The 72,089-nt window shown below is 44.4% G+C and overlaps 1 protein-coding gene across 1 annotated transcript; it reads right to left on the bottom strand.

The window, feature by feature from the left end:
- Positions 1–17,012: 17,012 nt before the first annotated feature.
- Positions 17,013–60,262, bottom strand: KCNU1 (potassium calcium-activated channel subfamily U member 1). The gene is made up of 27 exons (XM_072357098.1): positions 60,101–60,262; positions 58,840–58,956; positions 58,012–58,073; positions 56,220–56,310; positions 55,433–55,544; positions 54,792–54,867; positions 54,319–54,394; positions 53,817–53,987; positions 53,310–53,401; positions 52,608–52,718; positions 51,666–51,771; positions 50,577–50,659; positions 49,900–49,969; positions 49,335–49,490; positions 47,889–48,001; positions 47,726–47,794; positions 46,606–46,695; positions 46,365–46,465; positions 43,613–43,709; positions 28,728–28,824; positions 26,519–26,743; positions 25,976–26,153; positions 23,194–23,271; positions 20,306–20,445; positions 18,218–18,412; positions 17,783–17,886; positions 17,013–17,112 (listed from the first exon to the last, which is right to left on the bottom strand). Exons 1-27 carry the CDS (start codon positions 60,260–60,262, stop codon positions 17,013–17,015), a joined length of 3,072 nt encoding a protein of 1,023 aa, XP_072213199.1.
- Between the last annotated feature and the right edge of the window lie 11,827 nt (positions 60,263–72,089).

A 72,089-nucleotide genomic window follows, 5' to 3' on the forward strand; every position in this document is an offset into this window, starting at 1 on the left:
TGAAATTGCTGGCAGGGAGGGCAGGCTGCAGTTAGGGGTGAATGTGCACTGGGCTTTCTCTCTACTGACTTCCAGAGTCATAAGTTGGGCTGCTCAGCTGCTCCAGGTGGAAACACAGCAGTCATCTTTCATAAGAGCTCTGCAGAGAAGACAAGGAGAGTCAATCTTATTTTCAGTCTTACTGAATCTTCAAATGGCACCGTGCAATACATAAATATATCCGAGCAATACATCTGAGATTGCACCTCGGTTGGGATAAGTGGGGTAAATGTTCCTATCTCTGGTGAAGACAATTTCTACCCACTGAAGATCTGCCCTTTGATCTCCAAAGCCAAAGGAGCATAAACTCCTGTGTTTTAAGCACAGTAGAGGCAGTGCTTAATTCTATCCTGTTGTCTGTTAGAACAGCAGGAGGAAGAAGGAATGTCTTGGTGTCGTATGGAAACCACGGCTTGATGACGGACAAAATTAAATCCTTGCATTTGGACATAAACCACGATAACACAAAATATGCAGCAAGTCAGGCTTGGTTTTCTATACTGAAAACACAAGGCCCCACTTGGCAGGCTGGGAAGGGATATTAGTCAAATTCAGACATGGTTTTCTTTGTTGTTTTTTTTTTTTTTTTTGAAGGATAAATAATTACGTGTTGAGATATTCCAGACTCATGTTAGCACAGTTGTGTGTGAACCACAGCAGAGGATGCTGTGAGAATGGGAAGGACTGAAGGTCCTTTAAACAACAAAGAGCCTGGAAATCCTGGTAAAGTTTTGGGGTTCACTTCTGGAAAACAGTCCCAAAGTTTCCTCCAAATACATCTGACACATTAATCTCCGTAAGTTAAACCTTCCAAATGTTTGCTTACTGGATGTGCTTAGGGCAGGAGGTGGAGGTGCAGGCTCAGTGCTGTGCTGTGTCTCTGTGCATATCCATGCATTGCTACGGCTGCAGCTGGGCTGTGCCATGCCACAGGCTGAGCCCCAGCCCCTGCACACCCTCTGTGCTCTGCAGCTGCTCCCACTGCCCAGAGCTCAACTAAGCCTTTCACCAGTTGGAGATCCTTATTCAGTTGGAACAAATGCTTGTGCACAACAACAGATCAACCAAAGAACCATGGAATCATTAAGGTTGGAAAAGATCTTTGAGATCACCAAGTTCAACCATCAACCTATCTCCCCACCATCCCCACTAACCATGCCATAGAACCATACCATCAAGTATTTTAACTTGTAGCAATGCTGTTTGGAGTGCAAGAATCCTGAGATGGATTTACTTGCTGAAACAGCTCAAAGTGGTGCTCAGCAAATGACCTCTGCCTCATGGTTTGTTCCATGGGCTCCCAGGCTGTGCTGCTAATTTGTGTTTTAGAAGAAACCCCAATGTAGCAAAAGGCCTTTCAGCCCTATCCCACCACCATGCTCCTACTTTTATTTACATTGCAATGCTCTGTAGGCAGACCCCACTTTTGTAGTGTTTTGTACAGTGCTTTGCTCAGCAAAGACCTGACCCTGTCTCTTCCTGCTACCTGCACTGTCCGAGCTGATACCCACAACAGCTCACAGAGCATCTTCAAGCAGGTGCTGTAACTGACCCCAGAGGCACTGTGCAGAGAACAGCACTCAGATGGCACAGCAGACACAGATCTCCTGCACAGACAGAGCCGGGCCGTGTTCTTTGGTGCCACACTGCCCGTCCTGAGCACCCGAGCTCTGATTTGCACTGATCCCAGATTGCTGTGACTGCTGCTCTACATCTTGCACAATCCCATTGCCCTCACGGGTGTAAAATGGAACTTATAAATCACATTTTGGAAAGGGCAAAGGACGTAAATGTCAGCACAGCAGAATGAGTTTACGTAGATGAAGTCAAGACGAGTAGCACAGATATGGCATGGAGTTGGACTTCACATCTCGCTGATGCTCTTGGTCCAGAGCTTTGCTCATTAATGAGGCCATGATTCTGTTATTCAAACTTGTGGTAAGTGGTTCCTCAGGCAGAGATCCAGCAAAGCACTTAGGCAAATTCATAAATTTATGTCCCATTGACTTCTGTGCAACTATTTATATGCTCAAAGTCATGCGTGTCTTAAATGCATTTCCAGATCAGACCTTGTATTCAACAAATAGCCCTTCTGCAGCAGCGTAAACCCCAGACTTCCAAGATTCATCAGTTCACACCGTGATTTCTGAAGCTACTACAACTGCAACACAGAATATAGCATCAGAAAATGCCTTACAATAAGAAGTCATAGCTTTGATCCACACCCAAGTAGGGCTGATGGAGTGCTTGGCAGCAGCTTTGGGTCAATCACCCCTTTTATAGAAGGGCTTATTTTGGACTTCAGGCACTGAGGATCTCAGAACCTCCTGCATTCACACCTGTGTGATCCACGTTTTACTCCTTTCTTCCCCAAATGCAGCAGCAACACATTCTTTAACCGATCAAACATTCTAAATCCCACAGCGACGTTCTGCAGAAAGTGATTTAGAGTCAGCTCAAGCTGCCGTTAATATAATTGGTAATTTCATCAAACTAAAAGCTACGGTGATTTATTTTTAATTATATTCTCTACTTCTACGTGGGAAACAGCCATATCCACACTGTGCTCTCTGCCTGACTCCCTATCCCCATCCCTGCCCCTATCCTCATCCCCATCCCTATTCTCATCCCCATCCCTATTCTCATCCCCATCCCTATCCTCATCCCCACCCCCACTCCCATCCCCATCCCTACCCCTATCCTCATCCCTATCCCTATCCTCATCCCCACCCCCACTCCCATCCCCATCCCTACGCCCATCCTCATCCCCATCCCTACACTCTGAGCTCTCCATTGGTCTCACAGGGATGGGCTGATGCTGACCAGGAGTGACCAGCGGCAGCATTTACACTACTCTGGACTTTTCCTCTGCTCCTTCCCATGTAGCTTTTCAGAGCCTGAGCCAGCACGGGCTGCAAGAGATGAACATGGAATTAAACCCTTGGGGAAACCTGCCTTGGTGAAAATCTCAGGGCAGACAAAATCCTGAGGCTTTTGATATTTCATGGGATTTGTGCTTCTTGCTGCACTCCTTCACACAAAGCCTTTGAGGAACAGATTAACTTTGTCTGCTTGGGAACTTTAGCTGCAGGAAACTCCAGTCTGTTGCAATTGCTCCGTTTCCCTTTGACAAAGCCCTGCACCCCGCGGGCTGACAACCCGCATTACACCCACTGCTCTCACCGGGGTCACTTTACATTGCATCACTGCTACATGGAAACCACCCAATGACACCTGGGGAAACCTGAGCTCATGGCTTCATTGCTGCAAGGATGGCTTCGTTTGGAACTCAGAAGAAAACAACAGCAAACCTCAAAGTGTCATGGATTTGCCTTTTGCCTGTGGAGCTGCAGGGATGTGTGTGTATGCCCACATATGCTGGTGCAGGCAGGAGGTCCCACAGGTGCCAGCCCGGAGTCCTGTGTGCTCTGGACATTATGTGCCCATCTTACCATCGGCCACAACCCCATTTATTGTGTTACTGGCCTGGTTGTATAAAACTCAGTGAGGAAATCAAGCCCATAAGGCTGAGAGTTAAGCATTAAAATTGTGGTTTTCAAATAGCAGGCATGGAGATTAAATGCACACTGACATATGAAACTGAATGTACCCATAGGCCATTGAATACATTCCCCAAATCTGAATGGATGCACAAGCAAGCCTCATTTCCCTCATCCCTGCCTACCAGCACCCAGCCAATGCACTTCATGGAGTCTATAGAGACGTGGCATTATAAAGATCATGCAGCCCAGAAAAGTACAAAAGTGATTTAAAATGTTCTAATCTCATTAATCTGTTTCTTCTCCCTAAAGATGTTCAAAGCCCAGGCTGGATCCTTCGCTGGCAAGTAAAGTAGAAAAGCACTTAAATAAGACCTTGAATTTAAGCTTATGCTTCAATTATATTTACCACAAAGTTCATTTTGAGATAATTCACACTAAGACAATATTTCTAAGGAAAAAAAGCACTTGCTTAAGCCAGAGCCTTCGCAGTATAAATAGAGCTAATCTGCTGTAGATGAGTTTTTCTTCAGCAGGACTCCTTCTCCCAACTGCTCTGAGCTCCTTTCTGCAGTGCAGGGATAGGGGCAGTGGCTCATTGGCCTCTCCCAGCAATTCAGTTCTGCTCAGATTTGGCACATTCAAGCAAACAACAACAGGAGGTCGCTATAAAAACTGACACCCAAAGCACCTCTATCAGCCCAGATGGTCAGATACATTTTCTTGATCCCATTCTTTCCCCTTGGCCAACCTTCTATGGTGCACTGGGCCACTCCTATCCTTATCACAGTGTGTTCCCACTTAATGTCCCTAAGCTTCCCACATGTGGAGAAAGCAGTACAAACGTAGCTCAGCCACATCTGTAATTGGAGGTTCCATGTGCATGCCAGTATTGCATTATTATTATTATTGCAATTGACAGTATAAATGGCAGCACCATAATGGGACAACAGCATCAGGTCTCAGGGAGGCAGAGGGTAAGGAGACATTAATATGTGCAGTCAACATACATCTTGCACTAAGAGAGTGTGCTGGTATGAGTGGTTCTGACACCTAGAACATAAACCAGATGGCCCCTTTCTTACACCATATCATGCAAAAAGAGATTTGAATTAATTCATGTAGAAATCATGACAATTCTGTTACTGTTGGAACTCAGCACGGCGGACAGGGTGGCAGGAGATTATGCTGAATTTTTAACTTATCAAATAGCAGTGACAGATGTCACTGCCTGGGCTCCTTTGTTGTCTCCCATCCTTTCTCCATCTCAAAGCCTTCATTTCCTTTCTCCAGAGTAGAAGCCCTGGAAAACTATTTCTATTAAATGTTGGGCAGCACTTTCTCCATAGCCCCGCGTAAAAAGCAATCCAGCAAACCCCCAAAGCGTGTTCCCAAAATCACATAGATGCTGGGGTCAGCTCCACCTATCCACTCTTTATTATTGAAATTCCATTCAAAATCTGTCAAATTTTACAGTTTTTTCTTTCTTTTTCCCCAGTTCAAAGCCCCGGTTGTTCCATCCCTTCCCTTCACACACCTCCTCAGCACCACACATATCCATAGGGGCTGGAAGGGGCCTCTGGAGCTCCTCTAATGCAGGTTCCCTACAGCAGGAAAGCATTCAGGATCTTGAATCTCTCCAGAGAATCAGACTGTTCCATCTCTTTGTGCACATTGTTCCAGCACTCTGGCACCCTCAAGGTAAAGAATTTCACCCTAAGGTGCAGATGGAACCCCTTGGGCTCCAGTCTGTGCCTGGCACCCCTTGTCTTGGTGTGCTGGGCACTGCTGGACAGAGCCTGCCCATCTGTTTGTCTCCCATCCTTCATTTAGTGATAAGCATTGCTTACATCCCCTCTCAGCCCTCTGTTCTCCAGGTGAGCAGCACTGAAGCTCTCAGCCCATCCCCACCAGGAGGTTCTCCAGGCCCCCACCATCTTTGCAGCCCTGTGCTGGCCTCCCTCCAGCAGTTCAGTCTGCCTGGAACTGGGCACAGTGGCCTTCCCAGGGCAGAGCAGAGGGGAGCAGCACCTCCCTGCCCCGCTGGCCATGCTCTGTGCAATGCACCTTGGGGCCCCATTGGCCTCCTTGGCCACAAAGACACACTGCTGGCTCATGGTCAACTGTGGGCAATGAGAACATCTCCTCGGCCACCAGGGCACGCTGCTGGCTCCTTCTGCACAGTGTGTCCCTGCTGACAGCACCAGCCCCGTGTTGGGCAGCATGCAGCACCATTCAGCACTCAATCCTCAGCCAACATGGCTTCAACCCATCTGCTGGGGTCCTCCCGCTGCTCAACCTCCCACGTGGTTTCATTGGTGCTGGCAGAGAGCAGCAGTGCTGATGTTGCCTTTCATCAGTGGGGATCAGGCTCAAGCCACCGCCTCTTTGGATGTGTGTTCAGTGCTTCCACCTCCTGTCATTGGGATGACAGATCTGCTGGGACCTGGCACCTGGGAGTGCCACAGAGCCAGCGCTCAGCTCAGCACACACAGCTTTTCTTCCTTTCTTTCTTTTTTTTTTTCCCATTGGGGAACTTTCTCTTCCATTTCCACCCCCCTCCCCCTCGGACCTGAATGAACACTTCTTTCAGTAATGGGTTTTTTCCACCTGGTTGACTTGATGAAAGGTTTATGAGTTGACATTATGTGTGAGAAGAACAAAGCGAGCGCGGGGATGTGTGCGTGCGCGGGGGTGGGGAGCAGCCTCAGCAGAGCTGCTGAAAACTTTATTACAAACTAAGGGATGCTAAGAGCAATAAATCAGTTGGATGCTCCCTATGACACAGCTTGCACAGCAAGAGATCCACACAGGGCTGTGCTGGGCACCATGAGGTGCACGAGGAGAGGGTGAGAGGAAGGCAGAGAGGAGCTGGGAAAACATGGAAGAGCACGCGGTGCTCCCATCCTTTGTGACTGCCTTTATGAGGTTCCATGGGGATGAGCTCTGCTCACCACCCAGCTTGGGGTTAGGAGGAAGTTGACGGCTACGATTTACCAACAAACAGATGAACAGCAGCTTGGTGCCAGTGTTTGGAAACTACTGTACCTAAAACAAACAAACAAAAGAATCTCAGCTGTTGTTTGTTAGGAAACTGAAGTTAACAAGGCTTACCATTCGGAGGCCAGGATCAACCAAGACCACTTTCACTTAGCATTGCAGACGAGGGCAGTAAGGGCTTGTGCAGCTCCAACTGAGCCTGCACAACACAGAGCAGCACTGCCACCAGCTTCCCAGCATAGCCCTAAGCTCAGGCACCTGCAGGCAGCTCAACAGGGTTCACACAGCACTCCTTTTATGCTTTTATGTTCACCCCATGTTTTTCAAGCACTAGCCTTAGTTCTGCTCTAATTTAGACCTGTGTTAATTAGCGCTGCCTCTACTGAGGTGCAAAGAGTTTCTTAGGAGCAGCAGGCAGCGGCTTTCCCTGACTCAGCTGAATAAATTGCCTGGAGAATGGCTGTAACGTGACAAGCAGACCGAGTCCCAGCAGCTCCTGCAGGTCGTGCAATCCAGCTGCGTGCACTCACTGCTATTTCTCCCTAGCAATCCCATGCCGTACACAAAGGCAAACATGTTTCTATTTTAGACTTTAATCCAAGGCTACTGCATGCCTTTGGAGTGCGGATGTCCTGGAAATGTCACCGCAGAGCGGTGTGCTCAAGCGATCAGAGCTGTTCCATTTTGCAAATGACAGAGCACGGTCACAGATGACACTCCGGCCATGGGGTCAGGCGCAGTTGCTCAGGCTTGACTTGTTGAATAGCTCGTTAATAGAAAGGAGAAAGTGCAAATGCTGAAAGGTCCTGAGCAGCTGTAACTCTCCTCAGGTTGGTATTTCTGAGGCTGTTATCACAGATGAATAGAATCCTTTCCCCTGTAACAACCAGTGGGCATTGCAAGTTATAGATGAGTTTAGCAGCAGGAATATCAGGCAAAAAAGAGGCTTGCTATTTGCAGCTTTGTCATGTATCAGAAAGTGCTGACATCTGCTGAGCCAACTATAAACAGAACGTAGAGAGATGAGTGAGGGAAATGGTCAGGACCAGAGATGGCAATGAGGGGCGATCCGAGGAGATGAGGACTTAATTGGGGCTGCTGAGGGGTGCATGGGGGGACAATTGGGAAAGCAGCCTCCTGCCAAGTGTGGAATAGAGCCCAGATTCATGTGCCATGCAAACCAAAAGCAGCGTGAGATGAACAGCTGTGTTGAGAGCAGGGCTGGGAAGCACAGCTCTGTGGTACAGCATGTGAGCAAAGTTCACACGGAAGGAGTTATGTGAACTCAACCTGCTGGGATCTTGGAGGCCCGGATTTCCCATCATGGGCACTGTGCAGTGAGCAGTGAGCACACACTGCGGGCTGGAAGGAAGTGGAGCTGCGTGAACAGCACTTCCAGCAGTGACTAATACTATAGGATGCCTCTATTTTTAGGTACCTCATCTGAGAGCTTCTTATCTGCAGATAGTGAGAACCGAGTTGCTTTTACGTCTCTAGAAAACCAGGTGCTTTTCAGATGCACCTTTAAAATCAAGTTCTGTTTTCAATCACCTCCGAGGATCTTGGCTGGTGTCTAATTGTGCTCCCAGGCACTGGCACTGAAAAGCAGCCGGAGCTCTGTCCTAGATCAGCATGCAGTGACACGCATCATTCACACTAATGGACTACCTCTAGCTGTGCTGGGGGAGAGGGAAGGGTGGGGAAAATGTGCCAAGATGTACTTCAAAAAAATAAAAGAAGAATCAGGTGCAATTGCAGCTCCGGGCTGCGTGCTTAGTGTTAATCATTTGCTTCATCTCTGGCTCATCTCTGCTCTATACTTTTGCACTGTGAGCAATTCAGATGTTCTGGAAAAAGCAAAGTACAGACATGCTTGAATTAGCACCGTGTTGTGAGGTTTCTTCCTACCCAGGGCCCAGCATAGGGAGAAGCTGTTGTGTTGTAGGGCCTGCAGCTGCCCGAGGGGAGCTTGGGGAAGGAAGAGCCATAAGATACCCAGTTTAGTCTAGAAGGAGGTATCCCTGCCTATAGCAGGGGGGGTTGGAATTAGATGATCATAAAGGTCCCTTCCAACCTAATCCATTCTATGATCCTATGATTCTATACCCAAGTGGTTCCAAGCCAAAGTTGGAATCAAACAAGCGAGCTGAACACTGCTGTATCAGACTGACCTCAGTTGGATGTACCCAAGTTCGTAGCATAACTCGGTCAGAAAATGAGAGCAGCACTTATTCCTACTGCTGACTGCTGTTTGGGAAGCAGTGTCCATCCTTGTGTTCCAGCTGTAGCTGAGCAGATAATACAGCAATACTCAGAGCTACTTTATGGTACACCTAATGGATCAGGGAGACCAGAAATGGGACCAGAAACACACACAGTATTGAGGACACACATACACGGTGGCTATAAAGAGCAAAATGGTCTCCAGTGCTTCCCCACAAGCTTCTTACAGAGCTGGTGCCCTCACAGAACCATCCACATGGAGCTGACATCTCTTTCCTTTGAGATGTTAATACAGAGATATTTCAGAGGAAATAGTATGGGGATATATATATTTTGTACCAGGCAAGTTCAACTCAAGAGGTGAGGATCCCACAGAGAGATGTGGTCAATTCATCCATATCATTCCAACAGAAATGGGCCTTTTTCTGTAGTGTGAAGGAGTTGAAGTGAAGGCTAGCAACACATCCCTATTCACACCCCAAAGAGCAAGCCCTGCTCCCTGACAAGCTGTTGATGATGAGCTCTGATTTCTCAGTCTCAGACCTGCTTTTCCTTTTCCTTGGGAGCAAATCTGATCCACGCACTTGCTGACTAATGCTAACAAAATCATGCCAATTGTTGCTTGCTGGAATCACCTTTCAATGGGGAGCTGACAGCAAGAACAATGCGTCTGTTTGCAGCCTGGGGAGGCTGCAGGGAGCATCTGTCATCAGAGGAGCTGCTTGTCAGAAGAGGTTTCAGGCTCTGGCTGCTTCTCAGAGCAGGGAAAAGAGACATGCATGGGCCCATCACCGGACTGCTGCTCTGCAACCGTGGTGCTTTCATCTCCCTCCTCCTTTGCTTGCACAGGCGACTTTGTTCTATCAGATGCAGCTTTTAATTATGAGAGTTATATGTGCCATTAGTGGTTTACCTGAAGGGAAATTGAACTGTGTATATAGCACCATTCTGCTATTCCCTGTTTATATTAAGCTGGATTTCCCTTCTGATAATTACTGAGGGAGATGTGGAACCGTTTCAAGGTTCAGTTCAACTAGTTAAGATTTTACTGGAGGAAGGAATTCAGCCAACGAAATTGCCATGGGCAGCATTGCAACCAGTTGGGTAGGAAAGAAGCAAACAGCAACCACTACTTAAGCAAGGCAGACAACATCAAAGAGGCATTCCATCAGGGCTTTTCATAGCAGTCAGTAAATTATGCACGTACAAAGCAATAAAGGAACTATAATCATGCCTCACTATTGCATGGGCACTTTCCATCCTGAAGGACAGCAACGTACTTTAAAGGCTGCAGATCTGCCCATTGGAGGTGATGTTCATTCTTTGTTTTTTTTTCAGTGTCTGGATCAAGAAGGTATGATGCTATAGAACCTGTTGGCTCCCCAGGCAGCTCACAGCCTACGTGTGAAGTCTAAGAAGTCAAGAAGTGCTGAGCGAGGAGTTACAAATGTGTCTCAGCACTTCCTAGCAGTTATGCAGCACTTGTAGTGGTGTGAAAGGAAGAGCTAGCAGGCAACTGCTGTCCTCAGCCTTGCTCTCTGCCAAAGCATTGCTTTCCTCAACAATGACACATGACTTGTCTTGTGCATCCACAAGGTTTACCAAACCAAGCAGGAACTACACAAGCTCAATTGCACAGTAGGTGATGTGGATCCCCTGGAGGTAATTGATCCTAATACAGGAGTGCATTTTCAGGCTGTCTCATCTGTCTCCTGGAAAAGGCCTGCTGGCAGGGATACCGCTTCGTTAGAAAGCCAACAAGTGTTTGAAGTTCATTTCTGTCTTCTGCAGGCAGAAGCTCATAAGAGCACCCAGAAGCTGCCAGCATACAGATTGCAATATGGTTACATTATGAACGGTGAGACCATGAAAGCAAAGGAAGGCTAGCAGGAGAGAGGCGTCGCTACCTCTGTTTTAATTTCATCTCAGCACCCCAGTAAGGCCATCTATCTTGTGTCACCCTGCAGACTGACCCACGCAGGTGGTGGCTGTGTCACCTTCTTGCAGGAGATCCAATACTGCAATTACTCCCACCTGCAGAGTTCTCTTTGCCGAGGCTGCACATTGCAGACAGTTTGGAAAGGAGAAGAAATGGGTAAAGTTGGCCTCTACTTTTCCTTTTTTTTTTTTTGGCTTCAGAAGAAGATTGGCTTGGTTACCTCTACAACGTATTATGCAACACAGATCAAGAGTCTGTGATTCCTGCCCAGCAATTCTCATGAGCAGAGCTACTTTGCAATGTGAGATGAGGAAGTAAAAACTGGAAGCTTAATAGAAAGCAACAGACACAGATGAGCAGACATCAGCACCTAACGATGCTTGAAGAGTTTCTCTCTTTCAGCCCAACGTCTGTTTGGCCCATGGGCATTGTGGGCTACTTCAGTCAGTGTCTGTGGCACCCACTGCTAGTGAAGAAAGCTGCAATTACTCATATTTAACAACTCAGTGCTACAAAGCCCTGTGAAGTTCAAAGCCATCCACCTGGTGTTTCTTTCTAACAGGTGTGCAGCTCTGATGGAGAACTTTGGGAATTCTTCATCTTTTCTTTCCCACACCCCCAAATCTCATTCTCTCCCTCTCTTTCTGGCCTTCCTTTCACCTGAATATCACACTGAGGGAATTCAGAGGAGCAGGACTGAGATGAGACAGATCTCTTCAAGACTGAAGTGCCTGAGTACAATGCACTCCACACCAAAGAACACTATGGCTTGGGCAGGGCCACTCTGAACACAGCCCAGACTGTGCAGACAGCAAACACGGAATCTTATGAGAGTTCCTTTCATAGTGCTGCATTATTATAGAGACATGTGTCTGAAGATGCCACAATTATAACAGAGAATGTTTATTTTGTCTGTAACCCAGCTGGCTGGCTTGCTACGTTTCAAACCTCTTCAAGTAAATAAATGAGAGGACTCCACTTTCCCCTTCGTATACACGAGTGTTATTTCATGTATCAGATGCCTGTACAAAAACTGCTGTCAGGCTATTAATTATCTGGAAAAACACCTTGAAACTTGACTCGACGAGGGCACATTGAAAATGGGCTCTAATGGCTTTTATTTCTCATTTCTGTCACCCGAGATCTAATCTGCCATCTTCTCATTTTTTATCCTCTCTGCTCCCCTCGAACATCATTGAGGAGTGCTTCCCTCGGTGCCAGGCAGGGGAATGGGTGATGTGATGGGATCAGAAGGAGGTTCTGAATAGGGGAAGGTGAGCTGAGCAGTGCTGGGAAGAAGTTTTGGGTGTAATGCATTTGCCTGAAGGTAAAGCACAGCTGAAGGGATATTCCTGTTCCATCTCCAAACAAATGGAAGAACTCGACAGGACCTTGAAAAGCATGATGAGTGAATCATACAATGGCCTGAGTTGAAAAGGACCATAATGGACTTCAAAAGTTGTTCAGACGCTCCCAGGTTATTAATTGGGTACCAGTGCATTTGCTAATGAATGTGCCTATCAATGATCGGACCTCAGGTAGATGGGTGGGAAAGCCAAGAGGCAGCTCCAGACTGGAGCTGTGTAGTGTGAGATCCTCAGGCAGAAGCCACAAATTCTTCTCCTCCTCAGCTACATTGACACCACGATCTGCTTTGGAGATCCTCCTGCTTCATTCAGTTACGCAAACATTACTTTAAGGAATATTTCCCAATCCTCCTGTGGGAATCCAACCCAATTTCCAGAGACAACCCGTGTGCAAAAATGACTAACGCTGTTCTTTGAGGAGGGGAGGAGATTTAAGGCTTTTGACTCAAGGGTTTCTTTTCCCTTCTTCTTTTTCATTTCCCTCCTTCTTCTAAGTATCTCTTTATTCATCACTTTAATTACCTAATCGTAAATTTCTTTAGGGGGTTACTTAGAAGGAAAATTAGCATCAAAGCTTGGCAGTAAATTCAGGGGCTTTTGGAGCAGGTCCAAGCTGTTTCACCTGTGATTAATTAGATGATTTTTTTTCTTTAAGTGCCAGAGGGCTGTTGAGGTCTTTAAGCAGTTACATGACTGCTGGCAGCTCAGGAATTATGATTGATGCGTCAGTCTGGCATTCAGGACTTCTGCTTCTTTCTGGTGTTGCAGGGAGAAGTGAGGACGGAGGATGAGCTGCACTGGTGGAGGCAAAATGCTCATCTCTGCCATGCATGGGCCCTCAGCACACCTGAAAGAGCAGCAGGATGGGTAGGACCCCTTTGCCATGCAGAACAACAGCAGTGAGAAACGCCTGCTGCTTAGATTGATACCTTACAGTGGGATGAGATCAAGTCAGGGCAGCGCTACTCTCCTTTTAAGCTTTCTTTGAGAAGATCTGGGCTTATTCAAGGAAGAAAGCAAGAGGAAAACTTCAAATCTCAACCTTAGAAACATTCTGTAAGGAAAAAGTATATATATTTATTTGGATAAAAGATGCTCGATGTGCCTCTCACCCATCCTTGGGTAGGGGAGCTTGGGAAAAGCACCTGAAAGTGAGTCAGTGAGCCCAGCAGGCTGCTTTGGTGCTGCCACTGCTCCCGCCATGCGTTTCCTGGGAAATGGAATAACTTCAGCCATTAATGCTTATTAGTTGGCACATGTGTACCACTGAAATGTGTCAGAAGCATTAATGATGCACTTCCAGATTGCTTAATATGGTTAGCTCACCTAATTCGCTCTGCATGGCCTCCTGCTGCATGCGCGGAAGCAATCAGCAGTACAACTGCTGCAGTCCCAATAAGTGGCTGATGGGAAGATGGGGAATGAGTTTTACAGTGTTTCAGTGGCAGGTCAAGAGAGTAAGCTCATGGAGATGGATGGGAAAGCAGAACAGAGCCCTTCCTTTGGTGTGAAGCAGCCAGAGAACCCACTGCCAATTACTGATTCAGAGAGATTGCCTTCTGCTCTGGCATTAATTGAAACCATTGGGTGTTTGGAGTTATTGCTGTAGAGTCAAAATGCATCTCAGATAAGATGCCAGTTCATATGCTCTCCAAAGCTGAGCTTCTGCTGTCGTGCCCTTCCTCCCGGGTGCTCCCAGGACAGCTCCATGTCCCATTGTGGCAGCAGACAGAACATCACCCAGATGGGAAGCGATTCATCTCCACGGGCATTCCATCCCCATCAGTACTCAGAGAGCAATGATACCCACTGTCTGCAGCCACCTCTTGTTTTCATCAATAGCCACCCTGCCGTACCCAACATTTAGAGACTCTGGATTCTCCTCAGAGCTCATTGACTTCGTGTCATTCACCATGTCTGCCCTGCAGAGCCCAGCACAGCCCTCACTGCTCCCCAGGCTGGATTGAAGCTGGCTGCAGGAAAGGACATTCATATTCATCTCCTTAATGGAGAGCTCTGTGTTTGTGTGTGCATGCCCTGACAATAAAGAGACATGGGTTCTGCTTTAGTCTATGCCACAGATCTGCTATATGTTTCTCAGCTGCTTCCCTGGTAATTCCTTGTATACATCACCTGAGCTCATGAGATCAGGGACCACTTTTAATTGCTTCTAACCCCAGACTTTCAGAACTCAATTTGAAACTACCAGTACTGCTAAAACTCAAAACCTCTGTGCATAGGGATTGATATTCATAGAGGTCTTTCTGCTCAGCAAGGGTGCAGGTAAGCAAACTCTGGTGCTGAGCAAGCCTAGGTGGTGATCCTATAGCAGCTTTAAGTACCATGCTGCGGTTTTTGCTGCAGGAGCTGAACTTATTTCTACTACAGCTATATAAATGTATGACCCAACAAATATGCAAGATCCTGCTGCTGAGGAATCAAAGGTGGCAGCTTCAGAAAGCGTGTTTGCATGCACCCAGACACACATTCTCTCCCACACCTTTGCTTTTCACAGTTTGTGACAACAGAGATTATTCCTTGTTGGAAGAATGTGGCATTGTTGACATTAAAAAAAGAAAGCAGCAGGAGCAGCAAACAGGCCTTTGCTTTGCTTGAACAGCACAGGCTTTCTTGATCAGCTGTCTGAGGTGCCTCATCTGTACAAAGCATTTAAACCTGTCTAACATCAAAAAGGTAAGACGAGTCACTTTGATGCTCCAGAGCACATGCCTAACATGATTAGTGCAGAATCTTCTGGTGATAATAGAATTATGCAAAGGAGGCCTTGACCCATTAATGCTTTTACCTTCCTTAGGATTTCTCTCCCCCTTCTTCTACAAGAAGCAGAACTGCTTGCTCAGAGATAGCAACTAAACAAAACGGTGGGATAAGCAAAGTGAAAGTGGCCCCTCCATCACCTTGTCATCTCTCCCTGCTCCAACCTTAGCCCAGCATGACATGCTCCAGCAGTCATGGGTTACACCACCAGAAATCTGATGTACAGGAGAAGCTCTATAACTGCATATGGGCATATCCCCCCCCCTGCTCTGACAGCTTTACACCACGCAGAGCTCTGGAGTAACACAGCAGCATTACCAGCGTTTGGTGCCCTAAAGATGGACCCAGCAGGTCCTGAATATCAGCCACAACATTTGTATATGATTTCTAGGGAAAGCACAGATGTTACCTCCTCTGCTCAGTCTGAATTACAGCTTCAAATAAAGAAGGGTTCAGGTGATGACAATACTGAAAGCTTGCAGTGTCAGTACAAGATTTCCTTTGTAGTCAGATCTCAGCCCCCTCCTGAAGCTTACAATGGGACCAGGGGCTGCAAAGCCTGCCCAGGCTCTTCCTTCCACCTTTTAACAGGTTTTGACTCCTAAAATATTGCATGCTAAGGAATGGACCGAGGACATTGTTATCAAAACCTCCATCTGCCAGAGGATGAGTTGATCCCAGTGCACAAAACCAGTTATCTAAGTTCTTATGTACAGTGGGTGACTTTAGGCCAAAAAACCTCCTACCAAGAGATCAGCTGTCCTGGCTCAGTTTCAGGTCTGCACAAGGCTGGCAATGGGAAAGCACTTCCATGCTATTTTGTTTGCTCTAAGCATGGTTCACTGATTCCTACTTACAGTTCAAGATAGATTGCATGATTACTTTCTTCCAGGAAAGATGAGTCCAACACATTGAGGCACAGACTGAATCCAAACCCCAGGCTTCCCCAGGAGTGGATTTATTTCCATTTGGGGTTTTGGTCCAAGCTTTTTTTCCTTGCTTATTACTCACATAATTTGAGCGGAGTTCCTATATGTCCCATCCTAAATCAGCACCTATTTACGCTTGGCTAAACAAATCACAAGAGACATCCCCTCCCATGCTTCTTAATTACCTAAATTAACAAGTATGTCATTATTTCCCTTATATTCAGTGGGAAGCAATAGGATATGAGGAGTTAAATAACTCACCCAGGGTCATACAGCCCATTTACAGATTGGTGTTTGACACTTAAGTGCAGAGCTTTATTCTGTTCCTCAAGGGGAAAAGCCCAAATCCAGACCCAACCATTCCCACGGGTGGGAAAACTTTCGGAGTATTTTTCTTGCAACAAAGGCTTATTTTCTCTTTTTTCCTGTCTGAAACAGAAAAAAAGACCAAGACCATACTCTTGAGCTTCAGGGATCTGTTAATTGGCTCCCTAGTAAAATTACAGAGACTCGGCTGCCTGATAATGATTGTAAATGACAGAGACTATCAGGTTTACCTTGTGATGTCCCTGGGGAGCTTGCAGTTAGTTTAGTCTGAACTCTGCATCAGCTGTTTGGGCTCCTTTCTTCTCGGCATGTGGTATCTGGACTCAAGCTGCAGTCTTTCAAACCTAATTAGTGTTAGAGGAAAGAGAGAGGGGAGAAGAAAAAAAAACCCATTCTCCTGCTTCCCTCCACCGACTGTAACACAAGGGTGGAACCTGAATTATGGCATAAGTAAATGGGGGATTATTTGGGGTTGTTTGTTTTGTTTTGAAATGTCGATCAATCCAAAATCTTCAGCTCTGTATGCAAGAAAAGTGCACTTTAGAGTGCAGGAGTCTTTGAACTGAGTTGCTGAGCAGTGCCTCTAAACTTGGTGGAGTATCGTGTTTGAATACAGATGGATCCGTTCTTTGCTCAGCAGAAACTCAAGTTTTTGCCCTTTGCAAATACTGTTTTCTGATAGGCACTGTTGTTAGAGCTTCATGATACTGTTCTCAATGCTAATCTCATGCTGGTTGGCCAAATTTAAGCTACTCGCTGCCCGCTAAGAAATAAGAACACTGAAAATTGATTGTGGGATCTCAATTGCTTCTACAGCTCTTTATTTGCAGGGCACTTTGCAGTCTCTCAATTCTGGCATGGAGGTGATCTGTGGTACCTGTTCACTTTGTAATCGACTCTCCAATTCCTCTCACAGGTCTTCAGTTGTTGCAACGTTGAATGGAACAATGGAGAAAAGCAGATCTGTGGGCAACATCTTCAAATCATTGGCAGGCCGAGCAATCACAAACCTGGAAAAGCACCAGTATGTGAGATTCAGACTGCTTGGTGGGGCCTTTGCACTGAGTCTGGTACAGGAGGAATGTCGTAGGGTTCTTTATATGGATAATGACTGTATCTGCAGAGTTCTTTGGAACACTGAGACAACATGCAGAGTTTTATCGCACCTATCTTTGCACCTAGGAGTGGCCAACTTATCACAAATAAAATTCACGAGTCTCTGAAACAGCTGCCAAAATGTGTGATGAAGTTTTTGATTGCTCAAAATCTCTAAATCAAAGCTGAGTGTCTTTCTGAGATCTGGAGATCAAGCAATCGTGGAAACCTTGAAATGGAAAGAATCAGAGCAGAAGGGCAAGGATGAAGCTGTTCTCTCTGCCCTCAGCAGTGTTATAACTTCATGCTCCAGCAGCTCTCTAATGAAGAAAAAATAAATCACACCTCAAATGAACTCCAGAGAACTTCATGAAAGCACCAATAAGCACCGGATCTCCAGAAATAATCAGAGAACCACGTTCAGACTACTCACCTCAATTGCCTCAATTGCCTTCATTGCCTACAAGGATGTCTAAACTGAAGACAAAAGTAAGAAATTTGGATTGCCTTCCACAGATGCCTAAGTTCAAAGTCACAGCTGGCATCTTCTGACATAGAGTTCAACTTAAAATGAAATGTACTTGCCTGTTCTTGTACGGGTTGGGCTCATCCATCAGTCGGTAGAGGCCGAAGCAGAGTATTCCAAATGTATCTAAAGCTTTGCAGTAGATGTCTCCAAAGGAATCCTGCTGCTATGAAAGAAGCAAAATCTCTCTTACCTCAAATGAACCAAAGTGGACAACTCAGCCCAGCACTGAATCAGTCACTGCTATCCCTGTTCACTACTTTTAGTCTCATTGTATTTGGTAAGAAAGACAGAAAACAAAATGACTGAAACCCCAGGAGGTCAGAATATAATATAAAGCTACCTGATGTCTTCAGTCATATATAGCTTAAGCTACACAGTGACCTTCAGCTGAATGAAACGAAGCTTCGGGTAATGACAACCAGCCTTTCTTTTCCGAAAGCAGTGGGGATGAAAGCCTAATCCCAGCAACCCAAATCCATGTCATGACTCACCATGACCCCTGACAGCCACCTCTCAGACAGTGGCAGGAGTGCCAGCTTGCACCTGACTTGATAGGGATTTTGGACCACGTTGTCCAGACTTCTGCTCAGTCTGCTGTCCTCTTCTTCCAGCTGCTCCAATGCTGGGCTCGTCCTGCTTGTCACCAAAGCCTGCAGCAAAGCCAGGATGTGATGGTTGTAGTAGGTCTGCAAAGGAAGAAGCAAGGAAGATGTAAAGATTAAAGAGGATGCCTCGACTGCCGAAAGACAAACAGATTTTTGCCACTGAAAACCTGGAGAATGTGATCAGACACTTTAGAGAGGTTGTCACCTGCACTCACCTGAGTAAAGAAACTCAACAAGGTGCAGAGAAGGAACGCTGCTATTAAATCCAAGCTCAGCTCAAATCCGCTTAAGAACTTCTGACCATATTGTCGGGCTAAAGGGTATAATGCTGTTAGAGTAATTCCCAGCCTTTTAAAGTAAGGAGCTATAGTCCAGGGTTATCCAGGAGTGATACAGCTTCAGGGGAATCTGCACTTTACATATTTAACAGAAGCGTGCTGAGCTCTTTAACATATCATTGCTGTACTTTTTGACATCAAAAGGATTGCATTTCCATACTTGGATGAATTAATAGGATTTGCATGTCACCCTCATTCTGTACTTTCTTGGCTGAGTTACACGGCGGGGGTTTGAAAGGCAGGGAACAACGACAGAGGTGTGCGTACACACCGGGATGCTGCACACTGTGTTCACAATGGGTCTGGCTTTAAAGCAGCAGCATTTCCTTGGTGTGCCCATAAGGAGTTACTTTCTTTCTCAGCTCTTGTCTGGGTACAGCTGGAGATATTGACACTTCCTAGTGATGGACCTGCACACAAAGGCTGGGCCAGAATCCATCTTGCACCACCAAGCAGCTTTGTAGTCCCATTCTGCACTGGAACAGGTTGCCCAAGGAGGCTGTGGATGCCCCATCCTTGGAGGCATTCAAGGCCAGGCTGGATGTGGCTCTGGGAAGCCTGGTCTGGTGCTTGGCAGCCCTGCCTGTGGTAGAGGGCTTGAAACTAAATGATCTTTGAGGTCCTTTTCAACCCAGGCCATTCTATGATGATTCTATGGATCCACAGACTGACTGAACCTAACATAAGGCGCCCCAGTGCTCTAAAGCAGAGCCAAGTGCTGATCATTCCTGGACAGACCTTGGAATCTATGGTGGAGTGAAATTTTATCCTTTAAGACAGGTCATGCTAAGTCTCAAGTTACTTTTTCACTTGACACAAGCAGCCATTAATTACTATCTGCCTGACTGACATATCAGAGAGTAGCAGCAATATAATACTTTCCCTAACACCTCCTCAGAAAACCATAACTGGACTTGACACGCTTATTTTGGACTGCTTATCCCTTTGATAGATTTGTTTTGTATTTATTCAATCTCTGCAAAATTGCCACCCAAGCACTATCCCCCTGGACAAGAACTGAGAGCAATGCAAGTGAAACTCAACTCCTGAGTGAGGAAGAGAAAGAAAGGGGCTTTGGGGAAAAAAGAGAAGTCAATTTATGTGCACTAGTTTATGAGCTGCACTGCGGTTTTACTGCCCAAATCCTGGCTTAACTACACCTAAGTGTCATCAAAAACAATAGCACTCTGCTGTGACAGCAACTTAGAATGATCACATCACCAGGGTGGGATCACCACAGTCCTCCTGGTCTGGTATATCAAAACCAGGGAGAGCAGCTGCTGCTCACAGCATCACTCAGGTGTGTCTCCTGGAGCCCAAAATTGCCTTTTATCCTATGGAACCTGCTGCTCTGGGAAATCAGAGGCCCACACAGCAGTCCATTGGCAGTAGGTTGGAGCTTGGTGGTCTGTAAAGGTCCCTCCCAACTCAAACCAGTCCAGGATTCCATGATTAGCAAATTGCTTAAACAGGAATAGACATGCTTAATTCTGAGGGCACAGAGTCTTGTGTGTTTCTGACACGTGTGGCCTTCACCATTGTTAAGGGTAGATTAAGTGGGTTTACCCTGGCTGATAATCACTTTGTTAACACTCCAATGCCACTAAACGTGACAGGAGGAGATACATCTACTTACCATAGACAAAAGAGAATTCAAGAAGCTATCTGAGAAAATAGCTCCTGCGGGGGCAGCGATGGAGGAAAGCAGATCTTCCTCTGGGATGTCAGAACTGCTGCTGGGAGCCTGATTAATGAAGTGGGCATTTGGTGAAAACTCTGTTGGATAAGCAAAGAAGAAACAGGAGCCATCTTAGCAATGGAGGGAAGCCACGGAGGATGAGAAAAGAAAGTTAATAAATGTAGCTTGCCATTCTAAGGCCGCCACTAGGAACAGGGTGCTGCATTAGGAAAGAGGAACAAAATACTCAGTGCTGCTGACCAATGGTGCAATGAGACACAAAAGACGCAGAAGCCTCAAATGGATTTTCCAAGCAAGTGCTTAAAGTTAGCAAGCCAAAATTAATTTACCTGTATTGAAAAAAGAAAGAATAACCTAACCTCTTCCACTCGTTTTTCCGACCTAAATGGAATGGCTCTTTCTACTGGCTTAAAATGGGGTTGGAGGTTCTTACATGGCTGTCCTTCTGTTACAAGGCTGACGAACAAGTGAGGATCCCTATTCTTGCTGTCTGAGGTAGTCCTGCAGAATTGCCCTCCCTCCCCCCACTCAGAAAGTGATTCCTCCTCAGCTTGCCTTCTATTCTCAGGGAGCTGTTTAAGTGTGCCCTGCCAGAAGTGTTCCTGGACATGCTGGGTCTGTCCTGGCACTCCAGCACTGCCATCGAGTTCTGATGAATGACAGCAGCACAGCTAGAGAGAGACAGGAGGACTGAAAAGAATTGAGATCAAGAACCCATGTCTTCCCATTAAAAAACAGAGAGAGCAAGGAACTCTGTGTGAGTAATGATTGATTTCTATAACGTCCCCTTGGTCCAGAATACATTTGAGTGTATCATTTTTAAAGATGACTAAAGCTAGCCAGAATCCCCACGCTATTAATGCCTCCTGTTGTCTTGCAGTGTCAGTGCCATCCTTCAGCCATGTGCTCTCAATACAGATATTTCACCCACCCTGGCTTTTAGGAGCTGACATTGCTCTGGAATTAATCACTGTGGCTCCCCAAGGCATCCTGCAGCACCCAGGCACAGAGAACAAAGTCCTGTAGCCACAGTAAGGATCCTGCTCTATTTTCCACACCTCCATGTGCAGCTGCTATTTAACTGGCCTGGCTTTTGTATACCCAGGTTTTAAACCACAGCATCACAGGGGTTGGAAGGGACCTCTGCAGGTGCCACAGTCTAACCCCACTAAAGCAAGTTCCCCACAGCAGGTTGCAGAGGAAAGCATCCAGGTGGGTTTGAGCATCTCCAGAGAAGGAGACTCCAGCACCCCTCTGGGCAGTCTATTCCAGGGCCGCACTATCCAGAAAGTAAAGAATTTGGGGGTTACTTTCCTTCTTAGCCCATCCTTGTAACTCTGAACATGTTTCTATGCTGTTGAAGACCACAAGTGGGGCAGCCCTCCATGTGCTGAGGGACCGGGCTCGATTCATTATTGTGTCAAAGAGCTGACATGACTAAAACCCAAGTTATGTCAACAGATCACAGATGTTTTCCCCTCCATGACACACCACATCCTGGAGGGAAATCACACTGGTGCAATGGCTGTCTGCAGACATTAGTGTGACAGCAAAGTGCCTTTTCTGGGCCTCAGGAGCCAGCTCAAAACATTTCTGAGGCTTTTGGACACAACAGAAATAAAAGCTGAAACCACAGCACCAGAGAGCATCCAAATATTGCTCTGGGGAATCTGACAGTTCTGAAGGATCCTGAAGAAGGCATTATTTTATCATAAGTTTCTGATGCAGTGTTTCAGCATAAGGACCAAGCAACCCACTGCAGTGCTTTGCTGCTGTATGGAGGCAGCAGTGCATTTGTCCCACACCCACCCCTCAGATGTGTTGTGCCTGCTTACAAGCATTGCTCCAAAGGAGGAAGAAAGAGAACCCAATCCTGAGCACATGGCTGAGAGGTCAGTTAGCTGTGCCACCCCGCAGCACGCTGTGATGATGCGATGTTCTTGTGTCAGCATTCTGAACAGAGCAAAACATCCACATCACTGGGGACCACCAGCTCAGCATCACCACTCTGCTGTGACACCGACTGCTGCGTTACGAATCAATTAATCAGGGCTCGTGTTCCTAATTAATGGATCTAGTTTGTAACCATCAGGAGACGAAGGCAAAAATGAAAACCAACCAAGAGCAGCAATGGAAGAGCTCCATGGCTGTCCCAGTTATGAACACAGGTTAGAGAGGCGAATGGAAGAAGCCTGCAAGAGCCACCACCAGGATCCAGAGAAGAAGAGGGAACCACTGCAGTATTTCAGAAAGGGGAGGGTTGAAATGTAGAGAACCAGGCCTTGGTTTGCTTCGTTTTGTTGGGAGATGAAAACTGGGCATGAGATCTTTCTTTAAATCACCAGAGAGAGGGAAGCATGGCCAAAGGACAAATCAGATTCCCTCTGTGCACAACTGCTTTTGGTGGTGTCTGTTTCTTTACTGAAAATAAAGGGAAAGCAGGAAAAAAACACTCCTGATTGATTTATCATAGTGAAGTCTGTACCCAAAGGTGGGATAAATGTGGGCCACGTGACCAGAACACAGATCTCCTGAGATCCAGTCTAGCAGAACAGAACAAGGACATTATCTTCATCCTAAATGGATGCCTCGGTGTTTTGCTTCACGCTGAGACCTTTGTAACACTTTGTTTTATTTATTCTCCCGATAAACCATCCTGACTCCTTCGAAGGCAGTGAATTAACATCTAAGTCAAACCTTTTAATGTTCCTTGGACATGTAGTGTGTGTCGCTTTCTGCCTCTGAATTCTAAAAAGGCCCGGGCTAAATAAATAATGCAGCACGCATATTGCTGCTGTGAAATTCTTTCCTAAAGAATAACTTACTCAGCTCTGTAGTGATGGGGATCCTTTTATAACGTGGCTCTGATTGATTCCCCAATGCTCTTGCTCCGAAAACAGCATCTGTAGAAACAGTCAATAACAACATGAGGAGAGAGGGAAGTCCATGGAAGCAGAAAAAGGGGGAGGGGGAATAAAATGAAACCAAGACACAATCGTTCAGACTGACAAATGAAGGAAATCTTTTGCCTATGCCTAAAAATAATGTCATTGTCATGCAAAAAATCCCAAAGCATTTCCTATATTTAGAAAGTTGCTTGACTTGGCTTGCTTTTTCAAGGCTTACTTTATTCATTCAGGGCTTCAAAGGATGAGAAAAATAAAAGCACTCCTGGGAGCTGCTTATTGACATCGTTATTGAAATATAATTACCTTCTGTGGTGCAGCAGTGATGGCTCCAGTGCTGTTTGGCCCCAAGTACCCAATAAGTTACATGTGGAGGGAAGGGGGTTTGTTTTATCCCTCCCTTTCGAGGATGCTGTGTGTAACTGGATGGGGCAGATGAAGGCCAAAGCATACACTATGAGTTTTGAAGACCTGATAGTCAAGAAAAAGACTTTGCCTTTCCTTCTCCCCTCTGAGGAGCAAGTAAATGTTGGAGATCGACAGCTCCAATCATCCATCCCTGAGCTTAGGAGATGGACCCACAAACACCTCGCTAGAGATGGGCAGGACTCACCACACCTTGAAGCAGCAGAACAAGCCCTCCCCAAACACAGCAAAGCATCTCTGAATGCACACAACTGAATGCCTGAAGTGAATCATTGCCTGCAGTGCACCTTTCCATGCACTGCACAGGTTGATTTGAATGTGTCTGATCATTGCCTGGATACCTTTTCCTTATGTCAATATTTTTCCTATGGAACAGTACACAGCGCTCCACCTGAAATCCTACAGACTGGCAGGGTGCTATTACAAAAGATTACTTAATTGCAGATTACTTCTGTACGTTTGAATTTCAGTAGCTTATTAAGTTGTCAGATTTAATTACCATTACATGTTTAGATTATGCCACAGATTATTTAGTTCGGTACCTAGGTTTGCCAACCTGTTTGTGTGGTGACATGACAGGGTGATAATTACAGCATTACTGGAAAACCTAAAATTTTCCATGGGAAAGACTAGAAGTCCTTGGCATCAGCACGACCTCAGTAAACGCTCGTTCTTGTGAGCCTAAGTAATGTTTACCACAGTGTGGGTCTGGTTCTCTAAGAGCTGCCTAATTCTCCACCCCATGGGACAAGTAATGCACAGAATGGGCAGGGGTTGATTGGGTTTGAAATTCTCACCCTGAAATCTAAAACCACAGGAAATGCAATTGATCTGTGTTTTGTTACAGTGTCCAAAGTGAGACTCCAGTTTGCTGCAGCGTTTACCAAAGCACCTGAGCTCTGAAATGCAGATTTCACTGCTACAGGTTGCTGCCTTTAGCTACTGCAGGAGTTGAACTGACACCAAGTTGAGATCAGCACAGGCACTGCCTGGCTCTGTTGCTACTATTTACTGTTCTCACTGTTTCCAAGCTAACTTGACAGTTACCCAGCCTGGCAAATTTCCTTGCTGTTCTCTATCTGTCGGCTCTTTCCTTTCTGCAGTTGTCTTCTTGCACAAAATAGGAACTCTGCAAGGCAGCTTGGGAAGGCTTTGATGAACAGATGCTCACATCTCTATTTTCCACGTTTGCACTGTAGTTCAGAGCTCTGCACACAATGTACTGTGATTTTGAGTCATTAGGTAAAAAAAAGATAATGCTGGAGGGTGGTAGAACTGTGGCTGATAGGATGAAGTGCCCTGTCTGCCTCGAGTCCCCCTCTTTTCCATATATAGGTATAAAGATGCAGTAAGTACAGTATCTATATCTGCCATTACAGCGGTACATAAATTATATACATTTAAGTACATGTTGTTTACTTCCTCTTCGTACAATCAATGAGTTCCACATATACATAGCAATAAATACATTAGTTAAAAGTAATCTATTCAGGTCACAATTATCCCTTACTCAAATATCCCGTTCTAAATCATTACTCTCCTGTTCTGACAGTACACGCTGTATGTTGATGTTATTTTGCCTAGTTATTATTAAAACACCCTGTCTCTGCCTCACTGTAATATTTTCTTTGGCACAGCCATTGCTTTAAAAGCCTAGAAAGATAATAAAGTATATGGGAAACACTTAAGAGAGCCATCCATTTCTCAGCCCGTCTTCAGTTAATTAATACTTCCACGTTCTCAAGAGGAGGACAAATCTCAGCTCTTTTGCCAAATTAAGGAAGGAAGAGACACAATAAATATTCTGCTGAGCTGAGGCTGTTTTTGCTTCCATTGCAGTTTTGTGCTGAGAACAGAGCCCACCCTCTCAAGCCTCAAGGGAAAGGTGTTGTTTTTCTCCTTTGGAAGGATGGATAGGGACTCCACTCACACATGCTTTTGCAAGTAACGCAGCAGTTAACCAGCTCTCATTGCCATTTAGCCTCCCACAATCGTCTCTTTACTGGAAACCTTGAAGTTTCACTCAGAGCTTTCGGGAGGAACTGGCCTGTTTCCAGGAGCAGTGTTGGTGTACCTCTCCTTTGCAAACCTGTAGCTGCACAAATTGGACTAGGCTGTCCAGCCAGCCAAGCTGAAATGGATTTCAGGCCATATTCATTGACATAGTCAGGATAGATGGGCTGTGGCTCAGAGTAGTGACAAGTGATGCTTTCATTCCTCCCTCCTCTGCCCTCCTTTGTCACATCAGCTCACAGGCAAAGGGAAGCACGCTTACCCAGTGAGGATGAGCTGAGCTTAGCCTCCATGGATCGGACGTTGAGAGTGGCTAGGATGCTTTCTGTGTCCACCAGGGCAGGATTGTTTGAGATAGGGGTGTTGGAAGACAGAATGACACAAGCAGCACAACCTTGGACATTAACTGCCTTCAGATCCGCACAGGAGAGAGCACTGCCCTGGTCAAACCAAACAAAGAGTGATAAGGAGAAATCTGAGAGGACCATTAAAGGCGAAAGGTGTACAAATGTATTTCTTTCAAGCCCAGCCTGAATGGCATTTTGGAAGCATCTTCAAATACAAGAAAATTTGGCCAGAGAAGAAAATTTGTGGGTCTAAATTTGCAGTTCATTGGACAATTCCCCATTCCTAATCATGATTATCTTCTTGGGGGTAACCACAGTGCCATACCACCATCATCTGCCTCTGGCATTATGGACAAGCGTGATAAAATAGGAGGCATTACTTTTGGATCAGCCCTCATATTAACAAACAGTTTTAATACATCTTCCAAAGGAGAAACGGTATCCAAAAAGATCCTTACCGAGAATAACCAAAGCTTTGGGAAATGCTGAATAAATTTCCATTCTCTTTGCAGGTACTCCAATGGCCCGAGGAGAACAATGTCTTTCAGCTCATGGTAAAGGAAGTTTGTTGCTCGTAAGGGCATCACAAAGTCCTGCAGCCCAATCAGTGGGGAGTTTGCATCACCAAAGACGCAGACCAAGATGTGGTCCTGCAGGTACAGCACTGCTTGGTTCTTGCAGCTCTAAATTGGAAGCAGAATTCTGATGGGGCAGCTGATAGGGTTATCAGATTGAAAATACCTCTTTGCCTTGTAACATCTACAGGTAGAATGAGAATATATACCAAAGAAAGTGTTTGTCCTTAAGTATTTGGATTCCAAACGTATCCTACAAAAAGCTGGTTATGTTGGTATAAGGCATCAAAATCATCACAGCACATCAGCAATAGTCGATATCAATTCCAGGTGCTCACTAACTGCTTTGTCCTGGTCTTTCTTCCTGCTTATCTGTTTATGCTTCTCAAATTAACTAATTAATACAGAGCTGGGGAGGAGGTACTGCTTTGTATGTATGGCTGCTGTCTTGTGGTTGTTAGGTGGGATGGGCAATCCCCAAAGCCAGGCACAGAACTGACAGCCACATCCACCAACCAGGAACTGTGGGATCCGTTCCCACAATATTCATTCCTATGGCAGTTTTATTCCAAAGACAAACAAGGGTCTTTGTCAGGGAGAAGTTTCCTGATGAGAGATTAGAATCATAACCAAATTAAATGATTGTCTCTAACTAATTAGATTAGTTTAAATTGAATAATGAAACCTTTAGCTGTATTTAATGTAACATGCCTGAAGACCAACGATTAGTCTACTGAATGAAGCTGAACAATTAAAAACACAATCTATTTTATAGCTTATTTTATAGGAACAATTGGAAAAACTATTACTGCTGAACTCTGCAAAGGAAATACACAACTGCAAGATCAAGAGGAGCGGTCTGATGAGTGAATGAGCAGCAGGGAGAGGTAAGGCACACTATGGAAAGCTGTAGGCCATCCTACCAAGCTGGGGCCAGGAAGGTGACCATAAAATTCCATATATGCTTTATGTTTTAAACCTCAAAGAGAATTATATTTGTATGTATTTAGATGCCCTGCGTTCTGCATGGATGTTCTACAGGAACTTCTGTAAGGTATATGATCTAATTTTCCATGAACTGCATGAGCATGAAGTGCAATAGCTATTACACACTTATTTCTTTGTGGACATTCCTAAGCCTCATAAAGAGCCTCTTGCACAGCCTAGCATAGCTACACAGAACCAGTACAATACAAAAGTGGCACATGGGGAATTAGGACACGCTAGCAGTTGTAAGCCTTTTCCTCGTGTAAGTCTGCCTGTAAGATCTTTTCAAAACATTACCCTTCAATTCTCAGAGCTGAGCTCCCAGTCCTATTGGGATATTTGCCCATTTGTAATGACTAATCCTATTTTGGTGGTTGCTGGGCAATAGGGTCCTTTTATTTGCTTGGAAGGAAGCTGCAGCATTTCAAGCAGCATGAATTCCAGCCTGCTACAAGTCTCCCAGCTGGCAGAACAGCTTGAACATTCTGTATTTTTGATGAAATCTTTGATCACCTCATTGCAAGATTTGGTTGCCTACTCTCAGCTCTCTGGCAGCTCTGAGCACAACCTGCCATTTCTAGATAGGATTTGTTCTTTTACGGATTAGACACATGAAATAAATAAACCAAACAATATTAAAGATAGCCAGATCAATAGGGCAAGGGACACAACGTGCAAGGTTTAAAAACAAAACAGGCATCAACTGGAGCTTCCTTTGCACATCTGCTGAAATGCTCTCCTGAGACTGGATGACTACCTTGCTTTAGATGAACACGGGAGGCATTACCAATCCCTTGTTACCTTGGAGATCCTTCTCTGCTCCCAGGTTACCACTTAAATTAAAGCAAGTATGTCCATGGAATGAGACTTCAGCTCCCATCAGACTCTGGTCAAGACACTTTTAACTGCAACTTGCTTCTGAACAGGGGGTTGTGGTCTCAGTGTCTCTCCTTGGAGCAGGGTCAGCTCAAGGAATGCACTTAAACAACAGTAAACTACAAAGTACTGTCTTATCTGCCCAGGTGAGCACTTTGGAGCCCCTATTTATTCCCTGGAGGATGAGGAGGAACATGTGAAATACCAAAGGCCACCACTGCACACCTACCAGAAGAGCTTCGTGCAGCGGAACAGCATCACAGCAGTGGAACCTTCCTGTTAGATACAAGGAGACTTTGCTCTCCACCTCTTGGGCATGTGGGACTCTGAAACAGAGAGAAAGCAGCTTCTGAGCTACAGAACAACCTCTAAGCTGAGATCACATCTCCAGCTGCTGCTGAGATGCCCTCCTCATTGACATTGCAGTTATCAATCCCTTAATGAAGTTAGCAAGAGTTTTCCCCTCATTTTCAGCAACTTTAAATAAGGCCCGCATTGCAGGATATTCTTCTGCTGATGGAAAAGACCTGTTTGCTCAGCACTCTCTCTCCAGCTTTACTGTAGGTAGAAGGAGCCCTGAGCAGTTGTCTTAGGAACAAAGCTTATTTAATCGCTTTGGAACTGAAATAGCAGCAACAAAAGAAACTTGCCATCTAGGATTACAATGCACACTGAACACAAGAGCCTTAGAGGAGCTGTATGACCAGGCAAGTGTTCGGTCCTGACATTGTTTTTTTTTTTGTCCAAATCATCCTTATCTTGTCAATGCAGTACTGAGGTTAGCAGAGAAGGGGGAGCTTTGCTAGGGGAAGGTGCCACTCAATGCAAGGCTTGCAAGGCAGACCAAGCTGTGCCCTGGACCAACCAGCTTACACAGAAACACAGGTTACTTCTTAGCAGAGCAGCAGGAAACTGAGATTTTAACCATTTTTGCAGCTCCTACCAAACTCCATGATGCCACAATTAACACAATTGCCACACAATTAACCAGTGCTCAGCATAAGTTAAAAGTCAGTCATTTCTGCACAGCCATTAACATTTTTATTCCACATCAGACTCTGACAGATCAGGCTGGATCTTCCTGGTGGTTTCTGCTTATTCCCCAGGTCTTGCACTAAGGGACATCCATTCACCACACGTCTCCTCCTCAGCTAATGAATCTTCAGGCCACTGATTAAATGGCATTTTGGCAAGCTGGAGACTCTTCTCACGAGCTCTCTTTACTTGACTCACATTCACCAATCAATCAGTGTATATATCTCTATCATAATAAAGACATCATCTATATACACAACTTGTCAGAAATGACAACTTCTTCTTTTAATATTATAGGAAATATAAACGCCTAGGAAGAAACACCTCGTGGATCCCCAAGGCAGGGAAAAGAGGAGATAGCAGGAGACCTGCTTTATCATAGCAGCATCCCCCCTTCGCAAGGCCAAGCACACTCTCATTTAACAAACCATTCTTTAGTTAGGGGTTTCTCCTGTCACAAACTCTGCAGATTACATGATCCTTACAGAAATCTGATTTTCCTGAGACACTCATAAATCATTCTGCATTGGGACTCTGAGCAGCTTGAGGATGGGGGCACAAGAACTGATATGGTGTCGTACTCTACAGACAGAAATAGTCTTTGTTTGAGCTACATGAGTTACTTACTGCAGCTATTAGGTTATCTGGGTCACAAATTGACTGTGCTGAGTACAAAGCTATCCATGCTTGCTCTCCATGAGTCTAGAAAGCAACGAGTGGCATTCAGATGATGCCGTGCCTTGCCATGTCAATGCTATCGCTCCCAGATCTGCATATAGGTTAGCCTTCTCCTTTAGGGAGGAGCAGAGTTTCACACACATACAATGGAAACTGCCATTGCCTGTGGGGCTGCTGCAAAGCCCCTTTCTCACTCCCAGGCCTGCACTATGAGAATACAGTGCTTATCTGGGCTCAGCTTATTCATCACCGTGGATTATATCACTCAGATCGCAATGCATCAAAGGAACACAAGGAACTGTGAGGCTCAATTAATTAATAACGCAGAGGTATTATGCATCATTGCAAAGTGTTGTAATTTAGAGCATTCCGTCCAATAATTAAAAAGAAAAATCAGGCAACAGGTAAAACTGATCTTAAAAATGAGTAATTTTCTTTAATTACATCCACTGAACCAAATCCGCCCCTAAGCAGTGCACATGTAATCCCAGTGAAGTCAGTGTGGTTGTACAGAACTCACTGCAGAACAATAGGCTGTAGTTATCATTTATACCATAGCAGTACTTAGATGTTCCCCCCTTTAGATTTAGATGTGAATGACAAAGTCAACCTAAGCTGAGCTAACAGCTTAGAGCAACACTGGCACTTACAATACACAGAAAGGCCAAGTCCCAGTCTAACAGGCACTGCTCTACACTGCATTCTCATATGGAGCCAGGATCCTCAGACAGCTCTGAGTGATGGAGCCTCAAAAGCAAATGAAGAGCTGGCAGTGAAGGAGGAATTCAGAGTGCCCTGAATGGCTACCCAGACAGACCAGTGGGGCTGCTTCACTCCAAGAGATGCCTTCTGCTTTTGCTGTTCAGCCTCTTCTTCCACACCCAACCTCCACCCAACCCACCCCCTGGCCAGCACTCCACTGTAAAAAGGACCTATTGTTCAGCCATTGATGTAAGCCAGGTGTCATAACTCCAGCTCTTTTTTAATATAGCGCAGTTTATTGTAGGGGAGCTGGATACTGCAGGCAGACCTCATGTGTCAGAGCTCTGAGCCATCGTTTCTGACAGAAAACAACAGCCCATTATTCATAGCATCCCTGGTGAAATCCTTGCCGAGGTTCCCCCTGAGGTTGCACAGCCTCTCATCAGCTCCAGTGCATGCATGTGCTGTTCCTCCATTGCTCCTCAGGCTGGGCACGAGCTGGGTTTTAAAACTGAAGCCTGATCCTGCTACCCACACACAGAACAGTGCCTTGCTTCAGTTCCAGAAAGGCTGAACAGAGAGTAGGACAGCAGGCAGCTCGAGGAAGGGGAGGCGAAATTCAGCTCCTAATTATCAGATGAAAGCCTTAAAGCAGTTGTCATGTATGAAGGGACAAAGTGGAATTTGGCAAACGGGAAGGGGAAAAAAAAAAACCAAACAACAAACCAAACAACAAATCTTCTCCTAATGATAACTAATCTCTGAAGACAACCCTGTCATTTTTTGAGAGCATCTCAACAGTTCCCTCTTCTTTTTTTTTTTTGGTCACCGCTTATCAAAATTTGCATGGCTAGTTAGTGGGTTAATTTAATTACGAGCAGCGTTTATGAACAGCCTGATGGGGGATCTGCAGAGGGCAATAGAATCTGCTCTTGAATTATGAAATTGCACACACTACACATCTGGAAGCCGTCATGGGACAGATCGCTGCCTTGTAAATGCGTGTTGAGTGTTACAATATTTTACTAAGCACTCCCAATCTGTCAAGGTTTACAGGAGAGTGGAGACTGAGAACATTTGGGATCATTTGTGGCTTAGAGCCATTAGCTACTTCCACCCACTTATTGTGACATTATTAACAGCAAGATAATCTCAAGAGCAGAACTTGGCTTAGTTGAGATCTTAGATAATAGGAGTGATATTCGCTAAGGGTCAAAAGCAGAGAGCTGGGACCCATTGGAACACAGGGCCATGCAGGACAGCACACCAGGGCTGAGCTGGGAAATGTGTGCACTGCTTCTCAGGGCAGTCAGCATTAGCACTGCAGGTCTGTGTAAGAGAAACTGCTCAAGAAATAACCAAAGGAGAAACGCTACCACAGCAACGTGATGCTGACCATTGCCTACTATTGCCTTCCTCAGTATGGTTAGCACTAAGGATGGGTGCAGTGCATTGCACACGACATAGAAGAGCTTGCATCTCATGGACATGGTAACAGATCTATCCATCAGAATGGAAAACATGAGCTGTACTGCTGTGCTATCCCTTCCAAAACTCAAGCTCACCAGGACCATCACCACTGCATGACATCCAAGGATGCTTGCAATTGCTTGCAAGGATGCTTGCAATTACTGCCAATGATAAACAACCCCTGTTGAGCAGAATGGCCAGTTAGCAACCACGACCACATTGCATGGAACTCCATTTCTGCTTAGGCACACAAGGATGGATTTCATTGCATGAAATTGCAATCCTCTGCTGTGTAGATCAGGGCTTGGCCTGTGAAAGAAACTTTGCACCAAGTTTCCTCACCTGCTGGAGCCACAGCTCAACAAGATTTGGAAGTCTTTACCTCCAAGGAGCTTTTGGCTCCTTAGTAAGCTATTGCATACCTGCTTAATTCAAATCCCCATCCAATCATTAAATATGGTGTTGGGTTTTTTTTTTTTCTTATGGGTCATTATGATGTGATTTATGGCATCGGTGTAATTGTCAGAATTACTGTGGGTAATTAAAATACAAAATGCATGCTGCCAGAGGCTTCAGTCACTCTCAGCACCTCATTAAAAATCAAGAGCTGACCAAATTATAAATAGACTGGTCTGCACAAGTTCACAGGGAAAGCTAATTATGAAACTTCTCCTTATGCACTCAGAGCTCACACTATCAGTCATGCAAATTCTTTAAGTGATTATACTATTGTATAACGTGGAATCAGATCAGTGCATACAGGTGGGTGCAACTCCAGTTACCATATAGAGCACAGCTGTACTGTGCATGGTGAGTGTGAGCCCCTAAAATTCTTGTGTAAGCTTGATGATGGATGTGGGATAAGGCCTGGGGAAGAGAGAAAAGATGAGATTTCATGTGATATATGGAAGAAACTGAGGAATGCATGGAGAAGTAGAAGTTGCAAAGATTAAGGTCTATAATGGTAAAGCTGAGAGGAACAATAAAGAATGTGAACAGAGGGGAAGAGAGCTCAGAGCAAGTCTGGGCACATGCTGCACACTGAAGAAAGTAGCTTTGCTTCATCAGAGCTCTGCTAAAATATCTGATCCATCACGCTGATCCTTGAGCTGTGAGTTGCAGCAAGAAAAAGAGAAAGGTGTTATTGTTCCATGAGCAAGATGCAGCCAGACTGCACCGCCAGAGCCATCTCCATTTATTTGGGTGTCTAAAGAGTCACATAGACTGAGAAAAGTCACGTTCCAAAAATAATGCTGATTTCGATTGTGTACTTATGCGAGATTTAGGGGGTGGAGATTTAAAGAGAGAAAGCACAGGGGAAAAAGTATGCATGGATGATGTCCCTACCTGAATTTTCTAACCCAGACATACCTCATTCACTGCGGGTGTATTTATCAGTTCATCACATCTATCACTTCATCCAATCTGGCCTCCTGACTCCAGCAAGGACTCCCCCCAAAACACACAGCAAACACACAGGCTTTGCAGGACAGAAAGCAGAATGCAAAACCTCCTCTTCTTACTGGAGGAGCTCCCAGTTTGACCTTCCAGAGCCTGAAGTATCTGCCCATTTTCTTTCCCTGTTCATCCCAAAGTGCAGAAACGCCACCAGCACCTTTCAGGAGAGATTCTTTATAACATTCCATCCCTGAAGCCTTTGAGAAGCATCAGCATTTCTCCACGTTCCTACGAACCCCTCTGAGGTTTGGCCATCACTGAATCACCCCCTCCTCATCTTCCCCATTCTAGCAATAAAAGTAAATCCAAAAGGAATGTGAAACTCATCTAAAGTCAGGTTTCTTTGCCATCCAACTGACTGCTACATTTTCCATGAGCCTCCACCCTGCCGTGTAAATACCAGGTAGTGAGCAAAAGCACAATGTGCCTGCTGACAAAGGGATCTCGCTCACTGTAACAACACTTCCTCCACCTCTATCGAGCTCCTTTTTCTTGAGAACACAGTTTTACACTTGTCCTTCATACAAATAACCCGAGGGTGGGAATTATTCAGAAGGCTCGTGTTTGACACCCCATCTGTTCATTTCTGACAGCGATATATAATGTAAGGCTATAAAAACTTGAAAAATAATGCAACATAAAAAGGGATTGACTCGGCTCCAAGAGGCCATAAACGGTAACAAATACCATTGTATGATTTATTTCATGCTGTAATCTTTACAGTAAGTCATCTTTCAGACATTTCCTTGTGACAGGTTTTAATAATATTAATGCCCAGAGCAATCCAAATCATCGCCAATAGACATATTTATCAAGCTGCCAATCCAAGTAAATGAAATTCTATAAGCAATAATGTAACATGTTTAAAGGAAGCTAATAAAACAAGTCAGGAGAGAAATATTACTGCAAAGTATTCTCTCTCTAATCCGGCCCTGGATTTTATACAGCCGTAATGCAAATCTTTCCCTCCTTGATTTATCACTCCAAAAATACCAATGACCTTTTTGGGAGCTCTTGCACAGCCCTTCTCACACATTTATAAAGGCTGTGATGCATTCTGCCAGATTAGCTGAGCTGGAGCACTCAGCATTACTGCTTTGTTTTGCGCTGCTTTTGGTTTGGGGAGTGATGGGCAGCGTCAGAATGGGATCTTAAGTCTTAAAGATTTATTTGGGACTGACAAGCCCTAACATAGGCTTGGCAACTCGGCAGGTATTTATTAGCAATTATCCTGGCAGTAGATAAATTACAATTAAGACGGAGCTAAAACTTGTTTCTTTAGCCCGGGTTCCCCTTTAATCTAATTCAGTTTTTATTAATCCTTCTCCTGGCTGAAGCGCTTCTATACTAAGACAAAAGGGAAGGAGATGCTGCAGAGTTGCACACACGGAGCCTTGCTCACTAACACCCTTTTTATGCCTCACCAGAAACTGAGCAGGAATGAAAAACAAGAGGCAACAGAACATACACCATTAAATTTGCCATGCCTCAGGCAAGGCTGTGGAGGAGCCATGAGTAGCAAAGCAAAGTGTATCGATGCCCCATAAGCCCAGGGAGGTCTTCCTGTATTCCATTCTGGATGAACTTTGTAGCTCATCCAGTCCTAATCCTCTTGAATCCCCTGGCTATACCCCAATGTCTCAGGGACTTGTGTTCCAGTCCCCATCCTCTGCATTACACTGTGGTTTGCCATCCTAAATCAAACAGAGCAGAGATATGAACTTGGAGCTCCCCTTGGCTGCTGTCCCAGCCATCCTAATTTGGATACAAAAGGTCAGAGTTAGCTTTTCTATTAGCAGAACACCCCAGGTGGAAAAGCTGGGCTTGATCTGAAAATGGGCAATTGCATCCAATTCTAAATTGGGTTTTAATAATAACAGAAAACAACTCGGGATAGATTTGAGAACTGTAATGTTATGAAGGGTTGGCTCCAAACAGCTGTATTTTGCACTGAGTTCTCCTCTCTGACTTTTAAGACCTCACTTCACCCTTCCCTCCTTCTTTTTGCCACTGTTTAAGGCAGAAATCCTTTTAACAGTGCACACATCCAGCATCCAGCCCAATAGGGCTCCAGTAGAAGCCTCAAGGCACTGCTGTAATATAAATAATAAATACTGCAACTAATAACAGGATGGTAAAATCCCCTCCCCAGGGAAGCACTGGAAGACCATTCCCTGGCGTCACTTAAAACTAAACACCAGAAAACATCCCTGCTCTGATTGGGGAGGATATGGTGTCTTTTTGATACGGTGATGAGGGAGAATCTTGATGGGGATGGGAACAATTATTTATCTGCACATTTGGCCATTTCTTTAGGGGAATTCAGGATCTCTCTTAGTAACAATTTTGTTCCTCACTGCTAAGCAGCAGCAGCAGAAATCTCTGGGAAAATAAATAAATAAGAAGTGTATAATCCCCAAGGTGTAATCCCAGAGTACGGAAACTCACTTCACTTAAATACCTCCCTCTGGCATAATTGACTTTTCATGCGCATGTTAATAATGGCATTTCAGCAGGTTGTGAGGGTTTGTTCTTCTCCCCCCCCCATTGGTAAATTATGTTATTGGGCACAAGGAGGGGGAGGGCCACGTTATAATTCTAATTATGCTTCCGTTTATATTTAACAAGTCAGCACAATCTGCTGGTATGTGTGTATGTATTTACCATGCAGTCCCAATATTTACAGCTGACCTAATTGGTTGTAGGACAGCAGCACTGAGCAACGTTTTATTGTCCTGATAGCATGTATGTGCTGGGGACAGCTGCTAAGATGCAAAGCTCTCCGGAGGACACCTTACAATCCTTGCCATACTGACATTTGCCTTTGCTGCTGAAGCACGAGATGGGATTTTGCAGGCAGGGGAGACATTATTTATTAAGCCTCTTCAGTTCTACAGTGACTGCAAATTGCTCATAAGCAGAAATGAGGTAAGAAATACTGGTTTGTGCATCTCTTCCCTGCTAGGTTCCTGTCTACTCGCTGCAAATTCTAGCATGATGCTATTTGCCAATATGTCCTGTCACCTTCTCTAGTGGATGTAGGAAAAGTGTAACAGCTTGCTGTCACTGACAGCTCAGTTTCAGACCATGATACTCTTCCTTATGCTGAATGTAGCAGCTCAGGTTATGAGGAGTTCCAACGCAAGTCAAGTGGGACTGCTCAGCAAACTAAGTACACTGCAGTTAAAACATTGCAGTTCACACCTCGACTCAGACAGAAGATGACTACACTGACACTGCTTTGTGAAACCTGCTGGGAAATCAGATTCCTCCAGCTAGGAAGCATTCAGATGGCATAGAAGGGACTCCTAGCATGCACTGCTGATGTTAGAGAACAAGGCTGTTGGGTGAGATTTCTCTTGGATCACCAATTGGCTTTAGAGCAAACCAGAGATTGTTATTCTCCCTATATTGCAACAGCACAGAGCAATTAAGCATCTGAAGAACGAGCAAAACTCAATGTTGGCTATTCACATTCCTACACCCAGCTGCTCTTATCTTCAACCCATCCTCTGAAAAGCACCACAATAAACAGGTTTGTGGTTCCTCTGTATTATTTTGCTTCCATCTAGAGTGCAGTAAGCGCTTTCTTGAGGTGTACCAATCCCTCCTTTCACTCTTCCATTGTTCCTTAAACTGGTATCGCAAGTTCACTGCATCTCATGTATGCTTAAAGACTTCGACCCTACAGGAGAGTGATAGAGCTGAGAATTTGGTTGCATAGAAATAGTTGTGCTTTCTAGACTGATCAGTTAACGGAGATAGGGAGAAGCCATAAACCATCCACTAACAATAGCAGAAGAACTAGGAAACAGGCTGTTCCTGCTTCCTACACAGATTCTCAATGAATAAGTTCAGGAAATGCCTGCTCAGCACTCACACAGCTTTAACATCTGTATTGGTTTTAAATGTACAGATGGAAACAAAATGTACAGAAGGTATACAAGTGAATAAGTAAAGGAAAAACTCACCAATGGTGGTGCCTTGACTGAAGCAGCTGAGGCAGTCCTCCCTGGTGAGCGATCTCCAAGAGATACTGCTCCAGTGGGAGTCAGCCCTTAAATGAGGTCTCAGAGGGGATGGAGTCAAGCTCCACCCCTTCCCGGGAGCACAGCTACATCACTCTCACCTGTGCTCCCACAGCTGACCCCATACTTGCCTCAGCTGATTAATCAGAGGTTCAGGCTGTGATTACCAATCTCCCATACACTCCACCCCTTCACAGCGTGAACCAATGATTAGGTGAGTTTTCCCTTATCACAGAGACCCAACGCGACGCTGATACAATTTCCCGTCGCACCGAATGCTGATGTTATTCAAATGATGATTGGATGGGTATTCACGATCTTCCGTGGGCCAGTGCTTGATAGATGTTACTGGAGACAAGCCATCTCGAGGTGCAGGTCCATCTGCGTTTCATCAGTCCACACAAATTGTTCTCTGATGGTCCTAGAGGCTTAGAATCTTAGGGAGAGTAATACAGATGTTTCAAGGGTACCAGGAGAGGAAGGTCTGCCCTCCAGGGCAAGATACAGGCCGTATTCTTGTCTTGGGTCAATACTTCTGCTCGCACCGGATTATGTCCCGGCCTCCGATACCATACTCTCTGGCCAGATATCTGTGGCTGTATAACTATATCTGGCACCAGAGGAGGAGTCCTGATCTGCCATAGGGACATGATGGGTGTCCCTTTAGCAATAAAGACCGGAGTATTGACCACGATGTCAGTAGGCCATGTACCTATCACCGAGGGGGTAACTGAACCTCCCACCTCCAATAGTCTCCCCCAAGGTGCAAGTAGGCCACACCACTTGGGTCCTACTTGCACCTTCCAGGGCCAATTTATCTTATGGATTCCTGGTTTTAGATTCTCAGGGGCAGGGAGCAGAAGATTATTGTCATTACCAACCTGCGGTTTTACCTCATTATCAGCACCTGTAATTTGAATCCTAAGAGGGGAGGCCCATATAGTGTGTAACATTTTCAGAGCACTGGGTCTGCCATCCCGAGGTCTTTCGTTCAAGTCCCGCAGGGTTTCGTATAATCTTTTTGTCCACCCCTGCAGGGACTGGGAGTCTGTCTTCAGGGCAGCCTTAAGAATACCATTGTAGCGTTCAATAAGGCCTGCCCCTGTTGGATTATATGGCAGATGGAATCGCCATTCAATGTTGTTCTCTTCTGCCCAGCGCTGTATCATCGCTCCAGTAAAGTGAGTCCCTTGGTCGCTCTCGATGACTTGAGGTGTCCCATATGCAGACATCAGTTTAGTGAGTGCCTTAATTGTATATGCTTGATTTGCCTTTGGTACGGGATAGGCTTGCAGCAGTCCACTTACAGTATCAACGCAGGTCAGGGCATATCTCGCCCCCTCAGACCGAGGGAGGGGCCCAATGTAATCAACCTGCCATCTCTGAAGAGGACTATATCCTCTAGCAATGTGGGATGTTGTTTCAGGCAACGGTCTTGGTCTCATTTTCGAGCAAGCGTCACAGTCCTGACATGCTTGGACAATATCAGATAGCTGTACAGGCAGCCCCCATGCTTTAGCAGCTGCCCACATTATCTTTTGTCCAGCATGCCGTAGCTTCTGATGTAACCATCGGGCAATATTTTCGGATTGTGAATTCCCAATCCATCGAACTCGGGCCAGTGTGTCCGCTTCATCGTTTCCTGGTGACTGCAGGGGTTGATGACCAGAGACATGGTAGACACATACCGTCCTGTGTTTGACTGTATTCCAAATGTCTACCCACATGTCTTTCCCCCAGATCGGTCGGGCGTGGATAGTCCATTCCTGGGTAGCCCACTGCGTAATCCACAGAGTAAGCCCCCGGTACACGGCCCAACTATCCGTACAGATGTTCAGGATGCCATCACCAGGTTCTTTAGTTATAACCATCCACACGGCTCGTAATTCTGCCCATTGGCTGCTCTGACCATCCCCCTCATCAAACCAGATTGTCTCAGTAGAGGGATGGTATGCTATAGCTCGCCACTTGCTCGGGTTGCCTCTGCTGGACCCATCCGTATACCAGGCATCTTCAGGAATAGGATATCTTCCTTCCTGAACAGGGCTCTTCTCTGGTGGAGCGACCATTGGTTCTTTCGGCGTATCACTGCGATATGTCACTGGGCCTAGGATCTTCTGTAATTCCTCCTTGAGTGGAGACGAAGACAGGCTGCTTCTTTGACTTAGATAGGCAACCCATCGTGCTACCGTCTGTGCTTGGGCCACCCCTGTCTTAGGAAGGTGAGTTAGATCTCTTACCCACCCCTGGATCGGTAATGTAGTTTTAACTATAACCTCTGCTGTTTGCGTTATTGGTTCTACCGCTTGTAACGCTGAATAGGCAGCCAATAACTGTTTTTCAATCATGCTGTATCTTTCTTCTGCTCCGTGCCAAACCTGAGACCAGAATCCAATGGGGGTTCGAACAGAACTCTGGCGTTGCCACAGGCCCCAGCCAAAACCATCCTGGGTAACATGAACGTCTAGTTCAGCTGGGAGGGTCGGATCAAATATACCCAATGCCTGGGCTTGTTTAACTGCCAGCTTTGCCTGTTGGAAAGCATCTTGTTCTACCTTCCCCCAGTTCCACGATTGACCCTTCTTGGTAAGCTTATACAATGGCCTCAACAACTGAGCTAAGTGAGGTATAAAGGAGCGCCAATACCCCAATATACCTAAGAACTCTTGTAGCTGTTTCGATGTTGTAGGGACTGGGAACGCTTGGACTTTATCCACTACTGCACTGGGTAGTACTTTGGTTTTTCCGGACCAAATTACTCCCAGGAATTTTACAGATAGCCCCGGACCTTGCACCTTCTGTGGGTTTATAGCCCACCCTCTCTTCTGCAGATAAGCTATCAATAAATCTGCTGCTTGTCTCACCGCCTCTAATGAATCGGATGTTAACAGGAGGTCATCAATATAATGATATAAATTTACATTATGTGGCTTCTGCCACTTAGCCAGATCACGCGCCACCAAATTATGACAAAAAGTAGGTGAATGCACGTACCCTTGCGGCAGAACCTGAAAAGTCCACTGCCTGCCTTCCCATGTGAATGCAAACTGGTCTTGTGATTCTTCACTAATTGGAATACTGAAGAATGCATTCGCTAAGTCTAGGACACAGTGATACGTTTTAATTTCTCTACTTAGTGTGTCCATTAGGGAGGCAATATTGGGTACGGCTGCATGAACGGGCGGCGTGACCTTATTTAATTCCCTGTAATCCACTGTCATCCTCCATGTTCCATCCGATTTTCGCACTGGCCATATTGGGGAGTTGTACGGGCTATGTGCAGGCCTTATAATACCCACTTTTTCTAATTCCTGCACTGTTTTTGTTATTTCATCCTGCCCACCTGGGAGTCTGTACTGTTTTACATTAGTAATCCGACGTGGCTTGGGCAGACAAATAGGCTCATGTTTTGCATGGCCTCTCAATATTGTCTGAATTGCCCGGATACTAATGCATCTCTGCCGCAACCGGAACTCTCCCACTGTTGTGTGGAGAGCCAGACCCCACAAGATATCAATTCCCAATATGTACTCCGGAATTGGAGCAATAGATACCTTGTACTCCCGTGGTGGGAGGCGCCCGACCCCCAATTTTACCCAAGTTTGGGTGACTGGAACGGTCTGTCCCCCAAAGCCTCCAATCATTACTTTGTTCCCTCTGAATTTTGTTGGGTCTCCATATATTATAGATGTTTCCGCCCCAGTATCAACGAGGGCCATAACCTTCTGCACATTCTCTCGGGACCAATATATTGTCAATTCCACATAGGGCCTCCGGTCCCGTCTAGAGGCCCTAGGGTGACTGACGTCCCTCATCACGCCATAAACTGGGCCAGATTCAGGTCTTTTACCTCTGATGCCTCTGGTACTATGACCCGAGGCACCTGAGGTGGCCTCTTTTTCCTATTTGGCACGACAAAGTCTTCTAGATTCCAAACTGTTGTTGGTCGTCGTTCTATAAGCCTTATCCCCGGTCTTTTGGGGCGGTTTTGAAATTTTTGTTCATCCTTCAGCTGTTTCCACAACTGAAGCAGAACGTGATTGGGCTGCCCATCAATTTTGGCAAATTGAACACCTGCTCGGAGTAGATCATTAAACATTTGTTTTCGGGACACCCTAATGGGTCCCGCCCGAGGGGTTCGTGGAGCCGATCTCCTGGCTCGGGTTATTGGAAAAACTTCAGAATCTTCAATTACTCTAATATTGCGCTTGGTTCTCAGGCGCTCAGTTTCTCCCAGGTCCGCTACTAATTGGGCAGCATGCTGGACTGCTGCCTCTGCGGCCACTAAAGGATTCAATATAGAAACCAATGTTCCATACATATGTGAGGGAGCCTGCTGTAAGATTAGGTCCCTCATTCCCGCGGAAAACTTCACCATGTCCGGACTAACAGATACATCTTCATAGACAGCCTCTCGCATGCCTAGTTCCCGGATATAATTTTGTAGGTCTTCCATAGAAGACCACATTCCTGTATGTATTGGCATATCTGTTTTATTTGACCATACCATACGGCAGGCAGCCATTATCCAATCTACGATTGAATGATTCTCTTCAGGGAACTGGGACCCTGAGTACAATCTCTGCCTCAGGGCAGGATGGACTGTTATAGTTGCTAGTTTAGATACCTCGGAGCCGCTAACTATTACACTTTCTGCTCCCGAGTCCCATAATCGTAACAGCCAGGCTGGGACACTTTCCCTCGGTCTTTGCCTGAAGCGCTGTACTAGATCCATAAGTTCGGTGGGTGTGTATGGACGTGCTGTTACGTGTAAATAGGAGTCAGCAGGGGTCCATTGATCAGGAGGCACCCCTGCTGGTCGCTCCTGGACTTTTTTTGTTTTTTGAGTTACCATAGGACGGACTTCTAATAAGTCCGTCTTAAGTGGCTCTTCTAGGTCAGATTTAGTGACCTTAGTTTGATCCGATGTTTCAGGATCCGTACTATCATCCATCGTAATATATCTAATTTGGGGGGTGTTTGAAAAAAATGATGAATTTTTCCCCGTTAATAGATTAATTTCGCCCTCCAATTTTTCAATGCGGGCTTTTAATAATTGATTTTCATGTTCAATCTTATTTGATTTAACCTCTGCCTGATTTAAAGCATTCAATAAAGGCCAAGCAGCCATGGATGCAGCCATTTGCCTTTCTTTGGTTGTCAAAATATCTTTTTGCAACCCCTGAAAGTATTCAGTTAGATGGTAAGGGGACATATTGCCCGTTACCCGTAAGGGCCCCCATTGTTCGATAATCGTCGCTAATTGAAAATATGGGGACGCCTCAAACCCTGGTATTTGTCCAGGGAGGATTTTCCCTAAGGGGGTGATCTTCTCCCCCTTGAACCAGCTAAACACATTCCACAGGAAAGACATTTTTTTTTTCCGATATTTGCAGGCTCCTGGCTGGCTCGCCAAATGTATTGGTTTTAAATGTACAGATGGAAACAAAATGTACAGAAGGTATACAAGTGAATAAGTAAAGGAAAAACTCACCAATGGTGGTGCCTTGACTGAAGCAGCTGAGGCAGTCCTCCCTGGTGAGCGATCTCCAAGAGATACTGCTCCAGTGGGAGTCAGCCCTTAAATGAGGTCTCAGAGGGGATGGAGTCAAGCTCCACCCCTTCCCGGGAGCACAGCTACATCACTCTCACCTGTGCTCCCACAGCTGACCCCATACTTGCCTCAGCTGATTAATCAGAGGTTCAGGCTGTGATTACCAATCTCCCATACAACATCTCTTACCCATCAACAAATCTCTGAGGTGGAAGGATACTAACAGACCTTGACTTTGCAGGCTCTCCATCCAAAACAAGCGACTCTCCATAGAATTTCATCTTCTCTGGAACAAAGGCAATGAAACAAAGTTGGGTTCCTTTTGAATAGCACTTAGTTGTATTTAGACTGTGTCTGCAAATGGCCACAATGCCATTTGAAGCTTCTGACGTGGCTTCAGAAATGCTGGGCAAAGGAGCTTTTGAATTGGTTATTCACACAAGTGGTGAGAAATACAGCAGTGCTATAAAATAGTATTTCTATCTACTATGCACTAAATGGTCTTAAAAGTGGTGAGCACATCCTTAATGCACCATCTCCTTCCAAAGGGGCTCCTTTTCTTTGTGAAGCATGGTCCTCTACAAAGGAAAAATAAGCCAGAGGGTAGGCAGAGTTCATCCTCACCACTGCACCATCCTGGCTTGAAATTATTAATTAGTCTATTCTCATGTCTCTGAGAGTTGAACCTGTTACAGCTGAAACCCTTTCCCAACAGGAAACCAAACTTCAGAAAGGCTGGGTGGTCTACAGTCCCAGATTGAATCCAAGGAAACAGATCAAGAAAATGAGCTTGAGCTCCCCAAATCCTAAAGCAGCAATTTAACAGCTGGAACATCTTTTCTCTGACATTTGATCGAGTCCTTTCTGGGCCATAATCCGAGGTCATGGGCCATTAAGACCAGCATTAGAACACCAGGCAGCGATTTGAAGATGTACAGCAGCACCCTCAGAGGTTTTTAAGCCCCTACCTGTGCCTCCTGCTTTCCACAGTGATGCAGCAGGTTCAGAACACACAAAGCTATTCCTTGCACTCCCCTGGCCTGTATCTTTGTTGCAAATCCGCATTCCTCCCCTTATCAACATTTGACAGAAGGCACAAAGCTTTTCATGTCACATGTGTCCAAACATGTCCAATGCATTCAGGTAGGGAAGGAAAGGGTGGACTGGAAGAACTTTCAGACACAGAGATCTCTATCTCACCAACTGACAGGTGAACCCTCTTATACCTTCAGCTTCCTTGTTTGGTTGCAGCTATTGCCAAAGCACACTAACCCAGCTGGAGCAGCTAGTGATTCTAAACATACCCTGGCAGACAAAGGGACATCTCTGAATAGGTGATTTGTCAGCCTTGAGCTGTAATTGTTCTGCACAGGTGTGCTGAACACAGGTGCATTTGGCCTTGGTAACAGGATAGCTCTTTCTACAGCCCTGAGTTCAACCAGGTGGGAGCTGGAAGGGCAGAGAGGGAGCTCTCCAAGGATGCCATGTGACACCCAATCAATCCAGCTAGGTCAAGCTTCATTAAAGTATCATAAGACAAGGCGAAGAATGGAGATCCTTAACAGCCTGTCTTACATGGGCAGTAATAAGTAAATGTCTCCCAAAACAAGATAGTTTATTTTAACTTATGGCCCTCAAGCAAACCTTTCACACTTGTTAAAATAGCAACACGGTTGCTCCTTTAACTAAAGTTCACAGTCTCAGGCTCCTGTATTAGTTTCCTATTCACGACAGTGAACTCTGTCTTTACCATGTACACCTGTACCTGAAGTAGAAACAGGGAGCAGGCATCCTCACCTGCACTAGCTGGGGGTCTCCTGCATCTAACCTCCTTATCTCCCTTCTTGCTGCAGTGAGTCTGGAGGCATCCAGAACACAGAGTGCTGCTTCAACTAGGTTATATTGAGAAGGGAGGAGTCAAGGCAACTACAGTTAAGCTCCAATCCATCTGGAATCACAGGGAAAACTGATGGCAAGGTCTTTTGGCTGGCAAACTCCTGATCCAGCTCAGGCAGCCATCCTCTCTGCTGCATATCTGGTGCAGAACAATAGGTTTGCAAACGACTGCTCTTCACTAATACATATCTCAAAATGCAATCTTGTCCTTTTTAAACCTAAGCTTGCCTAGGAAACCAGAATAAAACCACCCAAGGTGGAGACAGCTCCCACAGCATCAATGTATTTCTACTCCATTGACATTGACTCTTATTAAGACGTCTTCTACACTTAAAGAACTCTCTTTTCTGGGAGGTCGATGCCTTCCAGGGACCTGAGCTGCATCTAAGCTGATAAGTGTGTGGGACTGAAAATGGGCTCCAGCCTCCCTTCCTACATGACATTACTACACGGAGTCCTCCAGGTGTCAGTATGTTTGTGCTCACTGCGTGAATAAGTTCTGCCTTTGTCTCTGCCATCTGCAGCTCAGAGGCATGTTTTGTAATGGGGCTTGGCTGCCATCTGCTGTTTAAATTACTTGCAAGTGTTAGAAACGAGAAGGAGCACGTGTGAGCCCATATTTAATGGAAAGCTCCTTCTTAACTCTTTAAAGCAAAGCACCAGTCACCCAGCCTTACCTTTTGCTTCAACTATATATATATACTAATGAGACGTTTGCTTTGGTCTCTGCAATTAAAAACCTGCATTTTGTGATAAACCTGTTAATAATTAGAGTGAAAATCCTCACTGCAGTGTATTTTGTCCTACTCTTTTCTAGCCAAGAGGCTTTGACTCCTGAAGCAAAGCACAAAGAAGCCTTTAAAGTACTGCTTGTAAGATTTATTAGCGTAACCAGAAAGATCCTTGTTTTACCAGATAAGGGCTGTTCCAACCTGTTCTTATTCTTAGAATCCTCATTAACCGTGATAAGTAGTTAATAAATATACAACCAACAGATATTGATTCAGCCCTTTTTAAAGTCAGAAATGGACTTAAAACAACATACCTGAGAAAGTTTTTGAGTGAGGTTTGCTTCCACACTGACATTTCTCAATCTGCTCTGGATCCTGGATGTCACTGTGACAAACTCTGCAATAGAAATGTGCCCTGGAAACCAGAAGTGACTTATAATCAGGCAGAAATGAATTATGCTTAACTGATCAGATAATAAATGCACTTGTCTGCTCTTGAAGGTATTTTCTGTTCTAGAACTTCTTCTCCACAAAACAGTAAATAAAGCACCTTACCTTTTCACTTCTGCAAGAGAATGAGCAATAAAAAAGCCCATTGTATTCCGGTGCAGCTTTATCCGTGGAGATGGATTGATCAGGATGGCACTGTTTGGAGAAACCATACAAAGAGTAATGATGGTTTACCTGACATTAACCACCTCTGCTGTGGGAATTCAGACTCAATGATCATAGCAGTCCCATCCCACCTTAACTTTTTAATTCCCTTTGTTATAACTCCTATGACCCGTGTGAGTTTCTTTTTCCTTCTTGCTTTCTCTTTCCATCATTCTATTTTCATCCAGACAGCATATGAGCTCAAGAAATATTAGATGGAGCCACGGCCTGCTTTCCATTAGCACTGAGCACCTACAACATGCACTGTCTGCTCGCAGCATAGGGTTCACTCACCACTTGCAAAGGAGTCCCAACCTATTTCTCACAGCAGTTCTCTACAACTCCTTTGTTTTCAGAGTTTCTATTCTACAGCCATTTCCTTTATAAAAGTGAAAAGAGTAATAATTGCACTCGATAGTCTGCATTTTCTGGATGATTTCTCAAGCTTTGTAAAGATCTATGGCACTCATTTACTCCCCTTTCTGAACTAGTTCCAGCTTCCCCATTAGAATGTCTTGTATTTCATCATTAGAACAGACAGAGAGTGTTATCTGGCCCAGTACCAGATCAGCTTCAGACAGCAAAAGCTTTGCTGCCAGCGTTGACAAATTATTCCTTTATGACAATGCTTTATAGCATTTAGGAGCTAAAACTCATGTGGTTAAAAAAAAACACAAGAGAAGGCGTTTCTATTATCCATGAAAATAAATACACTTGGTTTGCCCCTAATCAAAGGGAGATCTATGATGGTTATGCTGACTGTGTTTGGAACAGAAGGTGAGAATGGTGTCTCATCCCCCATCTCTTGCTTGATTATCTATGAGAAGAAAGGAGGCAAAATACAGTAAAGTTAACCTGGTGTGTAAGCAACCAGGAATGACACCGTTATCCCACAGAACAGTGTGCACAGGAAAAGAAGAAGTGCATAAAGTCTATGCAGACCTGTGGGCAAATCTGAGTTCTTTGGAAAGCATCAGTTTGGAACGTTGACTTCTTATTAAGAGAGAATTCCCCCACTTACCTCTCTCCTCGACTGCCAAATTTCAGCTCAATCCCCAAGAGAATAAGGTTCAGTTTTACAAAGCATAACCTGGAGAAAGAGAGCAAGTCAGCCACGCTATCATCCTGCACTGAGGAAAGGTACATCTGGAAGGAAATAACATGTCCACATCTGTACCACATACCGACAAACCTCTATAAAAGTCATGTCTGCAAAATCATTGGAGAGCTGAAGAGCCATTACTTTGTAGTCTTTGTCTCCCAGAAGCATCTTGTCCTTCAGATGTTTTCTCTTTGTCTGAAAGAATCGATCATAAAGATGATGTATCTATTCAAGGCAAAGCAAAAAGGATGTGTAACCTAACGCTGGGACATTGCTCCGATACCATATGATATCTGATCAAAGGCCCTCAGTTACTGGCAGCAGAAAGACATCAGCTGTACCTTGTCAGAAACAATATTAGAGTTCATATACAACAGACCAGGGAAAGTCTTAACTCTTCTGGACACTTCCAGTTCATACTCATAGAACCATAGAATGGCCTGTGTTGAAAAGGACCACGAAGCTCATCCAGTTCCAACCCCCTGCTGTGTGCAGGGTTGCCAACCAGCAGACCAGGCTGCCCAGAGCCGCATCCAGCCTGGCCTTGAATGCCTGCAGGGATGGAGCATCCACAGCCTCCTTGGGCAACCTGTTCCAGTGCGTCACCACCCTGTGGGTGAAAAACTTCCTCCTAAGATCCAACCTAAACCTCCCCGTCTCAGTTTAAAACCTTTCCCTGTTGAAGAACAGGTGTCATTACTGCAAACACAGCAACATGGTCATTTTACGACTGCAAAGTATTGGGAAACAATTATTTGAGGAAAGGGAGGCTTTATTTTGCAGTAGGCCTCCCTGGTTAATTGGGTCTTTTGTTTACCATTACCAACTATAAGAGCAGGAGAGCTGTGATGGTCTGATGTGCAGTGAGAGCCTACTCAGGGCTCAGCACTTCTCAGTGCCTTTTTGTTTGCTCCTCAGAGTAGCAGTGTGACTATGAAAGAGCTGTCTATATCAAGGGAACATCCTACTGATGACTTTTCATTTCTTTACACTCATTTCTTTACAATATACACCATTTTCTTGGCATGTGAGTGCCTTTTCTGCATAAAACCTAATAGGCTGTTAGGAGTTTTGCTTTCCAAACAAAAAATTATTTAATGGACTTTTTAATTGAGAAAAGCCTCAAAAGTTTGCTGAGTTTTCACAATATGCCTTTAAAACTTCAAATAACAGCTTGGCTAACTGTAACCCAGGGAAGGATATGGACCTGAGAAACAGTGCATGCATGAAACAGCACTTTGACTACAAGTAGCAGTTCTACTTACTACTTCTATATTTATAGCATCTGGTATTTATATGGTTTGCCCAAATCAATTCTGCAAATGAAAAGCCCCCGAATACAGGAATAGCAGTCCAATTTAATGTTCTGTTCTGGAGAGTAAAGTGAAATATCACACACAGCCACTAGGTGATAGCAAAAGCATTTATACTGCAGGACTAGCAGCCCTGAGGGCTGTTTAGGCAACTTCGTGCCCAGCAGTTTCATTTGTATGTCTTTTACTTGTCTAAATCATGTCAAATGATTTACCTCTGTATTCTCTTTCCCAATGAACAAACTGGTCAGGAGAGTGGACAAACCAGGAACCAGGCAGCTCTGTGCCATGAAGCCCAACTTCAGCTCAGCAAAGCAGATGATGCTGTCTCCCATCCTCCAGTCCCAGGTGGGTATGTTTGGCAGGTATGCCTATTTCAGTGTAGGAAAGCAATTACAAGTCAGCACAGCACAACAATGAGCAAGGTCAATGTTGCTGTAAAATGATCCTCCTTGTCTTTTTTGCATTCATCATTGCATTTTTTGACAATCCAGGCTGGAATACATTAAAAGTCCAAGCTGACTTCTGATTTTGAGGTTCTTTTGGTTTTGTTTTCCCTTTAAACACTGAACCAGCTTTTACTGGCAGCTTTGACAAAAACAACAAAGAAATGGTTGCTAGTTACTTTTAACAACATTCAAAGATATCCCAGCTAGGTTAGTGACTGTATGAGTAAGAGACATTGATAACATCATTGTCTTCCCAAAATAAGGGCCTTTGATCCCAAAAAGGCCAGAATTCCAATTGTGACACCCCCACGGAGACAGACCATGGCCATACCTTGTTACGTGACTGAATTATCTGTAAAATGACTCTTGTTTTGGGGTAGTGATTCTTGATTGACAGCACTCTGTATGAAAGATATAACTTTGGGTTAATAAGCTTGGCATATTAACAGCCCCTCATTTTTCAAGTCTAGCTAAACGAATTGGAGTTTCTGACCTGAATCTCTACTTCTGTAGATAAAAGTAAAGATGGGAAGTTAAAATGATCCAGTTTGGAACTTGGATTTCTAGACTGATTTGGGGGGAGAATTTTATACCACTTGGGCCATCACATTCACAAAATCCAGCAGTAGTACAAAAGAACTCATCTCAAGTCTGACTGGTACAAGAATACTTAGAATATGAGACCTGACAGCTGAGCATAACTCTTTCCAGAGTAAAGCAGTGAGACTCCTTGACTGTTGATATTCAGGATAGTGAAGGAAATAATTACACTATATTTAGTAATATTATATTCTGTGGATGGCTGCAAGATTGCACAGCTGCTACCTGTCTCAGCCCTTCAAAGCATCTGATAAAACCATAGCAGAAAGCAGTCAGTTGGCTTTCAGAGTTCTCCTGACAGGAAAAAAAACCCCATGATGGGACAGATACGCTCTGCTGCCAGCTGCACTATCTGTGTCAGTGTTAATATCAATCAGAGAATGAAAGCACTGGAGTATCTCATCCTACCTCATGATATTGGAAATGTCTTCAGTATAGGGTTCTGGAGAGCAAACATCTGCTAGAATGAGACAAGCATTTGCAGACTCCATCTGTATCCCACAAGAGAAAAGTTAAATCAAGGTTTAGTCCCATATGAAGTACAACAATCTCTAACAGTGGCATGTGTCTTTAGTTAAAGACTTGCATAAGGTCATCATGATCCTATTACTTTGGAGCTATACACATGCCAGAATGTTTCAGCAGTGACACAGCTCCAATCAAATGTACAGTGTGTAATGCGTGTTTGTATTTTCAAAGTGCTGGAACACATGAAATTTATGATTTCTTCTGCTGACATCTTCTTAGAAGAGGTTACAAAAGCCAGACAACAGAGTTGTGTTCTACCCCAGCAAAGTACTCCCGAGGGTCAATATTGGTGCAGGTCAGAACAACTCTGGCTCTGCCATCTAATTCATATTTGGGCTCTATGGTGAAACTGATAACAAAAATAAAATAGTTCAATTTAAGGTAGAGTTCTCATAGTCTTCTGGGAACTGGATGGGGAGATCCACCACTGAATTTCAGTTACTAACCACTAAAACCCACAGTAAAATGAAAACCAGTGGTGGTTTTTTGCTGGCTTTATTTCTTTTTCCTTTATGCCAGCTCCATTCCTCTTGCTTCTATTGGAATATTCTAGTGACTCTTCAGCATCTCAAAACATGAGGTCTCTATCCTGGATGTTCATGAATGTGACTCAAACACGATGCACACTTGCAAGAGGTAACTAAGGGCTACTGCAATAATTTAGATACTATTTCCAGAAATGCTGCTGCCTCAAATATCTCTGTTTTAAAACCAGTTGATCAGTTTGGCTTTGCCTTTATTTTTCATGCTTCGGTGCTAGAAATACTTTTAGTCAATTCTCACATCTTCAGCTCCCAGGAGTGTTAGATTGATATGCAAAAGGTACCACCGCAGTAAATGGAACTGCTTGAAGTGTAAATCACAACATGAATCGAGTAAAAGCAGCTGATGCATCCTTTCATAAGGGACAAGATTTTCACCAGACTGACACATCTACAAGAAAGGGCAAAAAGATACAGAAGTTCTTACCCGAACTCTTTTCAGATCTTCAGAGTTCAGTGCGGAGCCATAAAAGAAAGTAGTGTAGGGTGAATAGCATTTGAACACGGCTTCCAGCTCAAGACTGGGAAGAGACCTATTCGGTATAAACAACAACAAGAAGAAAAAGTAATAATCCATCAATCTCTCGTAATTATATGCTCTGCAGTTCTCCATTTCTCAGAGAAGCCATTTGCTGTAACTACTTACTGTTTAAAAGAGAGCTACAGGGATTTTGGCAGCTCAGCCAAAGCGCATAGTTTAGATTTTAATGAAAACAAGCTTTTATAAAAACTTAACAGTCGTGAAAATGTTTCCTGGATTTTTTTTTCCCCTGTCTTCTGCTATTGCCATTAATTTTTCATGAGTGTCATTCCATGTAACTGTAATTGCACGGCTTGCTGTTACTGCACAGAGTCAGGAAATGACACTTCCCAGGGCTTCGTTCTGTGCTCAAATGGAACTGCTGATCTTCAACTTTCTCTCCAACTCAAGTGTTGTTTTCCTACCCAGCGTATACAAACTGTATTTCACCCAGGAACTTTGGTAACATTCTCTTCTATGATGTATTGCAAAACTCACGTTGTGCATTGACCTCAGCGAGGAAGCAAACCCCATAGGAAGGTATCCAGCCTTGGTTTAAGGATGGGTTAGAAAATCCCCCCATTCTCTAATGATTTATTTCAGTAATTATTAATCGCTTTTGCAAATGCATGCCTTGTCTCCTGCCTGAGTTTGCTCAGCTTTAGATTTCAGTCATTAGTCTTTATTATGGCCACCCTTCTAGGTTTTTGTTGTTGTTGCTCTCATTTGTGTTGATCATCAAGTAATCAACTGCATAACATTGCCTCCCTTTCATGTCAGACCTCCCACCTTTCCCCTAAGAGATCTGGAAGTCAAAGAAGAATATCTCAGAGAAAGAAGAATACTTACTCTCCCAGAAAAAGGATTTCTGTGCAAACATTCCCCTTGTCCTGAAGCAAAAAGTCTTGCAGGAAAGTAGTAACGCTCTTCAGAGTGACATTGCCACAGACAACAATATAGCTACAGGAAGAACCAAGGAAAGATTTGACACTTGGAGAACAGAACTGGTTGTAGCACGTCTGACACTGTATGACACAGTGTATCATATTAAACACATCAATGCAGCAGAAACAGAGTATCATTAGTGTGAGGATAATTTCACCCACTGAGGATATGGACTTGAGGAGTTACTTTAGAAAGGAGAACTGTGTTAGGAAGTGGTGAATGGTGGAGATCTGCTGAGTGAAAAGTCATAAAAGGAATGATATGAGAGCTAATAATTGTACCTAATCTGTCTGGTTCTATGAGCAGTGAAGGAAAAACAACACACACAAAACCCCTATCACACTGATAGCTAAAAGTCACCAAGGAGGTAGATCTCCTCTATCTGTAAGCGAGGCTGCCGTGTCATCTACATTTTCTCTCCCTTTGTAAACCAACCCACACTAACGAGTGCAGCTGAGGAGGTTTAATCAGACACATTTGAGGTAAAGAACAACTGAAAGTACATTCCAGGATTTGATTTAAACTACTATAGGAATTTCTTATGGAGCTGATTCCCAACCCAGAAAGCGGACTGGTTTTTATTTTCCAAGGAGCCACCATACTTACTTTTTCCCACTCACCACTTCATAGGAGGATTTGTAACTTTTACGGCTTTGAACAACTTCCAAAACTTCAGGAATCAAATTTGCAAACAGGACCTAAAGCATCAAGAAATACCACCTTCCTCAGAGCCAATTCTGTATCTCCTAACCATGATAAATTAATTCGAGGGAATTATATTACGTGGAACAACAACTACAAATTTACTTTGGATTCTTAAAAGTCGCTGGCAAGGATGAATAACTGTATAACTCAGTGACAATGGATTTATGCTGGTGATAGACTTGGATTCATCTTGCTCAGTATTTTGACTTTAGCCAGGAAGAAAAGTGTACCAGAAGCCTTGCCAGCTCTTAGGAAATTACTCTGTAGCCATGCCAGTAAGGATCTAATGTTAAAGCTGCTTTTGCTCATTGATGCCTAATCCCTACCTGGAACCCCTCAAAGCTTTGCTGACAGCCCCTTTTATTCTCTACCCCCAGCTGCCATTTTCAGAAAAGAAAAGTTTCTCACCAAGCCAGCAATAATGAAGAAAAAAATGAAGGCTCGGCCCAAGGCTGTTTGAACCACAATATCACCATAACCCACGGTGGACATAGTCACCATGATGAGGTACATGCACTTGAAGTATGTGATAGGCTGGGAATTTACAGGCTGGACCCAAGGATCTCCATTATTTTCTACCTGTCCAGAGCAGAGAAAAGAGGAGAAAGAAGTTTAGAGTGGTTTTGGTTTGAGTCCATCTCCCATCTAAAGCTATTTGAACAAAAAACCTGCACTATTTATTTTATTGTAGAGTGATCCATTACCATAGAGGGGAGTGGTGCTGCATCAGTGCCAACAGATCTGACAATATATACAAGTAAACTATGCTGGCCTACGTGGTACAACAAATTTGTTCTCTCTCTCTCTACAAAGAGAACACTGCATTCATTACAGAAAACAGAAACCCAAAGCTTGCGTGGCCATACTGATTTAAGGTGACAAGGAAGGACATAGAGCTGATGGTACATACCAGGTGAACAAATCCTGCTGCTGTGAGCCACGTGCTGATAAACACGGCAAAGAGCTTGGAGAGCTTGATGGAGTTACTGGAGATAGGAAGGCAGAAAGCCCAGGATGTTAAACATGTAAAACAGCACTGGAAATGGTTGAAGCTTCCTAAAGCACCACTCAAGGAACAGTGTTCTCTAGTAACACTGCACAGGAAGGATTTAGAATCAGAAAAAGCCTCCCTACATCCAAGCCTTTTCTAACACAGGCAACGTGACAGGTAATATTGTTTTTCACATTTATCTATATTCAAAACCTTTAAGATGTCTTGATTTACTGCTTCCCCTTATCTCCAATTTAGTTATTTCCAGTGTAAGATGGTCAGCTTTACCCCCATACGCAACACTTTCCCCCTTTGTTACCCAACTCATCTAAAGCACAGACATCAGGGAGGAGGTCAGGCTTTGGAGGGTATCCAGCAGGGCTTTAACTCACTTATCCTTGGTGATCCTGAGGATCTGCAGTATGCGGGGAAGGTCCAACAACCTCAATGCTCTCAAAAAACGCAGACCTGCAGAAAAGCAGGAAAGTCCATGAGAAAAAATAAACCCGTCTATACAAGTGGAGCATCTCCACATATTCAGATACGTTCAACAATTCTTCAGACCTATCAAGATGGGACAACGTTGCTCTGTATTCAGAGCCTTTATAACACTGGATTTCCATTTATGTCCTCAGAGGTACTTAGAATTATGGGAAAAATTAAGAAATGTGGACTTTCTGAGCTGTAACCTGAAGGCTTAAGTGACATAAATCTCCACTGGACTATAGACCCTAAGCATGCAACAGTTACATCCCCTCTGGGTGGCTCCTCATCCTGTTGGTCAGGCACAGAGATTGCTGAGATAAAGCCGTGCAGACAGAACAGAGGCAGAGTTTGGTAACTCAGAAGTCCCACAAAATTAAAGGCTTTTTTTTTTTTCAAAGCAATAATTTTGCTCCCAAGGAAGAGTTTGGAACAATGAAAGAGCAGATGGGCAGTTAAACCTCCCCAGGATAAATCAGATTTGAAAGAGGAGTCTTTTGTATAGGATGCAGAAAACTAAGGAAAGTGGGATCTCCAAGTCTTAACTTACCAAAGCAATTCTTCCTTAAAAGAGCAGCAACAAACACCGGAGGGATGGTGAAGAAATCCACGAGAGAATTCAGCTCGAGCCAGAACCTCAGCTTGTCATCAGCCGCCACAAACTGAAGATGAATCACATCAAAGAGCATCTTTAGCCTCATCAGAGCAAAAAGCAGATCTCTGAGGCAGAAATCCATTTTTGCAGCACACTTCAATCCTGTATAACTTTGCCTTCTGTGGACACCAACTTAACATTCCTGTTTTGTTTCAGAAAGGCCTGGGCTGGAGCCCTGAGAGCACAATGATGGGTTGCACCCAAAGGTACAATGATGCTTTCTTTCCCTTTCTCATCTGCCCCTTTCATCTCTTCTTCTAAGCTGCCTTTCTCTGTAGAACTGCTGCATCAGTAGTAATAAATCATGAACGCTCAGGACAGGCAACACCACATCTTCAGCTATAAAAGGGAAAACCCCATTTCCCAGTGACTTGGCTAAAAATTCTAATGACCAAAGCTACAATCAAAATGTATTCTACATTAATGTAACTGATGGCATCTTAACACAATAAACAGCTTGATGGTTTGTTCAGGGAAGGCTGAAGAGAGACCTGACCAATGGATTCAGTGCTTTAAAGACGTGGACATGGCTAATGAGTGAGCTGGGAGATGCTGCAGGAATGCTGGAGATAATCACATCCCAAAGGCAGAATATAATTACAAAGAAAAAGGTGAAAAGAACACCAAACTGCTCCCAAATAGGGTTTGTTTGTAACTCACCTTTCCCATGCAGTGCACTTACCCGTAATCCAAAGTAAAAGATGAAGAAAGCATTGCAGAATTTATCCACATAAATGAGTCTGTCTGGAGAGGAGAAGCCAAATTGCTCTGCTCTGGGGGGGAAAGCCAACATTACAACCCGTGGAACAAAGGGTGAAAAAAGAAAACAGTGTGTTGGCTATTGAGTAACATTTGGTTTGAGTTTATATTTTGATTATGAAATACTGACTGAAGCAGAAGTTAATCACATTCACCATTTTGTGTAATCTAAATTCCCACCTTCCTCGCTGAGTTATGGAATGGTAGGAGTGGGTATTTGTGAGCACGTTCAAACTGTGTTATTTATCTACCACGCAAATTCACTGGAAAGTTTGGGTTTCATAGAGTGTTTAAGCAAAAAACCCTTCTGTTCTCCAGGAAAACTCTTTCACCTTTCCCACGTGGGCTGCTTTATTCATTTGCATTCCATTTTGTCAGCAGAACCCAGAGCTCCTGCAGTGATTTCTCACCCAACCTCTGTTGAACATAGAGTTCTATCTGCCAAGGGAGCAGCTGTAGCACCAAAGAGTTTCCAGTGGGTTAGCTCATACTGCCCATTTAAATGTCTAGGCCAGCCCAATGGCCTTGCACAGTAGAAGCTCATGGAGCACACAAAGTGCAATGGTGTAGGCTGACGTCAGGGGCAGAACCTGGCAGTGGATGAGCTTCTCCCACCAGCACTACCTGATCCAGCAAGGGATATTGGACTGAATGCATTCAGTGACACCCAGGAAGGCAATCAGCTACACACATCAATTGAGCCCTTAGACCCCTCTTCCTCCTCCGCACAGGGAAGATTTGGAAAGCAGAAACACAATTAAGGAAATCAGTCCCATAGATCAGCCTACTCTCACCTACAGGTGCAATGCTATTCGTGGAAAGAACTCCACGTGAAAGGATTAACTGCCTGTTTATTCCTTAAAAAATAAACTCTTTCCCTTCTGAAGCTATTCCTAGCTGTTTGTCAGATTTATAATGCCTTGGGACTGAACACAATATTGGATTGCTCTTGATGTATAATTCTGTTTCTCAGGTTTACCCCTGCTGATTGAATTCAGCTTAGAGTGCTCCGCAGCTTTTATATTTTATTTATTTCATTTTATGATTCCATTTTATTTTTCCACTGTTGTGCATCAGTCCAAGCAAAGCACTGAGAACAATGCTCTGGCAAATTAAATCAATCAAAGGGTTTCACACATTAATATCTTCTTACCCCTAAGCACGTTCTATAAGATGTAAGCGTTTAGGTGAAGATTGGTAGAGGTAAAGACGTGCTTTCTTAGTCAGTTTTGTTGTTTTACTCCCATCAAATTGTTTACAGAAATCTAGACTTTAGAGAAGAGCTCCATTCCCATTTGGGTACCAAACATAGACGGCTAGATGTTCAAATGAGCTTTGGGTAGAGCGTGATGAGCTTTATTAAAAGCTTAGCATTCTTTAAATATTGCAATAGGAACAGCTGGGCTTTGAATATTTTGAAGAAGTCTGTTTCAAAATAGGTTTGGGACCATTTTCAAAGCCTGTTTCCAGCTGTAGGACTCGGTCATCTTTCCCACAGCTCTTCTGAAAATCCAGGCTTGAAAGCATAGACAAAGAATAACATATATCAACAATGAACAGATGTGACAGAAAGATACATGCTGTCGTATAACAGCACCCATGGGCTCCCCTATCTAATACCTGTGGCCAAACAAACAGCTCTAAGAAAACACATCAGTTTGAGTTTTCTCTTTGTTTAAACAAGCTTTTGGGATAAACATCAGTGATGTACTTACTCAACAAGGTCGATAAAATAAATGACCAACGTGCCAATGTTCAGAAGAAACACCAGTATCATCTGAAAACACATGTATTAAAAAGGACTTTAAGAGGCTTATTCTGGTAGTGATACAGATTCCATCTAAAACACTTCCTTTATTGTCTGTCTGCAGCTTACAGAAAGGCAGAAGGAACAATTTGGTTACCTGCACTCTACAACAATTCCAGGAAGGGCATTTTAGTGAGGCCTGCTCAGAATGAACCAACAACTCAACCAACACAAACCCATATTGTCACATTGATTTGCTACTGCTGAGGGCTGCGTGCAGCTGACCTAATGGTTCCCATGCAACTCCAGTGGCCTGGTTGTCCCCGTGAACTGCCAGGAAATCCACACATGTGACTCATTCACCAAATTGGGATATACACTGTCTCCTCACTTGAAGACTTGCAAAGTCATCTTCCAGATCGGATACATTTGTACATGGAAGAAGTTTGAACTAGACCAAGTGAACTGCATAGTGACAGGACAAAGGGGAATTGTCTTAAAATGAGACAGGGGAGGTTTCGGTTGGATAGTAGGAGGAAGTTTTTCACCCAGAGGGTGGTGACACACTGGAACAGGTTGCTCAAGGAGGCTGTGGATGCTCCATCCTTGGAGGCATTCAAGGCCAGGCTGGATGTGGTTCTGGGCAGCCTGGTCTGCTGGTTGGTGACCCTGTACATAGCAGGGGTTGGAACTGGATGATCGTTGTGGTCCTTTTCCTTTTCATTCTATGGTTCTATGATTCAGAAGGGCACACACCCTTCACTGCATTAGAAGAAGAGCTAACTGCTCTACTCACCAATACACGTCCCATGGAGGTTTGAGCTGATAGCATCATTTCCATCTGGGTAGAGAAGATTCTTACATAGTAGACAGATCTTTGTTTCCTTTTGTGTGATCGCCAGACATCTTTGTTCTAACAGAGAAACAAAGATTGTTATCCTTGGCTATGCCTTGTTGCCCAAGTCACCTAAAGCAAACACAGCCAGCCACCAACAAATCTGAAGTGACTGAAGGAAAGAAAGCAAGAGGAGCAAGTCTTCCTTCAGCTAAGCATCCCACAATGATCCATCTCCTCCCTGACTTCACAGAGGGCACGCTGTGCAGACATCTACTATGATCTTCCCACCACAGATGCACCATCACTTTATTAGCTGCATCAATGAACGTTGATTCTCATCAGCTTGAAGTGATTGCTTCATAACCTGAGCCTGAAAGGAAGAGGATAATAATGCCTCTCCACTACTTTTCCCACCCCTTCCCATCTTATGGTAGTAATGAATCCATTTATGTAGTTTTGATTGCATTTTTCTTGTATAGCTTCAGCTAATTCTGATGAGCTTCTGCTCCGAGTACAACTCTGTCCTCTCACAGATACAGTTATTGATAACCATAACAAATAACTGACACTGATTATTCAATGACAGAAAACCTGTAAACCTGTACCAGTAAAAAACATTGCTCATAATGGGAAATACTTTACTGGCCCCTCTTCTCTTTTCTCACTCAGTTTCCCAGGCACCAGAGCCTGCAAAGAGCTGACACCAAAGAACTAAACCCCACCTGTGCTCCAGCAGCCAAGAGAACAACAGAGGGTCAGGTTAATTTAACTTTTTGGCACACAGAGCTGCTTAGTGCTTGCCAGCAGCACAGGTGTTCCCTTTATCTTCTGCCCATACAACCCAGGTGAGCTGATGAGAACACTGAGCCTTCCCTTGAAAGTGATGGGGAGAAATGGGCTGTGACAGTTGTTGGAGGCAGCATGAAGTGACATAAGGAGAAAGCTCATCAGTCCTATAAATGATGCTGTAACCCAGCAAATAAGTGACCTAGATGTGTCATTTGAACATCCTGGTGTTACCCTACAGAGCTATTAATACCTACTCAAAGCTTCATAGTGTACATAGGGAAGACTGGGACAAAAGATCTGGAGGTGGATTTTTTTCAGCATGTTTAACCCCATCCTCGTCCACTCAGGGCAGAACACATGAAAGCACCTATCCCTCTGTACTGAAAAACAGCTTCTTAGGGCAATATGAACTGAGCCAAGAAGACTTTACCTTCACCTTTTTTCTCCACATTTGCTTAAGGATGAATCTATAAATGCATCGAATTGACCTGAAAGCCAGAATGGTCAGCAGGCCTCCGAGGAAAACAAAAAGAGATGGAGAAATAAAAGCCAACTGAAAGTGCAGTGCACAGGTGAGGTCAGATTCTGCCATGTTATGTTCTGGTCCTGACCTTCCAGAACACACACTGCTCTTGTGATGCTGCAGCGACCTCAGTGCTCAGGCTTAGGTCTGCAAATGGCCACAGCCATAATGGGAGCTTCTGAATGGGAGTTCCCATTTAGAACCTTGTCTGTGCAGTGATATTACCAAGGTGCTTTTTCTCTCTGGAATCTCTCAGTTTATAGAGCTGGCTCTCGCATAGACTCGCTGTATAAACATAAGTTGCTTATCCAGACCTGTGAAGTCTCACACATGGCACTCAAGTCTCATCCATTCAGACCCCACTTCACGCTTCCTTTCACGAGCTGCAACACAGACATACTGCAGCTCTCTCCTGGGAATTTCCATTCCACTTTTGGATAGAGTCCTGATACTGCTCAAAAATAAATACAAGCAAGATGTCCTGGCACTGAAAGAGTAGATATCATAATGAGAGCTTTGATAGAAACAGTGAATAAACACGAGACTGGCCACATGAGTCAGACAAAGGATGCATTTAGCCTGCTGTCCTGCTTGTTAGCACCCAGTTGTTGATGATGAAGGACAGTCTGACCTTTTCCCTACAGTCTTTAACTAGATAACCCTTTTTCTTCCTTCTTCTGGTTTAATAAACTTCTTAATCAGAAGAATTTCAATAAGATATGTCAAAGTTTCCCAGACTGTGCACACAAGCACCCTGGGATGGATGTGCTGTCATACCCACAAGTGGCAGCATTCCCTTGGATTCCAGCCACCTTTTCATGCCTATACATAAAAACCCATTTGCTTCCCAGCATCACTGCAGCCTTGAACAAAGGAAAGAAAACAAAGCAGAGCAGCACAACAAGCTGTCTGCTGAAAGTGCTCTGTAAAAGCCAGAGCTCACCCTGACCCACAAGGCCTTGATATCCCACCCACAGTGCTGTGGTGTGATCAGTTCATGCAGCATCGTCCCCACTTCTATTGAAACAGAATGTCCTCAAAAGCTTTTGGTCTACTCGAGAGTTTTAAAGTCTTTATGAGCACCGCAGATGAATAATGCAATCAGACTCTTCTTCATGCAATCAGGACAGCTGAGTATGGAAGTGGTGATTTTGCCTGAATTGGGGAAAAAACATGCGCCAAGAAAAAAAAAAATAAATTGCAAAAGAATGGTGTAATAACAGCCCAGCAAATAGCTGGCTGGGAGGCAAAGAATGTATTATTGTAGCCTTTAATAAATACAGTAATGCTGAACGTTTGCCCTCCTCTTTCCTTTCCTCCCATGCTGAGCATCAGAGGAGCCTAGAAATGATTGAAGTCAGTGGGATGTTTTGAATGGAGAGGTTGGTCCTGGGGACAGCCTGACAGCTGACAGCCATCATTCCTGTTTTCACAGAGCCCAGCTCGACACAATTGCAATCAGTCCCTCATCTAAGGCTCCAGGATACCTCAAGTCAAGGATAGAAAGGATTCCAGCTCCCTGCCTTCCATCCCTTGCTGCTGTAGGACGGCTCCGACTGCAGATGGCAGCCTCTGCCCATTTTGTGATGCTTGCCCACAACTCCCGGCTTATTTCTCAGTCCAACTGTCCCCGGAGCAGAAACAGACCAACAAATCACAGCCACTCAGCAGGAGCTCAGAGCTGCAGGAAGGAAGCGATTTATTAGCATGCACTGACACACTGCCCTGTCTGCAGCGAGGTGGATAAGCCAGGAAAAGGAGCTCACAACAGAAAGCAGACTTATTTTCTTTAATCTGACTAAGCTGTAGTTTATGCTGCGCTGATGTAAATGTTTAGAAGATAAATTACGGAAATTCACCAGGAAACATCAAGAACTGCTCTTTTTTAGTGCCAAAATCACCTGGAATTCACAGTGCTCTCTGAATGCAAGCATTTCCAGCCCTGCCTCCCCAGGGGTTACACGCCAGTGCTGTCAATAACTGCAGGTAGGAAAACTGTGGGAGAAAAATTAAGGCCATAAAAGAATTAAGCTGGCTGGTAGAAACCTGATTCCAGGCATTACAGACATAGAAGCCTGTGCTTTAAGACAAGTCCTTTAGGCAGCTCCATGAACACCACCACTGCAATGAGTCTGCACAATACTCAGCCACTCTCCACGGACAGCATTCACAGTGACATGTCATTTTGTTTCATCTCTAATCAGTAGAATAGAAGTAGGATAAAATAATGCTCTCCACCAGACACAGCATTACAGAACTCTTAATAGAGAACAAATCCTTCCGATGGTTAATTAACATTTTAAACTTCCCCTGAAAATGTGTACCTCCCCCCATCTCATCATTCTCCTAATATTCCAGCCAAATCCCTCTGTCTATTTCTCTACTGCTGGAGGAGCCATCTGTTATGAGAAGTCACCTTCCCTGCATTGTGATAGAGCCCCTCTTTATTTCCTCTTCTACAGCCTACAAGGATCAAGCTCGTAATATCTTGCACTAGAAAGATGCTTCCTAGACTTTGAATCATTTATATGGCTCCTTTACAGACTCTTCCAATTTATCAGCATCCTCTTTGATGTGCAGATACCAGAACCTGAATTGCTATCCCAGTGAAGATCTGGCAAACGGGGGTGGATGGAGGTGGTAAGCTTATTACATTAGATCTGTGAAAGGAAGTTCTTGATCATAAAGTGCATCAGTTTGACTAAGAGGAAAGAAGGATAAGAGGCACCAAACTGGGGAGACGCATCCTGAAAGGATTTAACTTCTGAGTAATGAGAACATCCACAGGCACATTAGACTGGATTAAAATAAAGATACATCCTGTTGCTTCAGAGCATAAAGCAATAGCTGGCAGGGATTACAAATAAATGTCTCCTTTGGGTAGATTTCTCTATAATTGTTCACTGTGGAGAGCTTACATCTTCACTGAAGCAGCTGGCTACCAGCAGACCCAGAACACTGGAATTAAGGAGACCAGAACAAGTTGTTCATCTGTCTGCTATGGAGTAACATACACACATGGAAGAAACAAAGAGCTTAAGGGCAAAATCCTTATGTTACCTCTTTTTCTCTCTGTTTCTGAGCCTGTCCAGGTAGGAAAGCTAAGAAATTAAACAAAGGAACACATCACAGCCATTCTTCCAGCCTCCTTCCCACTGCAGTCCTCATCCCTGCTTGGTTCCCAGTTCCACTATGATCTGAACCTTCCAGATGCAAAACGAAACAGATTGGTCCAAAATTTGGAAGCAAGTGAGCCAGGCTGCTTCCTCTGGGCTTCCAATTTAATAAACACGTATCTATATCTAATGGACAGTCTGTCACTTCCCTTTAATGGAAATCACCTGCTCCTCTAATTATCATTAGACAAATTGACTGTGAGAGAGCCAAGGCCTCTCATCTTAATGGCATCTGCAGCAAGAGTGAAATAATCCACTTATACCTTCTTAGAAAGGCCATTATTCTGCCTAATATGAATGCACACACACACTCCATGTAACATAGGGCCAAACATACCCATGGATACTGTACAGGAATTCTCTTTACTTACACAGTGCTCATGTTTTATGAGTGAAATCATTTGTCATTTTCTCTGGACAAGGGTGATTCTGTAGGCTGAAATGCTCATGGTGTTACATGCAGCCCTGCTTGGTCTTCAGAAACACAGACCTGTGTGGACATCACCATTTCTCAGGCTCTAACAGGTGATGACTCTGAGCTCAGTCAGTACACACAGGGTCTCTGGAGCAGCCAGATACTATTTCTGCTATAACATCCTACATCAGCACATATAAGATCACTGCACCTTAAACATCAAACAATAGGACCCAGGATCCTATTAGGTTCAAGGGTTTACATTGTGGTCAGCAGCCTGTCTCAAGGCCTTGTTGGCCTGTCTCATTCTCCCCCAGTACTGACTCTAAACACAGCCCATCAATCCCAAAGCTCGGCTCACCACTGGCCTTCAGAGTGTTCTTAGACACAGCATTCATTACTGTAGGATACTTGAGGTTAACAAAAGATTTTTAACAGCCTTAACCGTTCATTTTGTTTGCCTCCATAACGTTGATTTGGAAGCCATGTTGTACCCAATGGGAGTAGATTTGTTAGGATAAGAGATGCCCATGTACCAAAGGCCCTGCAGAGGAGGGCTCCCAAAGCCTGGAGGCAAACAGCTCCATAAGGGCAGGTACACAAATAAGTCATACTCATGTGCTGGTAGCCACAATACCTTGAAGAGTCTCAGATCATCCTCCAAGTCAACTCTATACCCAGCCCCATGGTTCAGGAGGTGCCTGGCTTTTCAGAGCAGCCCCAGGCTCTGCTCCCCACACTGCCATACACAGCATGCAGCAACCCAGAGCCCATGCCACAGGAAGGAGGTTGAGTCACTCTTGTGCCACAGCCATTTTCTGGTGGCTGTGCACACAAGTACTGTAGTGAATGACACTCAGCATAAGGCAAATCAACTGCCCTTCACAGCTCTCCCTCTGCAAGAAGTGCCTCCACACCTGCATATTCAGCAGCAACCAAGGACACAGTAGGACAGGATCTTCTCCAGGATAATCCCGAGGTGTAACAGACCCCATGGGGCACAGTTTGGGAATTAGGATGGATGATGCGAGGGAGGAGTCTGAAATGGGTCACATGGGGATAAATTGGGCCTTCGCTGTTGGTCCAGTCTTTATCTCTGCTGTCCCACAGCATATCAGTTATTTGCAGAGTTCTCTGCACAGCATGCCTACGTGGGAGGGAAATTACACAACCCCATTTTGCAAAGATGGAGGTGAAGCAAAAGGAAGATTACATGAATTTCTGTTCCTCCCCCAAGCCATGCAGGAGTCCTGCAGATGAGTGGAATCAAAACCACGTTGCCCAAACCTCCCCAGTTCCCATTTCCCTTCTCTTAGTGATGACAAAGCGCTCTGCAATCAAACTCTCCTTGCAGAAATCTATGCTGACAGTGCTTCAGTACCTCTCATTACCCAAGGCTTTTTGTTTTAAGGAACCCACTTCTAGTACCAGTTGGAAGCCAGATCCCTGCTTACTTCTTTATTATGGCATTCACTGCAAGGCACCAATAGACACCAAGAGATACGATTGCATTCCACGCATCCACTGCAGTGGTGCTGCAGCTGTAAATTAAATGGAGCTCTCTGTGAAGTGTTCTCTCTTTCTCTCCTCGCAACTGTCTAGCCTACATTTGGAGGCTGCCAGCTTTATTTAAAACTTACGAGCTCTGAAGCATTCCCATATTTACAGTACCAGGAAAATTATGGATAAAAGGAAACAAGTATCTCAACATTTCTCTGATTAAATACATGGCTTGTTACTGCCAGGAGTAAAACCCACTATTTAGATGGATGAAGAATTCCAACAGTATTTCTCTCTTACAGAGACAGAACTGCAAAGAGGCTGGAGATCCTCCCACAGCCATCCACTGCCAAAGAGCCATGGAACAGAAGCCAGGACCGTCAGTGCTGTGCTCAGCATCATCACTCACCCCTCTGTTGTTAAGGACTGAGGCAGTGCAGGTGTGGTACAAGCAGTGCTACATGTGCTGCTGTTCTGATCAAAGCAGTTTGCTCTGGATGTAGGTTATACTAACCAAAGCACATTAGACAGACCAAGATTAACATGCCTAAATGATACATGTGTTCTAATTAGAGAATGTAATCACCTCAGGCTTGATCATTACCGCTCCCTTTATGTTTAGCATTTCAGCTGCATTAAGATCCCTGGCAGTTCTTTCATCTAACTTTTATATTCAAGGACACCAGGATTTTAATCATTAAACACCTAAACTCTATTTCTTTTTTTTTTTTTTTCAGGAATCTTTGAAGAATAATTATTTTCTAAGTAGAAATGCTACATCACCAAAGACTGTTTTAAAAACCTCTCATCCTTGGCTGCAGTGCTCCTGTCAACAGATCTCTGTAGAAATGTGGCAGTGGGAAAGTAGCTCAAACTAAAACAGAATGTTTTGTCATTCTCCCTCTATTTTCTCATCCATTTTATCCTCTTGGAAGATCTCCATCTATAGGATCTGTCAAAGCAGAAGCATTGTCAGAGCTAAGGGGTTTTTCAGTTGGGATTGAGCCCTCTGGGCAGTACTACCCCAATTTGGGACTGCCTGACAGCCAGAACTCATTCCTTCTGATTGAGCTTAATGTACCTTCCTGCATACAACCCTCCCATGTAGAACCACTCTTCCAGATGAAATAAAAGGTGTTATTTCCCTTCCAAATACTCCTCTTTTTTTGCAGAATTAGTGGCATGTAGGGAGAGATTCAGAAAGAGTTGGCATCCATTTGTGCACATTCATCGATACATGCATTTATTACGTGGTTAGCTTCATACAATTTTGCAGAATGCATAAATCTGGCTGAGAATGTAAAAATAGCCCACTATCAATCTTTTTGTAGTGGGAAATGTAGATTCATTGGTGCAGGCAGAGAGAGCGCAGGCAAAACTTTATAGCAGCTTCCATAAAGCTGTCAGCAGTGAAAACAGGCTGGTTTTTAAGCTCGGGGAACAAAGACCATATTGGCACCGGGTCCTACAGCAGGAATACTGATGAGATCCTGCAGTCAGAGGTTTGTGGCTGGGACAAGGAAACACAGATGGAGACCTTTGAGCTCTGTACTGCTGTGACTCTGCCGAGCTGTTAGAAGTGACTGCAGCCACAAAGTGTGTTTTCTTCTTCCTACAGTTCTCAAAATACACCTCGAGCCATTAGCAGGGCCACCAACAAGATGTATATGGACATAATTATTCCTTAATATGTTGGCTCTCTGAATGTACTATGGATAAAATTAGTTAGAATTATATGATATGCTTCCTTCCTTCCATGCTTCCTTGCTTCCCTCCATGGCTATTTTGCAGCCTATACGAGGTACACATGAACAGCCATACATAACATGAGCAGCCCAGCAGAGACAAAGAGAAAGGCTTCTTTAAAGAAGAACAACTGAAGCTGCTGCAACCCACACAGACTCACCAAGGGATTCCTTTCCACAGTTCCAAGGCAGCTCTGTAAGCACAGGCAGAAACCCACAAGCTGATGTCTTTCAGGTCCTTTCTGCTCTTCCCAGTTGCAGCTCACCCAACACCTGCCCCTCACACCCAAACCCAATTTGATAGCACAGATTTACGTTAACAAGTGGGAATGCTTTCAATTGCCTCCTCTTCTACAGCCCTAATTAGGGGTCAATCTTTAAGATCATCCTCTGCACCATAAAAAAATGGCAGAGGAGAAGTCTCTTACCCCTTGAGTAAGACATAAGTTGAGGCTGAAGTGTTGCCATACCAGCCTGCTGCTACCATGGACCCTCATTTGGAGATCTCTGCTCTCACAGACTGCAAAACACAGTTATAGACAATAAAGTTGGTTATTAGAAGAATGGAACCTAACAGTTCCCACTTAGGGCCAAATAACCTTCTCAGGAATGAAAACTGAATCAAATCACCTGGGCTGTATCTCATAATTAGAGGCTTAAAGTGTCTTTGGGACACTATTTGAGTGGTTTTCCCCTTCTGATTCACTCAGAGAATTAACGTGATAACTCTGCAGCAAAATCAAAAGTATCTGAGCATCCCCAGGCTCCAGCTCCCATCTCTTAACTAACAACAAAGTGACAATGCAGTACTTCAATACAAACATCCTGAAAAACTGTAAACATTGTGACCCCAACTGCATTTTTCATGCAGTCCGTGGCAGACGTGATCCAAACCCCTTTGAAATTCATATAAAGTCCTTTCAGAATCTGCTCGAATGTCACTGAGTTGTGCCGAGATGGTTTCTCAGTAACGTGGCACATACACTCGTTGCACCTGAATACTAATAAATTCAGAATAAAAGCAGGAATGTGCCTTTTGAGACTGGTGCCCCAGACGCTGGGAGCAGTCGGTAAGAGGCAGCAGGCTCTTTCTCTCAGCTACCATCTTCTATCACTTTGAAGGACGTGAATTGTTTGCATGCAGGAAAGTAAACAAAACATTGCACATTGTTCTTCACAAAGTGCTTTGCTGCGTATGTTCCTATTCCAATCCAGACAGACGGCTGTCACATATGGGATATTACCACATCTACCATGCCTTGGCTTTATACCACTTCCTTCAGAAGGGGTTATCATCTCTTTGGTTGGGTTATCAGAACAGCTGTACTTCTGACCTGTGTCTGCCTACATCAGCTCAGCCAGATGTATTATTAAAAGCAGCTGAAGGTCTCTTTTTTCTAAGGAGGGCTGGATAGTGCTGCCATGAGGAAGCAGCAGCTTTCCCCAAAAGGCAGTGATGCCCATCACTGACAGTGCTCTGCAGCCTTGGGCAACATCTGCACTGAACTAGTAGAGCAACAGACACTCAGACCTTTGTGTTCTGCTTGTTTTCAGTTCCACCTTGCCTGCAGGAAGGGAGTCTCTCTTGTTACCACAGCTCAGTGATATTTAATGGCATTTACCTACCAGGACTGCAGGATGAACCAAAGATGCTCACAGCTGCAACCGTGACAAAAGGTCGTGCATTGTTTTTAAGGAGCCTTATGGCCACAAGGCCCCCAGCACTGACACATCACCTACAAGATGATCGGGAAGCAATCCTTCAAGCCATGCAGTATAAGGCAGATCTCTGACTCCACACACTGCAGACCACATCAGATATAGGCTGGAACAACACCATGCCTCCAGCCAAGAATTTCCTCTATTATTAGAAAAGGCAATTACTTTCTCCAATCTGGAGCACAAACACTGGAGGTGACGACGTAGTGCGTGTTCTCTTCCTCTCATAAACTTCTCTCTCCAGTAGGTGCACCACAGAGTTGGTAATAAAATCTATATCTATGGTTCACATGCGTTCCAATATCACTCGCCTGCAACTGAGTCTTGTGAATGGAAAGCAAATTAAAATCATGATAAAAACCCAGACAGATGCTATCCGTATTGTTAACTGCTTGTCATACCTCGAGATGCTTTCCTGTCCCTTGGGAATGGCCGCTTTCATTTTTCTCACTGTGAAGCTGTAGCAGTTACTGCCTTCAAGCAGGAGCTACACAGTATTCCATTTGGATGTGAGAAGGGAGTCTGGCGGGTTACACAACTTCCTTGTACTTCTTCCTCCATTTCTACTCAGTAACTCACACATTCTCTGCTTTTCTTTTCCTTTGCCAATGATTATTCTCCCAGAATAACCAGAAATTCCCAGTTTCTCTTCTGCTTACAGATGAAACAGTTAAACTCAGATGCATCCTCTCCTTATTGCCACACCTCTGTCATCTCATACTCCCAGCCAGTCCCAGACAAAAAGCCCCATTCAAGCAGAACAAGAGATAAGGGTACCTTGCTGGATGGCTGTGCTGCAGCCCCAGCCCTGCTGCTGTCACACGATCAGACATCACAGCAAAGAGATAGTCCCATTTCTTATCAACAAAACACTTTAAGCTCAAAATAGAACTGGTGAGCTACAGCTACAGCCAGAACTCATGGGTTACCACAGCTCAGGGTGGCAGCATATTTACCTGAGAGCATCCCCCCATTGCAGCCCCACAGCCCTGACCTGGAGCTCTGAGCTCTCCCTCAAAGGGGCAGAACTTCTCCTTTTTGTTCTGAAGTGGAAACGAGCAGATTTCCCTTGATTTGTGCCCTCATTTTCCATTGAATCGCAATGATTATGCACAGCGAGCCTTATTAAGATAACATAATTAATTTAATCAATGAAATAATTTCTAAATGTGTTTTAAAATGTGTTTATTTTTTTTATGTAGCTGCCTGATTTCCTAGGTACATACCAAGCTATTGACATTTTGCAAGGCTTGCATTTATAAATAGCACATTCCTAAAGCACTAAACTTAATAGAATCCTTTTAGAAAACCTATTATGGTCTTTAATGTAAGGTAAAGTTTTATTACTTTTTTAGTAATTACAGTGCTTGCTTTGCAGAATTAATTACCAGCTGGCTTCAGCCTGAACAACTCATCATTTCAAGCTTCTGCTTCTCTCTCCCAGCTATGTGTTCCATGTCTGGGTCATTGGCATAATTACTGAGATTAGGGGAAACAGGTAGATTGTTTTCTGTATTCTCTTGTGTACTTGACAATGAACATATTTCCTCATCAAGTATTCTACTTTGAATTAGACCTTGAGCAAAGGAAGGTAATGCAATAAGGCTGTCAGAAGAAGAAAAACAAAATACTGCTTCAACCCCCTCCCTTCTTCACAGGCTTAAGCACTTGAAAGGGTATACAGGGCATTAATATCTCAAATTCTGTCCTGTATTTTGGCTCAGAGAGAGTTAGAAAAATAACAAGGAGAATAGAAACTATATGACATTATTGCAGTGGCTACATGAGGGTCTCACCACAGTGGGTCATACAGTCACGGTAGAACACAATGTCCTCAGCACAACAACAAGAATGTCCTGCAGACATCAAATAGGAGCATTCTCCTGAAAGGGAAATATTTAAAGGTAGTTGTTGCAGGTGGGTACGTCAGCCTCTCACTGACATTGCTCTGCATGGGACACAGCTCTGTTACCAGCCCCCTGCAACAGACAGAGAAGCTGAGCAATGAGGCAGTACATGCCATGAAAACACCATTTTGATCTTCCCTGTACTATTAGGATGGAAGTTCTCATATAGTGCTCTGCTTTAGCAGTATTCTTTTTCCTTGATGAATGTTTAGATATGGAAAATAAACCAGAACACATCTACGGCCTCCATAGAAGAACTGGCAGACACCCACATTAAAACAGGCTTTAATTCCACAACAGTGGGGAACAACATCCTGCTTCTTCCCTCATTCTCTCACATACATACACAGTCTGATTCAGTTCTGTAAGTTAAAAACCACACACGAACGTGCACAAAGCTCCAAATTCTCATAGCATCTCAGTACCCAGAGCTGAGTGCCAAGGATTTCTTGTTAGCATGCCATCTTCAACCAAGGACCTGGTTATATTTTTTGCAATCTGATAGCAAGTGACTCACATTATGCATATGCTGACACATTTAAGGGCATAATGACCACCAATTATTCTAAATTTCTAAGCCAAACAATTGCTTGCATTATATCCTCTGTGAAAAACCGACAGACTCGGGAAGGAAACAATTGCAATCCATCCATGCTTTCCTGGAACAAGATGCAAACTTCTTTCTCCTGCAGAGACCGCAGGTCATTAACATTGTTAATGCTCTCTCTAAAACTGTTTGGAGAATGTGACAAGTCTAATTTGTTACTGACAGAGCAGTTGGGAGTATGTTTAAAATGCATCACTCTTGCCCTTGTATCCTTTGGATGGATACGTGGCTGCTGTCAGGCTCACTTGCTGTTTTGTTAAAGATTATCCACTACTTCATCAATCTTTTGTTGACTCTAGGAGGAAAAGCTCCACATTCTGCTCAACTTCTGCTTTTAGATTTAAAAAACCTGCCTGTAAAATACCACAATCACAGCCCAAGGCTAAATTTGAGGACCCCGAGGTCTTAGATTCCTCAAACAGAGCTTTCTGAATAGGATGTATATAGAATGTAATATAGTATGTAGTTACCATACAGTTCTATGCCACATCTTCCTTTCCACTTCATTTTGATGGCTTGATAAGATCTGTTTACAAATGTATGAACCTTAGCAGTGATTTAGCAGAACAAATGTATCTTTTAGCAATCTGAACACATTCATGTTTTGCATCCCATCACACACCAAGCTGCAGAGTGCTCCTCAGCAAAGACTCAACTCTTTGAAAGGGCAGATAATAGCAGGACAAGGGGAAATGGCTCTAAGTTGAAGGAGAGAAGATTTAGGTTGGATTTCAGGGGGAAGTTCTTTGCTATGAGAGTGGTGAGGTGCTGGAACAGCTGCTAGAGAGACTGTGGATGCCCCATCCCTGGAGGTATTCAAGGCCACC

This window comes from Excalfactoria chinensis, chromosome 25 (assembly GCF_039878825.1).
Source record: "Excalfactoria chinensis isolate bCotChi1 chromosome 25, bCotChi1.hap2, whole genome shotgun sequence".
Taxonomy (NCBI): domain Eukaryota; kingdom Metazoa; phylum Chordata; class Aves; order Galliformes; family Phasianidae; genus Excalfactoria; species Excalfactoria chinensis.

Bases quoted from the DNA above. Each gene is read 5' to 3' on its own strand.
- KCNU1 (XM_072357098.1), bottom strand. From the start codon at position 60,262: ATGGCAGAATCTGACCTCACCTGTGCACTGCACTTTCAGTTGGCTTTT. The intron at 54,395-54,791 runs GTGAGTTAAAGC...TCCTATCTCCAG, and splicing joins CTCAGGATCACCAAGGATAA to TAACTCCATCAAGCTCTCCA. The intron at 17,887-18,217 runs GTGAGTCATGAC...CTTTCATAGCAG, and splicing joins GGTGGCTGTCAGGGGTCATG to CAGGATTCCTTTGGAGACAT.